Source organism: Pongo pygmaeus, chromosome 2, assembly GCF_028885625.2.
Source record: "Pongo pygmaeus isolate AG05252 chromosome 2, NHGRI_mPonPyg2-v2.0_pri, whole genome shotgun sequence".
NCBI classification, from domain to species: Eukaryota; Metazoa; Chordata; class Mammalia; order Primates; family Hominidae; genus Pongo; species Pongo pygmaeus.
The window spans coordinates 107,231,282-107,292,229 of record NC_085930.1 but is presented as its reverse complement, the minus strand read 5'-3'; the positions used below and the strand labels follow the sequence as shown (position 1 = coordinate 107,292,229).

General features: G+C 44.6%; 3 protein-coding genes and 2 long non-coding RNA genes across 6 annotated transcripts in view; 3 read left to right on the top strand and 2 right to left on the bottom strand.

Annotated features, from left to right (window-relative positions):
* Nucleotides 1-211: 211 nt before the first annotated feature.
* On the top strand, nucleotides 212-6,105 carry CCR2 (C-C motif chemokine receptor 2). Its single transcript, XM_054483341.1, has 3 exons — nucleotides 212-324; nucleotides 3,632-4,623; nucleotides 5,835-6,105. The coding sequence occupies exons 2-3, from the start codon at nucleotides 3,683-3,685 to the stop codon at nucleotides 6,016-6,018; spliced, it is 1,125 nt and encodes a 374-aa protein (XP_054339316.1). The 5' UTR covers nucleotides 212-324; nucleotides 3,632-3,682; the 3' UTR covers nucleotides 6,019-6,105.
* A 4,022-nt stretch (nucleotides 6,106-10,127) lies between these two features.
* LOC134739177 (uncharacterized) lies at nucleotides 10,128-47,329 on the bottom strand. Its single transcript, XR_010125729.1, has 3 exons — nucleotides 47,160-47,329; nucleotides 17,401-17,574; nucleotides 10,128-11,211 (listed from the first exon to the last, which is right to left on the bottom strand). It is a non-coding gene; the product is annotated as an uncharacterized LOC134739177 (long non-coding RNA).
* Nucleotides 16,857-22,321, top strand: CCR5 (C-C motif chemokine receptor 5). The gene is made up of 2 exons (XM_054483136.1): nucleotides 16,857-17,145; nucleotides 19,043-22,321. Exon 2 carries the CDS (start codon nucleotides 19,054-19,056, stop codon nucleotides 20,110-20,112), a length of 1,059 nt encoding a protein of 352 aa, XP_054339111.1. The 5' UTR covers nucleotides 16,857-17,145; nucleotides 19,043-19,053; the 3' UTR covers nucleotides 20,113-22,321.
* A 357-nt stretch (nucleotides 47,330-47,686) lies between the features above and the next one.
* CCRL2 (C-C motif chemokine receptor like 2) lies at nucleotides 47,687-49,789 on the top strand. 2 transcript variants are annotated; one of them, XM_054481578.1, is made up of 2 exons: nucleotides 47,687-47,764; nucleotides 48,331-49,779. In XM_054481578.1, exon 2 carries the CDS (start codon nucleotides 48,343-48,345, stop codon nucleotides 49,378-49,380), a length of 1,038 nt encoding a protein of 345 aa, XP_054337553.1. In that variant the 5' UTR covers nucleotides 47,687-47,764; nucleotides 48,331-48,342; the 3' UTR covers nucleotides 49,381-49,779. The 2 variants fall into 2 exon arrangements, with proteins under 2 accessions (XP_054337553.1, XP_054337552.1); XM_054481577.1 differs by lacking the exon at nucleotides 47,687-47,764 and adding an exon at nucleotides 47,831-47,957 and having other exon boundaries at nucleotides 48,331-49,789.
* Nucleotides 49,790-56,764: 6,975 nt separating this feature from the next.
* The window catches only part of LOC129032381 (uncharacterized), a 7,133-nt gene continuing 2,949 nt past the window's right edge, over nucleotides 56,765-60,948 (bottom strand). Inside the window, exons 4-5 of the long non-coding RNA XR_008501352.1 lie at nucleotides 59,755-59,901; nucleotides 56,765-59,284 (exon numbers count right to left, since the gene is read on the bottom strand). This is a non-coding gene — a long non-coding RNA (uncharacterized LOC129032381). The remainder of the gene's footprint in view (nucleotides 59,285-59,754; nucleotides 59,902-60,948) is intronic.

Genomic DNA, 60,948 nt, shown 5'->3' with positions numbered 1-60,948 from the left:
AAGCTCAGAGTCGTTAGAAACGGGAGCAGATGTACAGGGTTTGCCTGACTCACACTCAAGGTTGCATAAGCAAGATTTCAAAATTAATCCTATTCTGGAGACCTCAACCCAATGTACAATGTTCCTGACTGGAAAAGAAGAACTATATTTTTCTGATTTTTTTTTTCAAATCTTTACCATTAGTTGCCCTGTATCTCCGCCTTCTCTTTCTGCAGGAAACTTTATTTCCTACTTCTGCATTCCAAGTTTGTACCTCTAGATCTGTTTGGTTCAGTTGCTGAGAAGCCTGACATACCAGGACTGCCTGAGGCAAGCCACAAGCTGGTGAGTTGTGGGCATTTTTTCCATTACTTTTTGATTCATAGGCTCAACGCATCTCAAAGCTGGAAACGCTGGGTCTGGTACACCCTGGGGAACTGCAAAGCCTGTGCACTTGGGGGGAATGATCAAGATGAGAGGCAGGGGTGGGGGTGGTATGTGCACCAGGAGATGTTAGAGAAACCCTGAGGAAGAGCAGGGTGCAGCAGGTGATGGTGGAGAGTGGGCAGCAAGCAAGGCCAGGACAGCCACTCTGCTCAGTCACCTGTCCACACACCCAGGGGCTCACTCTGCCCCTCTGAGCACCCAAGGATGTTAAAGAGCTGGAACTGTTCATCTAAATATGGGACCATCCAAGCTCTGAACCAAAATGTGTCCCTTGCCTCAACTCAGGAGATCCACAGAGGCAGAAGTGAGGAATTTATTTTCTGAAAGATAGATTTCTATCAGTTCTGGGTGACATGTCCTGACACTTGAAATGACACCTAGGACAGCACATTTCAGGCATCTAACTCATTGTTCACTGTAGTAGAAGCTACATGCTAGCCAGTTGTAAAAATGAAATTAAGTAATGTGTGCACAGCATTTAACATAGCACCTGAGCTTCAGGAGCACTCAATTAATGACCACAGTTGTGATTCTTTAGGCAGATGCATTTTTTTCTGACTTTGATCAGAGGTCTTATTTAGTTTCTCCAGATTTCAAGAATCTGGCTCAGTGATATGAAATACAAGACTTGTGAAAAGTGTCAATTGCAAGAGAAATGGAAGGATAAGGTATACAGGTGGGTGGAAAAGAAATTCACAGTCACTGCCAGAAAAAAAAATTCTTGAGAATCAAATCTTGATGATGTTAGGGCTTATAGTTCTTATTATAAAGAGTTTTATGTACTCATTCAGTGAACATTTATTGGTGCCTCCTTTAGCCAGGTACTATCATAAGAGCTGGAAATAGAAGCATAATCCAGTCCTTGATCTTGAGGAACATGCTGTGTGTAGCAGATAACATAATAAGTGCTTATCTAGATGCATGCAGTGTTATGTGATAAGAGTAATATGACAGAGGATACAGATTAGGCTTCACAGAGAAGGGGGATTTGAGCAGGAGGTATTAAAGGGTGAATAGGGGCTCACCAACCATTTTGGGCAGAGGGGCAAGGACCTGCAAAACCACTGAAGCATGAAGGAAATGGTGAGTTTAGGGGAAATGAAGAGAAGATGGCTGTGGCTGAAGCACAGAATTTGGGATTGGAGAAGGGACTGGAGGTAAGGCTGAGAAGAGGCAAACTCAGAAAAGATGTTGTGCTGGGCAGTCTGGACATTATCTTTGAAGCCCACCACATATAAGTCATAGGGCTACTGGAGGTTTTAAGCTAAGAGTGTCTATTCAATTTCAACTTAAGAGAAGATAGGTTGAGAGGGAACATGGCTTGAGATGAGCCATGAGCAAAGGAAAGACTACAACAAAGCCAGGAGTGAGGAGTATAAGAAGCAAGAAAGTGGCAGTTGAAAGCAGTGCAGAGGGGATGAATCTGAGAGGCATCTATGAGGTGGAACTCAAATGACATGATAATAATACAGGGCATTTCTCTGTGTCAGATGCTGTCCTAGGTCCTTACTCCATTGATCTTCACAGCAACTCAGCATAGTTAATATTTTATACGTAAAGAAATTGGCACTTGAAGGAGTAATTGGCCCCAGATTACACTGCCTATAAGGATTCGAATCCAGGTTTGTTTGGCTCCAAAAGCTGGCTCCTAATTTTCAAAAGGAGAGGGGACCCAGGGCAATGCCCAATTTTACTTCTTAGGCAATGGAGGAATCTACAAGCGGGAGGAGTTTTCAGGGGTGCCCCATTTGGGATGGGTTGAATTTGAGGTCCCTGCATGATACCCACTTTGCTCACTTCAGTGCCTAAAACTGAGTATGGTTCGTAGTAGGTGTTCAATAAGTGTTGATGCAGTGAATACATGCATGGGGAGATATGCAGCAGGCAATGGGAAATTCAACTCTGAGGCTTAGGAGAAAGCTGGAGCTTGAAGACAGAGCTTTAGAAAACAGTAGCATAAAAGGGAGGAGGAACCATGAGGTTAGACAATATGATTCAGGAAGAACTTTGTAGCAAGGATAAAGAGGCAAAAAATTAAAGAGGTGAGAGCTAAGTGTGGTGCCTGGGGAATCTTAAGGTGTGGGCATGGGGAGGAGATGCCAGCGAAGAACATGAATAAAAAGTGGTCGCACAGCCCCTCCCATCTGGAAGGCAGAAAGAATTGTAAATGGAGGAAGTTAGCAGAAGGATCAAATGCTCGAAGAGGGTGGAATTGGAATAAAACCAGGGCATTTGAAAAATTGGGTTGTCACTGCAATCTTAACAAGAGAAGTTTTGGCAGGATGATGGAAGCAGAAAGTTGAGAGAATCATCAGTTAGAACGTTTTTGACTTCAGAGAACAGAAAATGCAGTTCATAATGGCTTTAAAACGGGCTTGTTTTTCTCCCAGCAATTTGAGAGGCCAAGGCAGGTGCATCAGGAGGTCAAGAGATCGAGACCATCCTGGCCAACATGGTGAAACCCCCATCTCTACTAAAAATACAAAAATTAGCAGGGCATGGTGGTGCGCGCCTATAGTCCCAGCTACTTAGGAGGCTGAGGCAGGAGAATCGCTTGAACCCGGGAGGTGGAGGTTGCAGTGAGCTGAGATCATGGCCACTGCACTACAGCCTGGAGACACATCGAGACTCCATCTCAAAAAAAAAAAAAAAGAAAAAGAAAAAGAAGGCAAAAGATGAGTAGTTCAAGGTGGGTTTAGGACTCAGTGATATTAGGATTCCGCCTGGCTTCTCATGGTTCTCTGGGTCTTCCATTCATGGCACCATGCCCTCACTAGGCATGCTGCCAGAGCAGGAGGGGCAGGTGGAGGGTTCTCTTGTGTCTGTCTTATCAGGGAAGAAGACCTTTCTCAGAAGACCCCAGCAGACTCCCTTTTCATATTATGGTCCAGAAATGAGTCACAGACCTATGCACCACCTGCAAAGGAGCCAGAGAAAACAAATGCCCAGCGCTTTTAGCCTGAAAATGAGAATTGGGCTTGCTGGGGAAGACAAAGGGTGTTGGGAAATGGCTGTTGGGTAAATCATTGATGTCTGCTACTAGGAATGAAAGGCAAATCAGGAACTGGCAGACATACTTTCAGGGAGATGGCTGCAAAGGAGAGGCCAAAGACTGGGAAGTTGCTTACGTGGTGCCAGACTATTTGGAAAATCATGGATTGTGGTGTTTGTGTTGTGTGGTCATCATTTTGTTCTTTGTTTACAGAACAGAGAAAGTGGATTGAACAAGGACACATTTCCCCAGTACATCCACAACATGCTGTCCACATCTCGTTCTCGGTTTATCAGAAATACCAACGAGAGCAGTGAAGAAGTCACCACCTTTTTTGATTATGATTACGGTGCTCCCTGTCATAAATTTGACGTGAAGCAAATCGGGGCCCAACTCCTGCCTCCGCTCTACTCGCTGGTGTTCATCTTTGGTTTTGTGGGCAACATGCTGGTCGTCCTCATCTTAATAAACTGCAAAAAGCTGAAGTGCTTGACTGACATTTACCTGCTCAACCTGGCCATCTCTGATCTGCTTTTTCTTATTACTCTCCCATTGTGGGCTCACTCTGCTGCAAATGAGTGGGTCTTTGGGAATGTAATGTGCAAATTATTCACAGGGCTGTATCACATCGGTTATTTTGGCGGAATCTTCTTCATCATCCTCCTGACAATTGATAGATACCTGGCTATTGTCCATGCTGTGTTTGCTTTAAAAGCCAGGACGGTCACCTTTGGGGTGGTGACAAGTGTGATCACCTGGTTGGTGGCTGTGTTTGCTTCTGTCCCAGGAATCATCTTTACTAAATGCCAGGAAGAAGATTCTGTTTATGTCTGTGGCCCTTATTTTCCACGAGGATGGAATAATTTCCACACAATAATGAGGAACATTTTGGGACTGGTCCTGCCGCTGCTCATCATGGTCATCTGCTACTCGGGAATCCTGAAAACCCTACTTCGGTGTCGAAATGAGAAGAAGAGGCACAGGGCAGTGAGGGTCATCTTCACCATCATGATTGTTTACTTTCTCTTCTGGACTCCCTATAACATTGTGATTCTCCTGAACACCTTCCAGGAATTCTTCGGCCTGAGTAACTGTGAAAGCACCAGTCAACTGGACCAAGCCACGCAGGTGACAGAGACTCTTGGGATGACACACTGCTGCATCAATCCCATCATCTATGCCTTCGTTGGGGAGAAGTTCAGAAGGTATCTCTCGGTGTTCTTCCGAAAGCACATCACCAAGCGCTTCTGCAAACAATGTCCAGTTTTCTACAGGGAGACAGTGGATGGAGTGACTTCAACAAACACGCCTTCCACTGGGGAGCAGGAAGTCTCGGCTGGTTTATAAAATGAGGAGCAGTTTGACTGTTGTTTATAAAGAGAGATAACAATCTGTATATAACAACAAACTTCAAGGGTTTGTTGAACAATAGAAACCTGTAAAGCAGGTGCCCAGGAACCTCAGGGCTGTGTGTAGTAATACAGACTGTGTCACTCAATGCATATCCAACATGTACTCAGGGAATAATCTAGAAAAACTGTGGGTAGAGACTTTGACTCTCCAGAAAGCTCATCGCAGCTCCTGGAAAATGCCTCATTACCTTGTGCTAATCCTCTTTTTCTAGTCTTCATAATTTCTTCACTCAATCTCTGATTCTGTCAATGTCTTGAAATCAAGGGCCAGCTGGAGGTGAAGAAGAGAATGTGACAGGCACAGATGAATGGGAGTGAGGGATAGTGGGGTCAGGGCTGAGAGGAGAAGGAGGGAGACATGAGCATGGCTGAGCCTGGACAAAGACAAAGGTGAGCAAAGGGCTCACGCATTCAGCCAGGAGATGATACTGGTCCTTAGCCCCATCTGCCACCTGTATTTAACGTTGAAGGCTTCACCAGGTCAGGGAGAGTTTGGGAACTGCAATAACCTGGGAGTTTTGGTGGAGTCCGATGATTCTCTTTTGCATAAGTGCATGACACATTTTTGCTTTATTACAGTTTGTCTATGGCCACCATGCACCCTACATTTGAAATCTATGAAATATCATGCTCCATTGTTCAGATGCTTCTTAGGCCACATCCCCCTGTCTAAAAATTCAGAAAATTTTTGTTTATAAAAGATGCATTATCTATGATATGCTAATATATGTATATGCCATATATATATATAGGCCCCTTCTTGATCTCTCCAGGAGGTAGTGATTAAGAGAAGGGGGTGGAGAATGATGAGTTCCTTCACCAGGAGCAAAGGACGGGGATCTTGTGGAACCACTGCAGAACTATTTCCAGAATCAACTAAGTGGAGAGCCAGGAAGGCTGCATCAGAACCCATTAAAGCTTCTTGTCTGGATCTGAGCTGGTTTGTTTTGTGGTTGCTTTTCCCTACCTTGCCACTCCCCTTGCTCTTCTCTGTTTCCCCACAGCCTTTTTCACATAGCCCTTGGCTGTAGGATTGCCCCACTCCAAAAACCAGTGTGTGGAGGTCCAGGAGTGAGACCAGGAAAGAATGTGAAAGAAACTACACAAGGACTCCTTGATGGTTGTGGAAAAGGAAAGTCAATTGGCAGAGCCCCTGATGCCAGTCTTCAGGGCAGAGAAGGAGCCTAGAGACAGAAATGACAGATCTCTGCTTTGGAAACCACACGTCTGGCCTCACAGATGTGTGATTCACAGTGTGAATCTTGGTGTCTACGTTACCAGGCAGGAAGGCTGAGAGGAGAGAGACTCCAGCTGGATTGGAAAACAGTATTTTCCAAACTACTTTCCAGTTCCTCATTTTTGGATACAGGCATAGAGTTCAGACTTTTTTTAAATAGTAACAATAAAATTAAAGCTGAAAACTGCAACTTGTAAATGTGGTAAAGTGTTAGTTTGAGTTACTATCATGTCAAGCGTGAAAATGCTGTATTAGTCACAGAGATAATTCTAGCTTTGAGCTTAAGAATTTGGAGCAGGTGGTATGTTTGGGAGACTGCTGAGTCAACCCAATAGTTGTTGATTGGCAAGAGTTGGAAGTGTGTGATCTGTGGGCGCATTAGCCTACGTGGATGCAGCATCTAAGTAATGATGTCATTCGAATCACAGTATATGCTCCATCGCTGTCATCCCAGCTGGATCTCCATTCTCTCAGACTTGCTGCCAAAAGCCTTTTGTGTTTTGTTTTGTATCATTATGAAGTCATGCGTTTAATCACATTTGAGTGTTTCAGTGCTTCGCAGATGTCCTTGTTGATGCTCATATTGTTCCCTATTTGGCCAGTGGGAACTCCTAAATCAAGTTGGCTTCTAATCAAAGCTTTTAAACCCTATTGGTAAAGAATGGAAGGTGGAGAAGCTCCCTGAAGTAAGCAAAGACTTTCCTCTTAGTCGAGCCAAGTTAAGAATGTTCTTATGTTGCCCAGTGTGTTTTTGATCTGATGCAAGCAAGAAACACTGGGCTTCTAGAACCAGGCAACTTGGGAACTAGACTCCCAAGCTGGACTATGGCTCTACTTTCAGGCCACATGGCTAAAGAAGGTTTCAGAAAGAAGTGGGGACAGAGCAGAACTTTCACCTTCATATATTTGTATTATCCTAATGAATGCACAAAATGTTAATTTGATGGTGATGAAATGTAAATACTGCTTTTAAAAACTATGATTTGGAAAATAAATCAATGCTATAACTATGTTGATAAAAGATTTAAAAACAACTGGCTGTTTTTTTACACTGTGGTGTGGAAGATTGTGTTTTGTTCACAACTTTTCACTTCTTCCCCTGTGTGATTACACACACCTGCCCTTGTGGTGTGACTTGCAGTGCACCCTACAGGCCACACACCCCATGCCCTCCACCACTGGCTCTGCTGCTGGAATGTGAGCAGAAGAGACATCTGCCTCATCCAAGCAGAGCCTCTTGCTCAGCCACAGGAAGGCCCATTCCAGATCACACCCCTCAGCCCGTGCACCCTGGCGAATGAGAAGACAGAGGGAGCTGCAGCCACATATAACATGAGCAAGAAGTCTGTGTTTGCTGTGATAAGCCACTGAGTTTTAGGGGTTGTTGTTAAGAAGCACAAAAACCGATTAAGACATGTGTTATATAGTGACTTCATATATAGAATCTGGAAAACTATCCATTTACTTTCCATCATGGAATTCAACATGACAAGCACCCCGGAGGGTATACCTATGCCAGACTGGGTTGGAAACAGAAAGACAGATGTTAATGCCAGTGTCCTTTAGACCTCCAAGTCCAGGGCCAACTGCGGAGTGGGAGGGGTAGAGAAGGTCCTGTGCACAGTCACAGTGCGCTGTGCAGAGCAGGAACAGAGGCATCTGTGAAAAGTGCTGAGAGCCTGGAGGACAGAGTGACTAATGCAATGACAGTCTTGCATCATAGGAATAACAGCCACAGCAGGATTTTATTGCTGCCAAAGAAACTGCCATTTAAAAATTGGCAGCCATCTGGGAGGCTGAGGCAGGAGAATGGCATGAACCCAGGAGGCGGAGCTTGCAGTGAGCCGAGATCGGGCCACTGCACTCCAGCCTGGGCAACAGAGCCAGACTCCATCTCAAAAAAAAAAAAAAAAAATTGCCAGCCATCTCTCTTTCTAAAGTGGAATCCTCAAGTCTCCTTTATTCTGGGGACATTTGAGTAGGCTGTTCGAGTTAAGCAGGTGGAAGGTGGAAGGTCATCATTCTGAGGGATGAGTGTCTGAAGACTTTTTGGTAAGGAAGAGTATTGACATAGCCCACCCCATGCCATCCCCCTTGATCTGTGATATCCCCAGCAGTTGGGGAGGTTGGAGCATTTTGCAAAGAGGCCCCAAAGCCTCCAGAAATAAACCTTCAAGAGCCCATCCTTCCTTCCTCTTTTGTTTTTGCTCATTATGAAAACTTCCCTGACAAATTGAAAAGGCCTCAGGTGAGATTAGCCCGCAGGAAAAACCACCAAGGGCCACCCAGAGGGGCCACACTGTGACAGAAGAGGAGTATGGGCTGGTGAGCTGACTTCTGGAAGACAGTGCATGAATTGAGGGGAAGAGATTGGTTCCAGGCATGGGAGAAATGAGGCTGGAAATTTTTTCAGACATTGCCACTTCGGCACTCTGTGTGTGTGTGTGTGTGTGTGTGTGTGTATGTGTGTGTGTGTGTGAACAGAGCCCTGTAATGCAAGATGTGGCCTTGGCAGCCCCAGCCTGGAGCCACAGTGAGACGTGAGCCAAGGGTTATACTGGGAAAAACCTCTCCCTCCCAGCACCTGAAAGGCTCTGCAGGCCCAGCAGCTCAGCAAGCAAGGGTAAGGGCACAGACTAACATCTTATTTCACACTATCCCTTATAACACATCCTAATGTAATCAGCTCACAATATGAAATTATTTCATTTCTCTCCAATCATTGTTTCAATGGGGCCTTAGGGTCAACTGGCTTCTGGAGGGCCCTGCCTAGAGGAAGGGGTGCATTCTGTCCCTATGTCCCCTCCTGCTCCATCCTCCACAGCATGTGCCTAGCGGTCTACCTTGTGGGGAACTCTTGTACCTCCCTCTTCTAGGCATGGACTAGCATTGAGAAGTGGGAGAAGAGTGTTAGGAAAAAGGGCAAATATAGACATACCTTGTCTTATTGTGCTTTACAGATATTGTTTTTTGTTGTTGTTGTTGTTGTTTACAAATTGAAGGTTTGTGGCAACCCTGCCTCAAACAAGTCTATTGGTGCTGTTTTTCCAACAGCATGTGCTTGTTTTGCATGTCTGTGTCACATTTTGGTAATTCTCCCAATATTTCAAACTTTGTCATTATTTCTATATCTGTTATGGTAATCTGTGATCAGTGATCTTTGATGTCACTATTGTAATTGTTCTGGGGCATCACGAAGTGCGCCCATGTAAGATGGCAAACAATCAATAAATGTTGTGTGTGTTCTGACTGCTCCACGGACTGCCTGTTCCTGAGACACAATAATATATATATAACAATAATATATATATATATAGAGAGAGAGAGAGAGAGAGAGGCAGAGTCGCACTCCGATTGCCCAGGCTGGAGTGCAATGATGTGATTTCAGTTCACTGTAACCTCTGCCTCCCCAAGCTCAGGTGATTCTCCCACTTCAGCCTCCCAAGCTGGGACTACAGGTGTGCACCATCACACCCAGCTAATGTTTTTTTTTTTTTGTATTTTTAGGAGAGACCGGGTTTTGCCATGTTGCCTAGGCTGGCCTTGAACTCCTAGACTCAAACAATCCACCTGCCTCTGCCTCCCAAAGGGCTGGGATTACAGGCATGAGCCACTGTGCCCAGCCCAAGACACAATAAAATAGAAATTAAGCCAATTAATAACCCTACAATGGCCTCTAAGTGTTCAAGTGAAAGGAAAAGTCCCACGTCTCTCACTTTAAATCAAAATCTAGAAATGATTAAGCTTAGTAAGGAGGACATGTTGAAAGTCAAGGCCAAAAGCTCACCTCTTGCACCAGTTAGCCAAATTGCGACTTCACAAGAAAAGTTCTTGAAGGATATTTAAGCTCTACTCCAGGGAACACGCAAATGAAGAGAAAACAAAGCAGCCATATTGCTGATATGGAGAAAATTTGAGTAGTCTGGAGAAAAGATCCAACCAGCCACAACATTTCCTTAAGTCAGAGCCTAATCCAGAACAAGACTCTAACTCTCCTCAATGCTATGGAGGCTGAGAGAGGTGAGGAAGCTGCAGAAGAAAAGTTTGAAGCTAGCGGAGGTTGGTTTGTGAGGTTTAATGAAAGATAACATCTCCATAACGTAAAAATGCAAGATGAAGCAGCAAGTGCAAAGGGAGAAGCTGTGGCAAATTATTCAGAAAATCTAGATAAGATAATTGATGAAAGTGTCTACACTAAACAACAGATTTTCAATGTAGACAAAACAGTCTTATGTTGGAAGAAGATGCCATCCAGGACTTTCAGAGCTAGAGAGGAGATGTCAATGCAAGCTGCAAAGCTCCAAAGGACAGGCTGACTCTCTTTTTAGAGGTGAATGCAGCTGATGACTTTAAGTTGAAGTAAATGTTCATTTACTATTTTGAAAATCCTGGGATCATTAAGAATTATGCTAAATCTACTCTATCTGTGCTCCATAAATGGAACAATAAAGCCTGGATGACAACACATCTGTTTACAGCATGGTTTACTGAATATTTTAAGCCCACTATTGAGAACTATTGCTCAGAAAAAAAGATTCTTTTCAAAATATTACTGCTCTGCACCATGTCACTCAAGAGCTGTATTGGAGATGTACAAGAATATTCATGTTGTTTTCATCCCTGCTAACACAAACATCCATTCTGCAGTCCATGGACCAAGACTTTCAAGTCTTATTAAGAAATATATTTCATAAGGCTATTAAGAAATAGCTCTATATATATATATATATATATATATATATATATATAGCCTTATATAGTTTATATAGCTACCATTGATAGTGATTCCATTGATGGATCTGAGCAAAGCAAATTGAAAAGCTTCTGGAAAGTAGTCATTATTCCAGATGCCATTAGGAACATTTGTAATTCACGGGAGGAGGTCAAAATACCAACATTAACAGGAGTGTGAAAGACATTGATTCCAATCCCCATAGATGACTTTCAGCGGTTCACATCTTCAGTGGAGGAAGTCGCTGTAGATATGGTGGAAATAGCAAGAGAACTAGAACTAGAAGTGGAGCCTGAAGTTGTGACTGAATTGCCGCACTCTCATGATCAAACTTGAACGGATGAAGAGTTGCTTCTTACAGATGAGCAGTGAAAGTGGTCTCTTGAGATGGAATCTCCTCCTGGTGAAGATGCTGTGAACATGGTTAAAATGACAACAATCGATTTAGAATATTACATAAATTTAGTTAATAAAGCAGTGGCAGGGTTTGAGAGGATTGACTCCAATTTTTGAAAGAAGTGGGTAAAATGCTATCAAACAGCATCACATGGTATGGAGAAATCTTTTGTGAAGGGAAGAGTCGACCAAGGTGGCAAATTGCATTGTCATCTTATTTTAAGAAATTGCCACAGCCACCCCCAGCTTTAGCAACCACCATCCTGATCAGTAAGCAGCTATCAACATCAAAACAAGACCGCCATCCTCTTCAGCAAAAACACTATGACTTGCTGAAGGCTTAGATGATGGTTAGCATTTTTAGCAATAAAATATTTTTAATTAAGGTATGCACATTGGTTTTTTTGACATAATACTATTGCATACTTAATAGACTATAGTATAGGGTAAACATAACTTTTATATGCACTGGGAAACCAAAAAAGTTATTTTTGTGATATTTGCTTTATTGTGATGGTCTGAAACTGAACTCACAATCTCACCAAGGTGTGCCTGAACCTCTTTAGCTAACTGGCCACTGCCACAGTCCACTCCGTGTTGGTCAAGATGCCCCAGAGTGGCAGGCACACTGCGTGGTCACATCCAAGGGCCTAGAGATGGTGGGGGCTCCATATGGATCTAGACATATGAGATCTCTCTTTGATTTGACTTCTTCCAACCCACCATTTTCTGGGTGCTGGGCTCGTCTCACCCAGAAAGTAGGACCCAATGTGATAGTTCCTGCCCAGTTCCCTCCTGTGGTAGCCACTTGACCCAGGGGCACTCTTGATCCTTGCAGCCTCACTTACACACCCTATCTCTACCCCTATCACCTCTCTCCAATCCCCACTCCGCCTGCTCAGCTTGTCTGCTGCCCAGTGGGGGCCCCACCCATGCTGGCATCTCCTTTTGCAAGTCCCCATTCCTCATATGGTTTCTTCAGAGCCCCTTTCCTTGGCTTTGAGGAGAGATGCCCTCACTCGCTTCCCCACCAATCCTGCCCACTTCTACAGTACATTCGTTATCCTAATTGCCTCCATATACAGACTGGGGTGAGAGGAGTTGATGTGATGGGTGTGGATACAGCTGGTGCTGTCATCTTCTAGTAAGCCCTGGGAGAGGTGTCTGAGCCCAGGTGTCAGTGGTTTTCTTTGGAACTGTGAGTGCATAACACTTCTTTGCTTTCAGCCTTAGGCCATAGTTGCTAGTTCTGGGACAACCAGAAAAGTCCTACACAATCTCGTGTTATGGGCAGAGCTGAGTATAGAGCTCCAGGTATGATCTGACTCACTTAAGATCACAGTGAGCCTATTGTATTGTTGAACTGTTAGCTTAGACATCTGTACCTACATGGCACTAGCCTCACGCCTAGATACTGATCTGAAAGAAATCCCCTAAGTGCATAGAGAAGACTTCTCAGCCAAGCTAAGGGGCTCCCACCAGGTTTGAGCCTATCTAATGAATCCATGAGGTAGACAGCCTGCACGTGTCCACTTGGTTTGATGAATTGCACAAATCCCCATGGGGAATGTGGTCCATGGGCTGGGAAGTGGGTTACCCTGGGAAAGGTCTACAGGACAGAGGCAGGGATGGAGACAACAGCATGGTGAGTTCCCAACCCATCCACGATGATAGGTGTCTGAGGCAGAAGGTAAAGAGGCTGTCTCCTGGTGGGTGTCATAAGACTCAAGTGTCATTGCTGAGGCACGTGGTTAACAAAGCATGGCACTGGATGGGGGTGGATTCCTCCTATTTCTGTAAGGATCATGGGGACTCCCTGGCTCTCCTGGTAAAGGTGGCTCTGGGGACAGGAAGAGCGTCCTTCTTGACAGAGATGTCAGAGCACTGATGGTGACAATCAGTGTGACACTGCTCACATGACTGAACAATGGGAAGAGCCGGACTGTCTACTGAACAACGGGAAGAGCCCAACTGTCTAATGACGGAGCTCTGTTAAATATAGTTAAGGGTATTTTGTTGAATGAATGAAGCCAGACAGGAAAGAGGACAGTATCTGTAATCCATTTATAGAAGTTAAAGACAGGCTTATTTAATCTCTGTGAAGACAGAGTGGTCTACCTCTGGGTGGAGCAAAAGGCACCTTCTGAAGTGATAGGGATGTTCCTTATCATCTTGATCGGGAGTGATAGTTACATGCATTTATGCATATCAAAACTCAACAAGCTGTACCACTAAGTGTGTTCTCCCTCAATAAAAATAATAAAGAACTACACTTATAAAGAATTTTTTAATAATATAGGAAAATGTCTACACTATAATCTTTAGCTTAAAAAAAAAAAAAAAAAGAAGCCGCCTACAGAATGGTATATGCATGAGAACAATTAATCAAAAAGTGCATGGGAAAAGTCGGGATTGAAACATCATGTTTTAAAAGACATTGTTTTGATACTGTGAGAATGTACCTAAGTTTTTCCTTTTTTCTGTTTTTCCCAATTTTATACAATGAGCATGTGTCGGTTTTATAATTAGACATTTTGTTTGTTTGGTTTGGTTTTGAGACACAGCTTGCTGTCACCCAGGTTGGAGTGCAATGGCCCAATCTTGGTTCACTGCAACCTCCATCTCCTGGGTTCAAGAGATTCTCCCACTTCAGCCTCCTGAGTAGCTGGGACTATAAGGGCGCACCACCACACCCAGCTAATTTTGTGTATTTTTAGTAGAGATGGGGTTTCACCATGCTGGCCAGGTTGGTCTCAAACTCCTGACCTCAAGTTATCCACCCGCCTTGGCTTCCCAAAGTGCTGGGATTACAGGCATGAGCCACTGCACCTGGCCTAGACATTTGTTTTTAAAAATAAAAGATTCATTTGCTCTTTTTACAGCCCATCTCACTGTTGACTGATATTGACCAGGAGTCAACTCAGGCCCCAGGGATTTTCACAACAGCTGCTGTATGGCAGGGTTCCTGCTCACTGTGCTCATGTAGTTGGCCCTTGCACCCAAAGTGATTAATTAACATTCTCCCCATCCTGTTGATGATGCTCTGAAAATATGGTCCAGAAATGGTATGAGCAAGGAGACAGCAAAGCAATGCTTGGAACATAGGTGCAGTGACTAGACATGGAGCAGCTGTTTAAAGACAAAAAGGCCCCAAAAGGAGGGATGGCACAAAACACCCTCCAATATGGGCATGGAGTCTAGAGTGACAAAGTGATCAAAAGTTCATTTCCTATGGGGTGTCCTAATGTAATTAATAATAAAAAGAGAACAAGAGCCAAGCAAACTGAGAGGGACAAAGTAGAAAGAGTAGCAGACACCAAGCAACTAAGTCACAGCATGAATAAGCTGCTAGCTTGTTGTCATTATTGTATCCAGAACAACATTTCATTTAAATGCTGAAGAATTTCCCATGGGTCCCCACTTTTCTTGTGAACCTTTGGGCTGAACCCCCCTGTCCTGAGTGGTTACTAGAACACACCTCTGGACTAGAAACACAAAAGTGGAGTAACACACACTGCAAAGCTGTGCTTCCTTGTTTCAGCCTGTGAATCCTCACCTTGTTTCCCATCTAGCCTATACTTTTCAAACCAGCTTGGCCATAGAATCATGTAGTATTTAGGGTGGAAGCTGCCCCAGGTCTAGCACGTCATTTAACAGAGGAGGAAATGGAAGCTTGGGCAGTGGAAGTATCTTGCCAAGGTCACACAGCAAGTCAGCAGCACAGTGTGTATGACTCTGAGCCTGCTCCACTAGCCCACATTGCCCTCTGGGGGTGAGTATGTCTTCACATCCTTCAATACCCTAATGACAGACACACAGAACATGGCAAAGCCTCAGCTCTGCATGGTGAAAGTAAGAACCAGCAATTGCCACAAACAGAAATACAGTGTTGGTCTGGCAGCCTCCAGGAGTTCTGCACAAGTGGATTACCAGTGAATACAAGGCTATCTTTCTAAAAACCAAAGTTGTATTTATGTTATCTATTTTCTATAAAATTTTATATTAATTTATTTGTTACCTATTTTTGAACTCTTTCAAAAGTACACTTTATATTTCCCTGCTTAAACAGTCCCCCAAGGGTGGGTGCCAGAAAGGCTCTACACTTGTTATCATTCCATCTCCACTACAGGCGTATTGAGTAAGTTTGTATTTGGGTTTTTTTAAAACCTCCACTCTACAGTTAAGAAAACTAAGGCAGAGAGCTTCAATAATTTGGTCAGATCCAAGTAGTAGTAATGAAGCTGGAGGTTAAACCCAGCAGCATGACTGCAGTTCTTAATCAATGCCTTTTGAATTGCACATATGGGATGAACTAGAACATTTTCTCAATGATTCACTGTCCTTGTTATGATATCAGTTACTGAGCTCTGTTGTAACACAGACATATGTCCCTATATGGGGCAGGGGTGTGGGTGTCTTGATTGCTGGGCTGTTTCTGTACTGTTCTGGCTTTTCCCAAGCAGTCATTTCTTTCTATTCTCCAAACACCAGCAATTAGCTTTACCTTTTCAGCTTCTAGTTTGCTGAAACTAATCTGCTATAGACAGAGACTTCAGTGAACCAATTTTATTGGGATTTAATCAAATAAACTCTCTCTGACAAAGAATTGCTGAAAGAGTAACTAAGAGTTTGATGTTTACTGAGTGCATAGTATGTGCTAGATGCTGGCCATGCATGCCTCATAGAATCCTCCCAACAACTCTTGAAATGACTGCTGTCATTCAGCCCAATACCCAGACGAGAAAGCTGAGGGTAAGACAGGTTTCAAGCTTGGCAGTCTGACTACAGAGGCCACTGGCTTAGCCCCTGGGTTAGGCTGCCTCTGTAGGATTGGGGGCACGTAATTTTGCTGTTTGGGTTCTCCTTTGCCTTCTTAGAGATCACAAGCCAAAGCTTTTTATTCTAGAGCCAAGGTCACGGAAGCCCAGGGGGCATCTTGTGGCTCAGGAGTAGCTCTCTGCTGTCTTCTCAGCTCTGCTGACAATACTTGAGATTTTCAGATGTCACCAACCACCAAGAGAGCTTGATATGACTGTATATAGTATAGTCATAAAGAACCTGAACTTGACCATATACTTCTGTCATGTGGAAAATTTCTCATAGCTCCAGATAGATTATATCTGGAGTGAAGAATCCTGCCACCTATGTATCTGGCATAGTGTGAGTCCTCATAAATGCTTACCGGTTTGAAGGGCAACAAAATAGTGAACAGAGTGAAAATCCCCACTAAGATCCTGGGTCCAGAAAAAGATGGGAAACCTGTTTAGCTCGCCCGTGAGCCCATAGTTAAAACTCTTTAGACAACAGGTTGTTTCCGTTTACAGAGAACAATAATATTGGGTGGTGAGCACTTGTGTGTGGGTTGGGGTGGGATAGGGGATACGGGGAGAGTGGAGAAAAAGGGGGCACAGGGTTAATGTGAAGTCCAGGATCCCCCTCTACACTTAAAGTTGGTTTAAGTTGGCTTTAATTAATAGCAACTCTTAAGATAATCAGAATTTTCTTAGCCTTTTAGCCTTACTGTTGAAAAGCCCTGTGATCTTGTACAAATCATTTGCTTCTTGGATAGTAATTTATTTTACTAAAATGTGGGCTTTTGACTAGATGAATGTAAATGTTCTTCTAGCTCTGATATCCTTTATTCTTTATATTTTCTAACAGATTCTGTGTAGTGGGATGAGCAGAGAACAAAAACCAAATAATCCAGTGAGGAAAGCCCGTAAACAAACTTTCAGACCAGAGATCTATTCTCTAGCTTATTTTAAGCTCAACTTAAAAAGAAGAACTGTTCTCTGATTCTTTTTGCCTTCAATACACTTAATTATTTAACTCCACCCTCCTTCAAAAGAAACAGCGTTTCCTATTTTTATACTGTCTATATGATTGATTTGCACAGCTCATCTGGCCAGAAGAGCTGAGACATCCGTTCCCCTACAAGAAACTCTCCCTGGTAAGTAACCTCTCAACCGCTTGGCCTATTAGTTAGCTTCTGAGATGAGTAAAAGACTTTACAGGAAACCCATAGAAGACATTTGGCAAACACCAAGCTCTCATACAATTATCTTAAAATATAATCTTTAAGATAAGGAAGGGGTCAGAGTTTAGAATGAGTTTCAGATGGTTATAACATCAAAGATACAAAACATGATTGTGAGTGAAAGACTTTAAATGGAGCAATAGTATTTTAATAACTAACAATCCTTACCTCTCAAAAGAAAGATTTGCAGAGAGGTGAGTCTTAGCTGGAATCTTGAAATCTTATCTTCTGCTAAGGAGAACTAAACCCTCTCCAGTGAGATGCCTTCTGAATATGTGCCCACAAGAAGTTCTGTCTAAGTCTGGTTCTCTTTTTTCTTTTTCCTCCAGACAACAGGGAAGCCTAAAAATGGTTGAAATTAATATCAAATTACAAAAGTCAAATAAAATTTTCCTCTAATATATCAGTTTCATGGCACAGTTAGTATATAATTCTTTATGGTTCAAAATTAAAAATGAGCTTTTCTAGGGGCTTTTCTCAGCTGCCTAGTCTAAGGTGCAGGGAGTTTGAGACTCACAGGGTTTAATAAGAGAAAATTCTCAGCTAGAGCAGCTGAACTTAAATAGACTAGGCAAGACAGCTGGTTATAAGACTCAACTACCCAGAATGCATGACATTCATCTGTGGTGGCAGACGAAACATTTTTTATTTTATTATTTCTTGGGTATGACAACTCTTAATTGTGTCAACTCAGAAACTACAAACACAAACTTCACAGAAAATGTGAGGATTTTACAATTGGCTGTTGGCATCTATGACCTTCTCGGGGGACTTGGGCATCCGGCCATTTCACTCTGACTACATCATGGCACCAAACATCTGATGGTCTTGCCTTTTAATTCTCTTTTCGAGGAGTGAGAGGGAGGGTAGCATGGTAGTTAAGAGTGCAGGCTTCCCGCATTCAAAATTGGTTGCTTACTAGCTGTGTGGCTTTGAGCAAGTTACTCACCCTCTCTGTGCTTCAAGGTCCTTGTCTGCAAAATGTGAAAAATATTTCCTGCCTCATAAGGTTGCCCTGAGGATTAAATGAATGAATGGGTATGACGCTTAGAACAGTTATTGGCATCCAGTATGTGCCCTCGAGGCCTCTTAATTATTACTGGCTTGCTCACAGTGCATGTTCTTTGTGGGCTAACTCCAGCATCAATAAAAATGTTAAGACTGAGTTGCAGCTGGGCATGGTGGCTCATGCCTGTAATCCCAGCATTCTAGGACGCTGAGGCAGGAAGATTGCTTGAGCCCAGGAGTTCAAGACCAGCCTGGGCAACACAGTGTGAACTTGTCTCTATAAAAATAAACAAAATTAGCTGGGCATGGTAGCGCCTGTAGTCCCCAGCCACTTGGAGGGGTGAGGTGAGAGGATTGCTTGAGCCCAGGATGGTCCAGGCTGCAGTGAGCCATGATCGTGCCACTGCACTCCAGCCTGGGAGACAGAGTGAGACCCTGTCTCACAACAACAACAGCAACAAAAAGGCTGAGCTGCACCATGCTTGACCTAGTTTCTTAAAATTGTTATCAAAGCTTCATTCACTGCATGGTGCTATAGAGCACAAGATTTTATTTGGTGAGATGGTGCTTTCATGAATTCCCCCAACAGAGCCAACCTCTCCATCTAGTGGGCAGGGAAGCTAGCAGCAAACCTTCGCTTCACTACAAAACTTCATTGTTTGGCCAAAAAGGGAGTTCATTCAATGTAGACATCTATGTATGCAATTAAAAACCTATTGATGTATAAAACAGTTTGCATTCATGGAGGGCCACTAAATACATTCTAGGACTTTATAAAAGATCACTTTTTATTTATTCACAGGGTGGAACAAGATGGATTATCAAGTGTCAAGTCCAACCTATGACATCGATTATTATACATCGGAGCCCTGCCAAAAAATCAATGTGAAGCAAATCGCAGCCCGCCTCCTGCCTCCGCTCTACTCACTGGTGTTCATCTTTGGTTTTGTGGGCAACATGCTGGTCATCCTCATCTTGATAAACTGCAAAAGGCTGAAGAGCATGACTGACATCTACCTGCTCAACCTGGCCATCTCTGACCTGTTTTTCCTTCTTACTGTCCCCTTCTGGGCTCACTATGCTGCTGCCCAGTGGGACTTTGGAAATACAATGTGTCAACTCTTGACAGGGCTCTATTTTATAGGCTTCTTCTCTGGCATCTTCTTCATCATCCTCCTGACAATCGATAGGTACCTGGCTATCGTCCATGCTGTATTTGCTTTAAAAGCCAGGACGGTCACCTTTGGGGTGGTGACAAGTGTGATCACTTGGGTGGTGGCTGTGTTTGCATCTCTTCCAGGAATCATCTTTACCAGATCTCAAAAAGAAGGTCTTCATTACACCTGCAGCTCTCATTTTCCATACAGTCAGTATCAATTCTGGAAGAATTTCCAGACATTAAAGATAGTCATCTTGGGACTGGTCCTGCCATTGCTTGTCATGGTCATCTGCTACTCAGGAATCCTAAAAACTCTGCTTCGGTGTCGAAACGAGAAGAAGAGGCACAGGGCTGTGAGGCTTATCTTCACCATCATGATTGTTTATTTTCTCTTCTGGGCTCCCTACAACATTGTCCTTCTCCTGAACACCTTCCAGGAATTCTTTGGCCTGAATAATTGCAGTAGCTCTAACAGGTTGGACCAAGCCATGCAGGTGACAGAGACTCTTGGGATGACGCACTGCTGCATCAACCCCATCATCTATGCCTTTGTCGGGGAGAAGTTCAGAAACTACCTCTTAGTCTTCTTCCAAAAGCACATTGCCAAACGCTTCTGCAAATGCTGTTCTATTTTCCAGCAAGAGGCTCCCGAGCGAGCAAGCTCAGTTTACACCCGATCCACTGGGGAGCAGGAAATATCTGTGGGCTTGTGACCCGGACTCAAGTGGGCTAGTGACCCAGTCAGGGTTGTGCACATGGCTTGGTTTTCATACACAGCCTGGACTGGGGGTGGAGTGGGAGAGGTCCTTTTTAAAAGGAAGTTACTGTTATAGAGGGTCTAAGATTCATCCATTTATTTGGCATCTGTTTAAAGTAGATTAGATCTTTTAAGCCCATCAGTTATAGAAAGCCAAATCAAAATATGTTGATGAAAAATAGCAATCTTTTTATCTCCCCTTCACATGCATCGTTATTGACAAACTCTCCCTTCACTCCGAAAGTTCCTTATATATATTAAAAAGAAAGCCTCAGAGAATTGCTGATTCTTGAGTTTAGTGATCTGAACAGAAATACCAAAATTATTTCAGAAATGTACAACTTTTTACCTTGTACAATGCAACATATAGGTTGTAAATGTGTTTAAAACAGGTCTTTGTCTTGCTATGGGGAGAAAAGACATGAATATGATTAGTTAAGAAATGACATCTTTCATGTGTGATTTCCCCTCCAAGGTATGGTTAATAAGTTTCACTGACTTTTAAAACCAGGAGAGAGCCTTGTGGCCTGGGAGAGCTGGGGAAGCTTCTTAAATGAGAAGGAATTTGAGTTGGATCATCCATTGCTGGCAGAGACAGAAGCCTCACTGCAAGCACTGCATGGGCAAGCTTGGCTGTAGAAGGAAACAGAGCTGGTTGGGAAGACCTGGGGAGGAAGGACAAGGCTAGGTCATGAAGAACCTTGACGGCATTGCTCCCTCTAAGTCATGAGCTGAGCAGGGAGGTCCTGGTTGGTGTTGCAGAAGGTTTACTCTGTGGCCAAAGGAGGGTCAGGAAGGATGAGCATTTAAGGCAAGGAGACCACCAACAGCCCTCAGGTCAGGGTGAGGATGGCCTCTGCTAAGCTCAAGGCGTGAGGATGGGAAGGAGGGAGGTATTCATGAGGATGGGAAGGAGGGAAGTATTCGTGCAGCATATGAGGATGCAGAGTCAGCAGAACTGGGGTGGATTTGGGTTGGAGGTGAGGGGCAGACAGGAGTCAGAGAGAATCCCTAGCCTTCAAGCAGATTGGAGAAACCCTTGAAAAGACATCAAGCACAGAAGGAGGAGGAGGAGGTTTAGGTCAAGAAGAAGAGGGATTGGTGTAAAAGGATGGGTCTGGTTTGCAGAGCTTGAACATAGTCTCACACAGACTCCAGGCTGTCTTTCACTGAATGCTTCTGACTTCAGAGAGTTCCTTCCCATCCCAGCTCAAATACTGAGGGGTCTCCAGGAAGAGACTAGATTTATGAATCTAGTCTAGGAACATACTTCAGCTCACACATGAGATCTAGGTGAGGATTGATTACCTAGTAGTCATTTCATGGGTTGTTGGGAGGATTCTATGAGGCAACCACAGGCAGCATTTAGCACACACTACACATTCAATAAGCATCAAACTCTTAGTTACTCATTCAGGGATAGCATTGAGCAAAGCATTGAGCAAAGAGGTTCCACAGAGGTGAGGGAAGCCTGAAAAATTAAGATGCTGCCTGCCCAGTGCACACCAGTGTAGGTATCATTTTCTGCATTTAACCATCAATAGGCAAAGTGGAGAGGGGACATATTCATTTGGAAACAAGCTGCCTTGAGCCAACCCACAAAGGTACAATTTACCAGCCTCCGTATTTCAGGCTGAATGGGGGTGGGGGGGCGCCTTAGGTACTTATTCCAGATGCCTTCTCCAGACAAACCTCTCTCTCTCCCTTTGAAATGAATATACCCCTTAGTGTTTGAGTATATTCATTTCAAAGGAAGAGAGAGAGGTTTTTTTCTGTTGCTTCTCATATGATTGTGCACATACTTGAGATTGTTTTGAATTTGGGGGATGGCTAAAACCATCATCGTACAGGTAAGGTGAGGGAATAGAAAGTGGTGAGAACTACTCAGGGAATGAAGGTGTCAGAATAATAAGAGGTGCTACTGACTTTCTCAGCCTCTGAATATGAACGGTGAGCATTGTGGCTGTCAGCAGGAAGCAATGAAGGGAAATGTCTTTCCTTTTGTTCTTAAGTTGTGAAGAGTGCAAGAGTAGCATAGGACCCTACCCTCTGGGCCAAGTCAAAGACATTCTGGCATCTTAGTATTTGCATATTCTTATGTATATGAAAGTTACAAATTGCTTGAAAGAAAATATGCATCTAATAAAAAACACCTTCTAAAATAATTCATTATATTCTTGTTCTTTCAGTCAAGTGTACATTTAGAGAATAGCACATAAAACTGCCACAGCATTTTATAAGCAGCTGTTTTCTTCCTTAGTGTGTGTGCATGTGTGTGTGGTGTATACAAAGAGAGAGATAATTATATTTTTGTATTTTCTTTTAAATAATTTTTAAAATTGACCCTTTTCCTGAGACAAATTGCCAGAATAGTTTGTGTTTACAGATGGTACCTCTAAGAGTAAGGTTGCTGAGCAATTGACTTGAAAACTTTTAAAATTCAAATTTTAATTCCACTACTCAAAAGAATTGCCATGTTTTAAAAAAGAGAATCGGTGCCATAAGTTAGTTGTCTATGTTTGAAAATGAAGAAGACATGCAACGTCATGGCCTGGTCACTTACCTGCAGCCCTGAGTTGTAGGCACATCATATGTGAGAATGAGGATGCTTTTCTTTCATTTAAAATCCCTCCCCAAAACTTGGCTCTAACTACAGTGATGACAATCATGTACATTTGGATTTATGTGCACGAGTCTCTTACCCTGAGAGAGGACAGGTGCTGCAGGTGGAGGGGACCCGTCTGGGTCACGTTCACATTTTGAACATGCTGGTTTTCAGTCACTGCACACTCATCTCCCAGCGCAGGTCATGGGCAGCAGATGCAAAAGCTGCCCGTGGTCTTATTTGGAGGTGCGTGAAATGAGCAGAAGACAGAACAGCTGGATCTGACTAGAAGGGCAGCTTCTCCCTACCAAGACTTGAAGGATTGCCTTTCATCTCTTAGGCTAAAAGGTAGAATGAACCAAGGAAGGGCAGGAGGGGGCTGGGGTTAGAGTAGAAGGAAGAGGCCATGGAGAAGGGAGATCCATCCCATAGGGGGAAGGCAGTGCGGCAGGGAGGTTTGAAGGTATCAGTTTTATGGATGACATAAATGCAGCCATGTCAATTGCTCCTTTTTCCTTTTCCAACTTATTAAATGTCTTCCAATGTTAGCACAAAGAAAAGCTATTTGCAGTGTTGCCAGCCTTTCCAGAGCCGTCCCCATTCTCTCCCCAGGCCCATGCCTTTACTCCTTGGAGTTTCAACTCACGACCTTCAGGATCTGACTTTATTCACCATCTCTGGGGTGAACGTACCTTCTGTCTCCACCCAGAGGTCTCTATCAAAGAGGAGATTGCATGCCATGGATAAAGTCAAAGTAGAGGTGACTGTCCTTAGGAAGAGTAATGTGCAAATTCATAAACTGGGATTCTGTTTACATTTTGTACTCCAGGGGTTCTTAGTTTAAATCGCTCTGAATAAATTAAGATGCATTGGCATTTCCACTGTTATGATTAAATTTACAAATCATTTATTTTCTATCACGGGGAGAGATAGAGCTCCAAACACAAACATAACTGCTCAAGTGTTAACACTTATAATGAAAACATAAGAATTACCACCAACTACCCTGGGGGCTAGAAGCAGAAATTTGAACCGGAAAACAAATCATGAACTTTCCTTTTTTTTTTTTTGAGATGGAGTCTTGCTCTGTTGCCCAGGCTCGAGTGCAATGGTGCGATCTCGGCTCACTGCAACCACTGCCTCCCGGGTTCAAGCAATTCTCCTGCCTCAGCCTCCTGAGTAGCTGGGACTACAGGCGTGCACCACCACACCTGGGTAATTTTTTGTATTTTTAGTAGAGACAGGGTTTCACCGTATCAGCCAGGATGCTCTCGATCTCCTGACCTCGTGATCTGCCCGCCTCAGCCTCCCACCGAAGTGCTGGGATTACAGGCATGAGCCACCATGCCCGGCCAACAAATCATGAACTTTCTAACTGCCGTTCCTTGTAGCTTGTTAACACACCCACTTACTTATTGTCAGAGTACGTGGAGATTTTCCACAACCCTTGAGGATAAGGCTGAACACAAGAGGCAAAAACGTGAAAACATTTCGATAGCTCCTTTACTTTGAAATAAAATTCACTGTAAAAGTTGCTTGTATTTTTCCAAAACAGACTCAACTTTTAATATTTAAGATTCTATATACAAATACATATTTTATATAATTAATATATATTGTCATATGACATATACTATATCTATTTATATGCATGCATATAATATATATTTCCTTCCTAATTTTCTATAAGCAATTTTACAAGACTGACTTCTATATGCCTCCCTATTGTTACTACGTGGTTTGATAATCCGTTTTGTGTCATTGTGATTCTGTCGTGTTTTGGGGACTTATTTTTGTTTGTCTGGGTGGTCACTAGTTTTTTTAAAGCATTCATGGAAGAGTGTGAATCTTTTTCAAGCTAGGAAGCCACAGCAAGCCTTGGGTCATACTGCCCCCGCGAGGCCACATTGGCAAACCAGCATGGAGAAGACACATGAGGAGGCTTTTCACATTCAGCTGTTTAATGTTTGTCTCTGCCGGCATCATCCCAGTTGTGAAAAAGAGGTATTTCCACAGCAGCTCAGGGTAGGTAGTGCACAGCTCACATTCATCATTTCTGAAGACCGAGAGGAGTGTCTCCATCCAGGGTACAGGTTGATGCCTGTCGTGGAATGAAGGTTCCAACACCCAGACCAATCTCTGCAGTGTGCTGATCTCATGACCTTGCAACAAGATCAGAAAATGTTTTGTGACTAAGCATTTTTCATAATGCATAAAATGCTTCAAGCTCCTCCTTGTTTCTCTCTATAATCCTGTATATCTGATTATTGTGGGTACCAAGTGTTTGAAATAATCAAATGTGATTTGATGTTGGTAAATTTCTTTATCATTCACACTCTCCTTTCTCTATTATTGTTATTGTAACCGAACCGCAGATTAGTCACTCATTGCTTGCAGAATCCAATTAACAAGAGCGAGGTCAGGTATAAAGAAAATGATTTATTCCAAACCTCCTTCAGGGAAGAGGTGCAGGCTCCTGCCTCTAAATGCACTGCTTTGCCAGGCGTGGTGGCTCACGCCTGTAATCCCAGCACTTTGGGAGTCTGAGGAGGGTGGATCACTTGAGGTCAGGAGCTCAAGACCAGCCTGGCCAATATAGTGAAACCCCCGTCTCTACTAAAAATACAAAAAATTAGCCAGACGTGGTGGCAGGTGCCTGTAATCCCAGCTACTCGGGAGGCTGAGGCGGAAGAATCGCTTGAACTTGGGAAGTGGAAGTTGCAGTGAGCCGACATCTCGCCACTGCACTCCAGCCTGGGTGACAGAGTGAGACTCTATCTCAAAATAAATAAACAAACAAACAAACAAACAAATAGTAAATGCACTGCTTTGCTTTTGGAGCAGAAAGCAGGCACTTTGAAAAGGCAGGGGAGGAAGTGAGCAAGGGCAGGGAGGTCTGCACACTGGCATGGTGCCTGATCTATCAGGCAGTTGAATTGGCACTTTCATAGGCAGAAATAAGTTGAAAAAGTGGCCTAAAACTCTCTAGGTGGGAGTGGATAGTGGGCATGCCTTCAACCTGCCTTTCTGGAGGGTGAGTTCCATGGCAACCCCCTGGAGGGTGAGACTTCCATGGAGGTCATGTTTTGGTCTGTAAATCAGCTGTTAACTCTCTAGAAAGTTCTGTCTTGGAGCATATAGTTAGATGAACTTGCCCTGTAAAGAATGTCTGGTGAAGGGGAAGTAAAAGGTGAGATTTGCATTTCTAAAGGGCTAAGTAGAAAGTGGGGTACAAGAGGAAAGGAGAAAAGAGAAAATAATTTTAAAAATAATTGTAACTTATTCCCTTTTACTTAGAAAAAAAAGGAGTACTCAGTTACATTATCACCTCGTTGACATCAAACCCTCTTATGGAATCCTATGGTTTGAAAACAAAAAGGTTGTTGAGGACCAGTCAGCCCAACCCCTTTGCTTTATAAATGAAGAGCATTGCCTGCCCCAAGTCCCGGAGACTCTCATGTCATGGGTCTGGAGTGGGCTCCAACAGTGGCATGTTTTGATGGTGCTTCCCAGTGGCACACCAGCGATGAGCCTTTGAGTAGGGAAAGTAGGAGCACTTCTGACTCCCTTCACAATCAGCACCTGTGTGCTAATAAATTCACAAAAGCCAACATATTGGAGTCACTCGGGGAGTTTAACAAATAGTGACGTTAAATCCAACCTCAAATAGTTCTGATTCAATCTGTCTGCATTGCTGCCCTGTGGTTCCCCACTGTAGAAGCTCCCCAGGTGATTCTAAGTGTAGCCAAGTCTGAGAAGTACTGCCTAAACCCTGTTGGACTGACAGCAAGGGCTGCTGTCTGAGCAAGACTTTGCCTGGCCTGGGGTGGCATGTACACAAGGAACAGTCTCAACTTTCATAACAGAACATTCCCCAAGCTGGTTTTTTTTAAAGCATGTGAATCTAGACTTCATTGGCAATACCAAAGATCTGTATTTGAGGCTCCGAGTATTTCACTTTCATTTCTGGTTTTGGGTTATGTTTTCACCCTTCCTTTCCAAGTGAAAAGTAAACAGAAATGGGATGTCTGGCGCCCATGCTGAGCTTGGAGACTTCAAATTCAATAGAGAATAAGTCTCTTGTGTAGAAAAGGGCCTGTCTGAGATGTTTCTCAAATAAATATAGATTTTGCTTATGTGGCTAAAGGATTCTTCTCCACCCATTTCCTTATCCCTGCAGTGAGCCATCCTTCTTAACTCTTTCCATGAAAGCATTATTCCTGAAGAACTGGGAACTCATGCCAGCCCTGATCAGGCAATGATAATTCTGCAGAGAATTAAAATTTAGACTTAAAATGTCAACTCTTATAAATCCTGGCATATGGTTTAAACACATGTACACACACACGAACACCTCCTACTATTTACTGAAGAGCAGATATCTGATAACTTAATCTTTTTGGTTTTGAGTCAAGACAATTCCTCCTTTTGAGACTGCATACTGCTGAATATAATAAAATGTAATTAAGATTAAAAATAAAAAACTAATGGGAGAATGTCAATATTGTCTATGTTCACTTTAAAATTCCTCTACTTAGCTTTACTGCCATTACCAAAGACTATTCAAAAATCCTTTTTAGGAGAATCCTAATGGTTTCCTGACATATAATCAAATAAGGACTCTGTTGATTGGCTAACTCAATCTTCCTGTGCCAAAAAGCAGAGCCTGGCAGAGAAGAGGGAAGGGACTTGAAAGTCAGACTGACTCGAGTTCCAGCCTTGAGGCTATGGGAGCTTGGGCAAGTGACTTAATGTCTCTGGCTCTCAGGATCTAAAAGGATTTCCAGTAGTAATTTGGGTGTTACTGATACAGGAGCTAAAAATAAATTATTTAGGTGGTTAGTGAGGGTCAGAAAGTCCTCGGTAAGATTTGCCTTTTAACAAAAAGCGGCCCCAAAATCATTTTTTTGCTAACAAAGAAAAGCCTGTAAAATCGAGCTGCAGACATAGATAAGCAAGCTGGAAGCTTGCACGGGTGAATGCCGGCAGCTGTGCCAATAGGAAAAGGCTATCTGGGGGCCAGGCATGTTCAATATGGATTCTCCATCTTCCCTTTTCTTTGTCAACCACGTGTACAGTAAAGGAACAGGTAACATGGCACGGGCCAGGTAGAGAACCCTTCTGCATAATAAAAGATTAGGTTGAGATGGCCAGCTTCTTCCCGTGCTACGTAAATGGCATACCTGGTCCAACCAGCCTTTTGGACCCTGTGTAAATCAGACACCGCCTCCTCAAGTTAGTCTATAAAACCCCATGCATTTTACCATGGAACTGGGAACCCCCTCCTGCACGAGAGACCTTTTCTCTTTTGCCTATTACACTTCCGCTCTTAAACTCACTCCTCATGTGTTAGCATCCTTGATTTCTTTGGCATGAGGCAACGAACCTTGTGTATTACCCCACACAAATGATGCTGCTTCATTACTAATAGCAACCTGACAGGGTTGTGTTGGGGTATAAATTATCTAGACCAGGGAGATCCAATAGAATTTTTTTGTAATGACGGGAATGCTTTGTGTCTGCATCATCCAAAATGATAGCCACCAGGCCGGGGTGAACTGTGGCCAGTGTGACTGAGGAACTGAATGTTTTCCATGATTTAATTTAAACGTGGCCAATGGCTACTGTAGGAGACAGTGTGAGTCTGGCATATTATAAATATTCAATAAATATTAACATGATTTGAACTTTGGCATCAGTGCTTCCTAGATTTGAATTACTATGCAAGTTGCTTACTGTTTCCAAGCCTCAGCTTTCTGATCTGTAATTGGGGCTAATGATAACATCTGCCTTACAGGTTTGTTCAGAGGATAAATGAGAAATTGCATGTTGAGGGCTTAACACAGTGCCTGGCACATAAAAGCTCTGGTAACAGTTAGCTACTTTAATAATTTGCTAATAATGGCTATTTCTTCTTCAGATTAGGATGTGCTCCCCCAAACAGTGCTCTTAGACATAGCGGGCAATCCAGCTCACTCTCTGCAGTGAGAGAGAAGCACTGGCCCACCAGAGTCAGCCAGGGGCTCATGGGTATGAAATCAACAGCATGATTTTGTAAGTAATGGATGGAAAGGTCCTCACAACTTTATGGCACTGTGTTCAATTTGCTTGGTCTTCTGTAGCTCCTTTTGAAAGTTTTTTAGGGTGGATTAACCTGCTATCAATAATTCTGGTCAGATGTAGACTCCATAGCTCAAAGCAAACTGAGAGAGTGGGGGCAGCAGGCCAGTTCCCCACCCCTTCCTTCTGGACTCTGACAGAAGCTTACACTCAAGGAAGAGCAAGTAGGAATTAACATGTTAAGAGCTAGGTAAGCAAAACCCAATGAGAAGTTCTGGCAAAGCCCCATGGGCAGATGTGGCTTAGGCACAGGAAAGAAGTAGGATTTCATACCACGCGCCTCAGTCTACTTCTGGGGCCCTCATCCTCAGCTGTGCCTATGCAAAGGAGAGCAACCAATAAACCCTACCTCCACTCTCCTACTGTGGAGGCCAGGGATGGCCAGGGGTAAGAGAGGGATGGGTAGTGTTTCCTCCAGCCGTCCTCTGAGAAGGAGAGGAAACTGGGCAGAGCTTCTGTCCTCCTTCAAGCAGAAACAGAAACCTGGGGAGAGGGGAAGTAAGGGGGTTCTTACTTCCCCTCTAGTTCAGTTGTGCACTAACCATCTGCAGCTAAACATTCAGCATTCATTCATTGATTCAGCAAACATTGAAGGAGGGCCAGCTATGTGCCAGATGCCAACTCATGCCGTGAAAGAGACTCCCTGTCCTTATGAAATTCACTATTTAGAGAGAAAAGCAAGCAAAAAGGCAAAGTTTGAAAAGTACTGTTGAAGCGGCATCATTGTCTGGGGTGAATACCTGAGGTTTGTGGTCTCACGCCAAGGGAATCAAGGATGTAGACACACAAGAAGTGAGTTTAAGAGCAGAGGTTTAATAGGCAAAAGAAAGAGAAAAAAGAATAGCTCTCTTGCCTGCACAGAGAGAGGGGCACCTGAGTGGATCTTCCTGTTTTGTGGTGAAATGCAAGGCATTTTATAGATGAGCTTGAGGAAGTGGTGTCTGATTTACTTAGGACCCGAGAGATTGGTGAGACCAGGTGTGATGTTTACATAGCACTCAAAGAAGCTGGCCATCCCCTCCTAATCTTTTATTATGCAGATGGGGTCTATACCTGGCTGGTGCCATGTTGTCTGTTCCTTACTATACACGTGGTTGACAAAGAAAAGGGAAGACGAAGAATCCATGTTGAACATGCGTGGCCCCCAGATAGTCTTTTCCTATTGGCACAGCTGCAGGCATTCACCCATGCAAGCTTCCAGATTGCTTATCTATGTCTGCAGCCCGATTTTACAGGTTGCTCTTTGCTAGAAAAGAAATGATTTGGGGGCTGCTTTTCATTAAAAGGAAAACCTTACCTAGTTTAAAAAGAAAATAATTTCTTTTTAATGCCTATGTTACTGTGAACAGTGTCGGGATAAGGCTCTGAGAGCCAGATGAGGATGAGTTATCCAATCCAAGGATGGGGGTCTGGAGGAAAAAATCCTAGAGAGCATTGCTGCAGTTGAATAAGGATTAGTTAGAAGCTAATGAGTGGAACATAGGAGTAGGAACTCTTATGCAAATGTACAGAGGTGAAATAAAGCAAGGTATAGTCCAAGTGCCTAAAGCACAGCCGACTTGAGATAGATGATAGATAGGTAGATAGATGGATAGGGTAGATAGATAGATAGACAGACAGACAGACACTGGTGTGAGTGTGGGTGTGTGTGTCTGGCTGTGTGCATGCATTCCTCCTGCGGGAGATCAGGAGCAGTGGGCAGTATGGAGTGACAAGAAGATTGGGAGGTACTCCTTCTAGCCCTCCCCTCTGCTCTGCCCTCCACTGGAGCAGAAGCAAAGCATATGGTGAAAGGGAACAAGGAGTCTCCCCAGCACAGTACCTGAGTGCATTAGCTATTTATCACTCCACAGTCCCCATTCACGTGTTAATTCGGCATTTATTGAATGCTTACTGTTTGCAATGTCTATGTCAAGCTGTCAAGCGTAGTTTTTCTTCTACAGGCCACAGGCACCCCCTAACAGTGTTAAACAAGATAGTAGCATTGAGACACGAATAATAAGGATGGTCACAGGAGAACGGAAGATTCCAGGCAGCAGTTTGACTAGTAAAAAAGGAAACTGTTGAAATAGCTGCATAATCTAGGGGTCAATAAGAACCTGAGAACCAGGGTGTGAGCCAAGGCTGGTTAAAAGTGACTGGATCCAATAAGGTGCTGGGTTTGTCCTAGGTTTTGCCTAGAACCTCATTATATGCTCAATAACATACCAAATCACACACCCACCAGGGCCATTCCATTTCCGGGAACACTCATGTTTGGTGTAAAAATGGGTGGCACCACAGCTCTGAGAAATCTTTACCTTTTTCAGGAAACTTCACGAATATTCTACCCCTTGGTTAAAGAAACCCATAATGTAGAAGCTCCAAACCCTACTGGGTGCAACTCTCTCTCTCGAGTATGCCTGCACTTCCCTTTATTATTTACTTTTTTTTTTTTTTTAATTTTTTTTTTTTTAGATGGAGTCTGGCTCTGTCACCCAGGCTGGAGTGCAGTCACACGATCTCGTCTCACTGCAAGCTCTGCCTCCAGGGTTCAGGCCATTCTCCTGCCTCAGCCTCCCAAGCAGCAGGGACTACAGGCGCCCATCACCACACCTGGCTAATTTTTTATATTTTCAGTAGAGACAAGGTTTCACCGTATTTTATTTTATTTTTGAGACAGGGTCTCACTTTGTTGGCTCGCTGCAACCTCCGCCTCCCAGGCTCAAGCAATCTTCCAACCTCAGCCCCCCAAGTAGCTGGGAGGACAGGCGTGCACCACCACACCTGGCTAATATTTTGTATTTTTTTTGTAGAGATGGGGTCTTGCCATGTTCCCCAGGCTGGTCTTGAACTCCTGGACTCAGGTGATCAGCCTGCCTCCACCTTCCAAAGTGCTGGGATTACAGGAATGAGCCACCCCACCCAACCACACTCCTATTTCTTGAGTGTGTGCATTTTGCTCTGCAATAAATCTCTCTACTTTCACTTTTCTCTGACTCGTCCTTGAATTCCTTCTGGTGACAATGTCAACAGCCTGGACACCAGCTGGAGTCAAGGTCTCACCAGTGTTTAGGGACCTCCCCTAATCCAATGGTATCACCATGATCAGATTTGCTTTTTCAGAAAAAGCCTTCTGTCCATAGGACAAAGGGAAGTGACTCAGAGAAGGGGCAGGAGGAGTCACAAGCTCCCTGCCTGACCAGGCCTGGACTATGGCAGAGACAGTGAGATGGTGAGAAAGCAAGAATAGACAGCCAGCCAAATCCAGAATATAGAAAGTTCTACAGGAAAAGGTGGGGCCAAGGTGGGACAGGGGGAAAGGAATTGTTGCACATGAACAGTGCAATGCAGTGCACTGGCCTTGTTTATGTCCAGGTTAGAACAAAGCAATGAGAAAGCACATCTATGAGACAACTGGAGAAATTTGAACACTGACTAGATATAATATTATGTTAATTATGCTTTAATTTGGGGTACAAAAATGCTTTTGTAGCTATTTCTAAAGAGTTCTTATCTCTTAAGGGTACACTCTAAAATACTAGTGGATTAAGTTATATGATGTTTAGATTCTTTTTAAATTAATCCAGTGGGGTGAGAGGGAGGGGGAAGGGAGAGGAGCATAGATGAAACAGTGTTGGCCATATGTTTGTAATTGTTAAAACTGAGTGATGGGAATATGGAGATTTAACATATTAATACTATTTTCTGCCCATGTAATATTTGAATATTTTCATAATAAAATTGAGAGAGAGATAAAGAAAGAAAAGAGAAAAGAAGAGAAGAGAGAAAAGATAAGGGAAGTGGAGGAAAAAGAGCTTTCTGTCAAGGACCATTGTGGTGGACACAAATGAAAGAGACCCCCTTCCTACTATGAATTCTAGGTGTGTACTACCCAAGATGAGTCAATCGGATTCTAGCTTCCAGAAATGGTGAGCATGATGCAGCCCCACAGAGGCAGTGCCCTGGGGAGGAGACCCATGACCGTCCAAGGAAGATGTCCCATCACAGAACTGCCCTGGGTCATGTGTTTTCCAAGTCCACATGTCCAGCAGTTCCTTCTTTCCTGTGACCAATGCCACCAATCTTCCAGCACTGTCCTTTATTTCTAGGCAAACCTGAGCCATCCTCTGCTTCTTGCAACTTGTGCCTGAAGTAACATGGACACAAAGTCCCCACTTTTCCCACATTCTCAGAATGAAGTAGTTCTCCCTCCACACTTTAGGTGCTGGAGGCAAGTGGATTGCTTGAGCTCAAGAGTTCAAGACCAGCCTGAGCAACATGGCAAAACCCCATCTCTACAAAAAATACAAAAATTAACCGGGGGTGGTGGTGTGCACCTGTAGTCCCAGCTACTCAGGAGGCAGAGAAGGAGGATTTCTTGAGCCCTAAAGGTGGTTGTGTTACGTGCATTCATGTGAAGAGACCACCAAACAGGCTTTGTGTGAGCAATAAAGCTTTTTAATCATGTGGGTGCAGGCAGAATGAGTCTGAAAAAGGAGTCAGCAATGGGAGATAGGGCTGGGGTGGTTTTATAGGATTTGGGTAGGTAATGAAAATTACAGTTAAAGGGGGTTGTCCTCTTGTGGGCAAGGGCGGGGGTCACAAGGTGCTCGGTGGGGAGTTCCTGAGACTCATTGTCCAGGAGAAGGAATGTCACAAGGTCAATTGATCAGTTAGGGTGGGGCAGGAACAAATTACAATGGTGGAATGTCATCAGTTAAGGCAGGAACTGGCTATTTTCACTTCTTTTGTGGTTCTTCAGTTGCTTCAGGCCATCTGGATGTATATGTGCAGGTCACAGAGGATATGATGGCTTAGCTTGGGCTCAGAGGCCTGACAGGTTGCTGCAGTGAGCCAAGATCACACTACTGCACTCCTGCCTGGGCAACAGAGACACACAAAAAAAAAAAAAAAAAAAAAAAAAGAAAAGAAAAAATTTTTTTTCCACCAAGAAGTTAGTAAAAAATTATAGGGAAAAGTGTCACTAATTCAAGGGAATTGCATTGAAAATTATTCATTCATTCAACAGATATTTATTGAGAAGCAAGTATGCTGGTGCTAGGGTTACAACAGTGCACAAATTCCTGTATTCAAGGAATGAGGTAAGAGTATGCAGATAGGAGCCAGAGAGGTCAACAGGCAATTGCAACATAGAGTGACACATGCTCCAGAACACATAGGAGGGCTTCCAGGCCCCATGCTGGGCTGTCAGAGCTGGCTTCCTGGAAGTGGTGTGGCTCAGATAAAACCTGAGAACCAAGAATCAGCCTTCTGATATCTCACGGTTAAATCGGCACAAATGAAACCATTTTATAACCAAACAACCTTTTCCCTCCTGAACTGCATTTGTTCTAGAATCCATTTAATCCTTCCTAACATGTTCAATCCAGCCCCGTGATTTTTCAGTCAAATGCAGGATGCATAGGATTCCTTTTCTGTTCAGTGCTCCCCAGCCAATCTTTTTCCCTTCCCCCACCCCACAGTTACCAATTCCAGTGTTTCAGTTTTCAGCAGAGGATGACAGTTCCGCCAGGAGACATCCAGTGTTATCTGGAGACATTTTAGTTGTCCCAGCTGAGGGCACAGTGCTGCTGGCATCTAGTGGGTGAAGGTCAGGAATGCACCTCAACATCCTGGAACACTCAGGACAACCCCCTGCAACAGAAACCTATCCATCCAGAACATCAACAGGGCTGTGGCTGAGGATCCCTGCTTTAGTGCTTCCTCCTTGCTGTATCCTTATCAAGGAGGGCTCTGGGGCATGTCAGGGGCTGCTACAGGCTCCTGGCAGATTTTGGCTACTTACTCCAGACTCGTGGAACATTCAGGATTCTTAGCATGGCCACAGGAGAGTCAGGCTGTCCACAAGCACTCTTTCTTCACCCACTCATTCCCGTCGCTCTACCATTTCCACTGCCTTCCCAAATGCCCATCGTGAGTCCCACCAGGGGCCAGAACACCACCCTCTCAAGCCTCCACAGTGGCGCGTGCACACCTGGAGAACATGTCTCACATCTCCCAGCCAGCAAGACGTCCTGAGATTCCAGCACTTCTCAGTGTCTTTCCCAGCTTGTTTGTATCTGGAATGGGGTGGGGTCTCTCACACAGAAGAAATTACAAGGAAAAGTGTACGTGACAGGAATGGAGGAATTTCTGTGGAAACAGTGTGTGAGAAAACGTGGGAAGAAAGAAACTTCAGAAAATGGTAAGTGGCATCTTGAGAGCAGAAAGTGAGAAGGGAGCAGAAAGAAATGGGGCTGGAACCTGGGAAGGAGAGGACAGGTGGGGATGGTCTTGCACACCGTGGGCACTGAGGAGTGTTGGCCCGTGGCATGGGTGGAGAGGAGTTTCAAGCCAGGGAGTAGATTCCTATTTTGAACTTCGTATTGGCCCTGGCAATGTGGAGACTGTATTGGAAGAAGGCAAGAATGGAGGAGAGCCCCTAGGTGGAGGTTTGGCAATGCTCTCTCCAGAATATAGCAGAGGCCTCTTCCAAGGTAGGAGAGCCCTGAGTGGAGAGAAGTTAATGGATCTGAGGGCTGCAAGGGAGGACTTCGATCATCGGGACTTTTAGGGAGGCATATGATCAAGGCTTGGGTCTTGGCCCATTGAAATGGGGAGCACTGGTTTTAGGATGTGGGTCAATTAGTTTGGTTTTTAGAACTGGCTGAGTTGGATATCCTGGGGGACCTCCAAGTGGCAGTGTCAGGGGAAGCTGGACGTGCTGACACTGAACTCAGCAGAGTGACTGAGTAGAGATCTACATCTGGGGTCACAGGCAGTGGATGCCGTAGGGGTGGACTCAATAGCTCAAGCAGAACCCGGAGGAATGCAGGCAGCAAGGGGAGCCCTAAAGAACAATGAGGAGATGTGCCAAGAAAGAGCCAAATCCGGGGCTTTGTAGCAGCCCAGGGGAGAGGGCTCGCGGAGTAAGAGGAAGTGTCAGCAATGTCAAATGTTGCGGAGACATAGAGTAAGATAAGAGCGGAAAAAACATCCGCGGAACCCTGTGATGCAATCAGAATGCAGAGACTTTGTAACTCCTGCCTGGTCTCCTCCTCTGCCCACTCATGGCAAAGGAATACAAAGTAATGTTCCCTCCTTCCGCCTAGAAAAGCACAACTTCTGCCCCCAAGCTCTGGGCTCTCCCGAGAGGACAGGACCAGCCTATGAAGTTGAAGGTCCTGGTTTACCAGGTAGGGAAGGGGCCCTTTCCAAGACCTTTTCCACAAGGTGTGGCTGAGATGGGAACTGTGGACTTTGTGCAGATGTAGGAGCTGGCTCCAGTCAAGTGCTAGGAGGTTGTGGGTCCTGGGAAGGAAGAGGCTCTGGAGCCTCTGTGGAGACTCTGGGACTGTCCTTGGGGGAGACATGAGCAGGAAGAAGCAGGGCCTTCACAGTCCCCAGCTTAGGGGCCTCACCACCCAGACTGAAGACCAGGCCCAAACCCTTTCCTTCACAGTTACAATGTGTCATTTAATTTTACTAAAGGAATATTTTTAAAATGAGGATGCTACTTTGTGTATTAATTTTTACCTCTATTCATAAAAGAAACCTTTCTTATCTATTTAAGATGATTCATGTCAGACCAGTGTCTGCCCAACTTGACTGACCCTGTGAAAACTGGGCACTTCACACTCCAATGATGATGGATGAGTCCCTAGCAGCATAGTTTAGGGGAGCGAGTGGGCAGTGTGGCCTCCTGTGCACATGACTTCCTCCTTCGGTGTGCCCACATGTGGGTTCTGTGGTCTTGTGACACTGTGGCTTTAGAAATTTCTGTTTCCATTTTCTATCATTCAGAGTAAATGAAATTTGCAGGAAATTCAGAACCTTCCGCCTGTACAGTGGATGCTGTGGGACTCTGCCCAGATGCCATCTTCAAGCCAATGCATCTCTCCATGCCCCCAACCCCGTAGATGGGAACAGAGGTGCTGGAACTCACAGCTACTCCTCTTCCTGGGAACTGGAGCTGCCTGCCCAGGCAATGCCCCCTTCCCAGGGATGGCTGAGCCAATGACGGGCTAATGTTGGATTGCAGAGGCCTAGCGCCCTCCCCTCAATTCCTAATTCCTTGTAGGAATAACTGAGGCCTCCTCTGTGACCACATGGGCAGCTTCTCCCTCTGCCTGGTCCTGTCTTGTTCTCTCCTTTCCAGTTGTGTCTCCTGGAAGCCCTCCCCACAAGTCTGCTGCATACAACTCTCCTTCTCAGAGAGCCTGAGCCCTGGATTCCCAAGAATCCAACCTAAAACAGTCTGGCACTTGGTTTCAATTTTCTCTTTCACTAAGACTCAGTTACAGGTGCTAATAAATAATAAAATGTCACCATCTTGAATTCTATCACTGTCTCTTTTCTTGCCCCATCTCTGAGAGACAACTCCCTCAAGAACCTGAAAAGCAGACATTAGGAGGAAAGGAGGAGGGGGACAAGAGGCCCACTCCTCACCTGGCCAGCTCCCATCCATGTGGCCTTGACTGAGGTGACACCTACCCTGGGAAACCTTCCCCTGCCCCTCATGAGCCAGGCCGGGTGCACCTGGGACAGCTCCCATTGCTCCTGTGTGCTCCCCCAGCCTGGCACATGACTCCCTGAATTATAGTCAGTTCCATACCTGAATCTCCCTCTAGAATGTCAGTGCCATGAGGACAGAGGATGGTTCCACTTTGTTCACTATTTTCTCCCCAGGGTCTGGCAAAGTTCCTGGGACTTGGGAGAGGTGTCTTTCAGGAGCTTGGCAGAAGCCAAACGGCACACCTAAGTAGGGCAACTGAGGCGAGTTTAATGAAGGATTCCATACAAAGATTTGGACGGGGTATAGGGAGGCCACGATACACAGTGCGGTGCCTGGTGCCAGTGAGAGCAGGTCACCATTCCCACTGCAAGGCCAGACAGGGCAAGGGGAGGGAGCTGTCTGACAAGAGCTGCCCTTACGTCCAGGGACACATCAGCCCACTAGACCCCATCAAGAGGGAGCCAGGGCCTGACTCCCCTGACCTTGCTCTCCAATCTTCTGCCTAAAATTCCCCATCAGCCAAACACAATTGAAAATTGAAAGACAGGGGAGCCTGCTGTTAATAAGGTGAGCTTCCCCCGGAATAAATCTGGGTAGAGAGTGGAGAATGGATATGGAAGGGCAAAAGGAAGATTTATAAGACAGTGGGCACTAAATACCTATGAGATGAATAAAGGAACCACATTTTACAACAAATGTTCATTGAAACGCTACTCAATGGAAAGAGACCATTTTGGTCACTGTCTGATGCAGACAAATCAAAGGCCACATGCATCAAAAAGGCCATGTCAGTGTAACTCCCTCATGGGGCAGACAGCAAGGCTGAAGGCTATGGGATATGTGGAGCCGGAACTGAGAGATCCTGATGTAAATCTAGCACTTGGGAAAAGGGAGACTAGAAGAAATTCACCCACAGGCAGAGGAAAACACAAACACTTATCTATTTTTGCCTAGGCTTTAAGTGGTATGGGAAAAATCTCTGAGAATACAAAACCTGTGCTTCATGCACAGGTTTATAATACCCTCAAAATGGAAGACCCCAAAACCAGGTGGGGAAAATTCATATCAGGCCATTGATGCCCTCAATGTTCCTGGCTGAAACAAACTCAAAACTCCTCTGGAAAGGAGTGCTCCCACTTCAAGCCACGAAAAGCTACTGCAGAGAAAATAATCCCCAGTCAAGACACACTCATGTTGAAACTGCAAGGCACACAAGGAAATGGATCACCCTGAGTGATAGCTGGCAGAGCTAATAAACCTCTGTATACCTCTAACAAAGCTCTACGCACTAGTAGAACCCTTAAAGATTTGATGAAATCATTACTTTATTAAAATTGTTTTTATAAAAAATCAAAATCCAAAAAAAGCAACACATTTTATACCAGAGCCAATTCGGTATATACAAGAGTGTATCTCACTCTTGTGGAATTTGTCTTATTGTCCTAACTCAGCACATTGTCCTGGTCTATGAAAAGTCCTAGAAACCCTTCTACCGTCTGGAATGTAGGAGCTTTAACTCAATAGGGTTTTTTTTAATTCTTTTTTCTTGTCTTTTTTTTTTTAATTTTTTCCATTTTTTCAAGTCAAACTGAAGAAATATTTTCTTTTCTTTCTAGGAATGCATATTCACCCCCCAAGGCCACTTGTCTCGTAATTGGAGAGTATTAGACAATTCTCAGGATTTCTTTATTTTCCTTCTTTATTCCATAGGATTGGGAAACCCAGTAGGATTGGGTTTAGGCATATCTCTAAAGCACCATGTTTCAACGTTTTGATGTAAGATCGTGCCCTATTTCTTGTTCAGTTGCTGCCGGCAGATGTTATAGTTTTAAAACTAGTTTTTGGTCATTGAGATATTAGAGGAGGGAAGAGTCTGCTATCCTGCTTTACTCATCTTCATCTACACTACACTGTCATCTTCACTGCAAAGTCCTGTGTTAATGTTTTTAGATTCTATAGCATTTTAACAGGTGTCAAAAAATCCTAAGCACCACTTCAGCTTGGGAATCTCTAAATATAATGGTGTTTGTGGGCTGGACTGATGTCTGCGTCTTATTGTTGTTGTTATTGTCTGTAGTAATGCAGAGCCGGGAGATCCTGGACACTTCCCGTTCATGGGCACATGATGCATTAGCTGCCCCGGCAGCTGATTACATTTAACCACAGGGATGTGTGGGTGAACCCAGGGAGACCAATCTCAGTGGAATGGTGGGGGCAGAAGCCAGGCTGCAGGGTGTAGAGTGGGGAATGAGCAGTGATGAAGTAGAAACAGAGTTTGGACAACTAATGAAGCTGCCTGGAAGAGGGGGAGAAGAGACAGTAAATGGTCAGACCAATGTTTGAGGTCAAGGTGGGTTTGTAATCTTTATTTAAGGGAGCTATCTGAGCATTTAAAAATTCTGAATAATCTAATAGAGAGGAGAAAGTTGGGACTCAAAGAAAATGTGGGAAAAAATGATGAAGGTTAAACGGAATGAGATCCAGAGTGCAGGGGGAGAGATTAGCCTTTGGTGTAAGAGGAGCAACTCTGTCCATGGAGAGAGGAAAAATGTAGACATACCACAGTTGCATTTGAAGTTGGGGCCTGAGGAGTTGAGGAGTTCTGAGAAAAGCAGAAGATGAGATCATTTCCTGAGAGTAAATGGGAGTCATTAGAATGGGGGTGAAGAGACTGGAAGCTTTAGGTAGCTTGAAATAGTTGATGGAAAAATGGGATAAAGTGACAATTTGTCACACTCAGAAGAGTTATCAGGGAATCTAGAAGAATCTCTGGAAGCTAGTTGAAGATCTTAAATTACCAATGTATCTTGTCCACGTAGCTAAGTGGTTTTACTTATTTTTATTTTTTTGAAACAGGGTCTCACTCTGTCACGCAGGCTGGAGTGTAGTAGCAGTAGCACAATCACAGCTCAGTGCAATCTCTGCCTCCCGGGCTCAAGCAATCCTCCCACCCCAGCCTCCCGGGCCTGGGACTACAGACACACACTACCACTCCCAGCTATGTTTTGTATATTTTGTAGGGACAGTGTCTCGCCATGTTGCCCAAGCTGGTCTTGAACTCCTGGGCTCAAGCAAGCTGCCCACCTCAGCCTCCCAAAGTGCTGGGATTACAAGCTTGAGCCCAGCTGCTAAGTGGTTTTAAACAGCTGTTCTCAGAAACACACACTCAAAGAAAAAATGTAGAGGATAATTTATCTAAGGCTGGGGCTTCAAGAGAGGTCAGGGTGTTGACAAGAGAAAGACTAAGTGACAGACTACTGGATCTCAGCTAGACAAAGAGGGATGTGACCGTGGGAGGGGCTGATAGTCAGAGGCTGGAAGGCTTGATGAACAACACATATTACACAAAGAATAAATGGAGTGAGAGAAACCAAAGGAAGGCTTGATGAACAACACATATTACACAAAGAATAAATGGAGTGAGAGAAACCAAAGGAGTAAAAGTTGTCATCAGAAAAGTGAGAAATTTTATTGTGAGAGTTCAGTGGTAAATCAATGTTAACAAACCTCAGCTGGGCACTAGCGGAGTGAAACCAAAGGCCAGGGAGTTGAGTTAATGAGCTGAGACTTGGGCACCAGATGGGGGTCCACATGGACAACTAAGCCACCAGGATGATGTAGGAAACTGGGGTGAATAGAAGCCCCTTATCCATGTGCACAAGTCTTGAATAAAATAGGGGCAACCAGGCAGTCAGTGGATGATAGCAGTGAGGTGGAGCAGAGAGCAATGTAGTCGGAGAACTGCAGCCCACAGCAGTCTCCTTTATATCTAGAAGGGAATTAATAGCCAAAAAGTGGCACCGAGGCCAAGGATGTCACCTTCTGACTCCCAAATCTGAGACAGATGTGAGAAGGAAGGAGTATCCTCAAGGGACAGGAGATGGTGTGAATGTTTTTGGCATAAATCAAAGATGTCAGGGAAATTGTCAGAATTCAGGTTCCAGAGACACAGAGGAAAAGCATGGGAGAAAGTGAAATATTGGGAGGTGAGGTTAGGGCAGAGGAAGCACAAAGCAAAGAATGAGGAATAGAAAAAGTCATATGAGCTGAGAAGTTGGCCAAACATGACAGAATGGGAATATGATGGAATTAAGTGGCTTTATGTGTTCCAAAAGGACTGGTCCATGCAGGCCACAGGTAAATGGGAGGTAAGAAGAAAGGGATCTAAATGCTGCAAACTGTATTACTTCATGGTAAGCGAAGGACCCAAGACTCTAGAAAATGATGCCCTTCCTTCCAAGACTATGTTAGTCCAAATCTTTCCAGATACAGAACCCAAAGTGGGGTCTGGCATATAAGAAGTGTAATAGAGGAAATGTCTGTGACATTTGCAGGACTGCAAAGGGAGCCAGGAGAAGCTGGGAAAGCCATCAGATCACAAGAAGGTCTGACTCCAAGTGAAGGAGATGGGGAAGGAAGCAAGGTTTGGCTGAAGCATGTGCCAAAGGCACCCATCAGAGGAGTCCCTCTCCAAGGGATGGGCCTGTCATAGTGTCCTTAATAGGGTCATGGAGTGGGAGCAGCTCATGGAGGACAGAGCCTTGGCATGAATGCAGACATGGGTCTCAGAGTGCAACAGCTGGGCCCCTCAGTCAATTACACTCCCTCAGAGCTGGGGCAGGAGGTGCACTAGACCACACAGTAATATTTATTTATTATTTATTAAATTAATAATATTAATTAATTCAAATTAATAAATAATATATTTATTTATTATTACTAGACAACACAGTAATATTTGTGTGTCTAAGGAAGCATTTCTCAGAATATACTCACTGAACTTTTAGCTTATAAGTACCTGTATGAAAATTTTAAAAGGGGCTTCATGATCAAAACATTTTGGGAAACACTCCATACCCTTTCTTCCTCATGAAGGATTATCATGCCTGTTAGTATATGAAGGGCTCTGAGAAGTCCTGTAGTAAAGAAACTTGCTTTAGTTTTTTAGTCCAGCTATTTTTCAAACTTAAATGAGCAATAGCCTCCCGTCCTTTTTTTTACACTTTTTAGCATACTGCGGAATAAACTGAACATGCATTGAGAAAGACTGCTTTAGGGAATAGTTAACACTATTTCACTTCTAGTAAGTACATATAAAATCTGTATTTCCAGGGTGGATTATCAACACAGTTGTATTTTAGAAATATTATCTGCTTTCCCAGGTATCACAGCTACTAAATGTTGGGTACTGAGGTGGAATTTTAGGGATCAGCCAACTATGGGAAAGAAAATCTGGGGGCAGGATAAGGTGGTCTCAGAAGCTTTAAAATTATGTGCCGTTATTTGCCTCTTCGATCTACTACTCAATATCAAACAACTAATTCAGAAGAAAATTGATTGTTTTCTAAAAGTAGTTTTTCTACATTTCCCATTAAGAAGCAGTGGTATTTAAAACTTATAATGGCTATTATGTGAGATTATCACTATCATAGTTTTTCTCCATACAAATTTTCTGTAACGTTTTATTTGCTAATAAAAATTAGATAGATGGATTGATTAATTGATAATCTAAGAAAGATTATATTTGAAGAAGCCATAGTAAGGGACAGATTAAATTATCATCAGTCTAAACGTTCTAATACCTATTTCTCTTTTTTTGAAACTTTCCAAATTTGTTATTATGCATTTAAACAATAATTTTTTAAACTTTTATTTTAGGTTCTGGGGTACATGTGAAAGTTTGTTACATAGGTAAACTTTTGTCATGAGGGTTTGTTGTACAAATTATTTCATCACTCAGGTATTAAGCCCAGTACTCAATAGGTATTTTTTCTGCTCCTCTCCCTCCTCCCACCCTCCAATCTCAAGTAGACCCCAGTGTCTGTTGTTCCCTTCTTTGAGTTCATGTGTTCTCATCATTTAGCTCCCACTTATAAGTGAGAATATGAGGTATTTGGTTTTCTGTTCCTGTGTTAGTTTGCTAAGAGTAATAGCCTCCAGCTCCATTCATGTTTCCACAAAAAAACATGATCTTGTTGTTTTCACGGCTGCACAGTATTCCATGGTGTATATGTACCACATTCTCTTTATCTAATCTGTCATTGATGGGCATTTAGGTTTATTCCATGTCTTTGCTACTGAGAATAGTGCTGCAATGAACATTCACATGCATGTGTCTTTATGGTAGAATGATTTATATTCCTCTGGGTATATACCCAGTAATGGGATTGCTGGGTCAAATGGTAATTCTGTTTTTAGCTCTTTGATCTAATACCTATTTCTCAAGATCAAGTTAGATCTCTAAAAAAGGCATCATCCTAGCATTCCCCCATCCCTTCCCTGAACTAAATTTAATGTTGTGTGTATCAATCAGCATACAGTCAAGACAGAAACCACACCAGTAGTGTGAACAATGAACATTAAATATAATGAGTTATTAACTTATAAAAGGATATGAACTACTAAAGGGGGTAAGGAGAACGCTAAAGAATGCAGGAATGGCAGATGTAGAGAGCAGCCATAACCTCTAAGCTAAGGCACAGCAGCCAAGGAAGGGGCGAACTCAAAAAACACCCTCCCTCCCCAGCTGATCCATCTTGTTGGAGGGGGTGTGGCTGCAACCCAATGGATGCCCAAGAAGTTTGCTGAGTTGTGGCAGGTTGGGGCTGCTGAGCAAGAAACTGCCCGAAGGGGTACCAGTGAGATTCCCAAGAGTGTGGGCATGCCTCTGGCGAGGAAGACGCTCTTGGGGGTGCCAGCAAAATTTAAGAAGAAGCTACCCAGTAGAGTGCCAGCAAAAGTCAGCAGGAAGCCACCGTAGTGGTGTCGGCAAAATTCACTGGGGAGTGGGCACTGCAGGGTCTCCACCCAGCACTGGTAAATCAGCCAAAAGAACAAAAACAAAATAAAAACAAATCCCAGAACCAGAAAGAAAAAACTCTGCCTCTTACTGTGACCCTCTTATGAGAAATATTTATGGGGTCCAGCTCTAGACTCACAAGGCAGAACACAGAAGAGTGGATGAAGAGCTGAAAGGCGATAAATCAGTAACTGGAGCCTCACATCCTTTGCCTTTTTTATTGAGGGTCAATATATTAAGAAGAATATGTCTGCGTCTTCGGTAAAATTATTGCTAAGGTTACCACCCAGTGTGTGTTTTCAACCTCCCTGATATAAGAACTTAGTGACAAGAAAGAATGAGACAATGATCATGAACTATTGGACCTAACCATTTGTGGCTTTAGTGCCCATCTTCTCAGCAAGGCTTTCTCTCTCTCTCTCTTTTTTTTTTAAAGATGGAGTCTCACTCTGTCACCCAGGCTGGAGTGCAGTGGCACAATCTTGGCTCACTGCAACCTCCGCCTCCTGGGTTCGAGTGATTCTCCTGCCTCAGCCTCCCAAGTAGCTGGGATTACAGGCACCCACCGCCACCCCTCCTGGCTAATTTTTGTATTTTAGTAGAGATGAAGTTTTGCCATGTCGGCCAGGCTGGTCTTAAACTCCTGACCTCAAGTGATCCACCCACCTCAGCCTCCCAAAGTGCTGGGATTACAGGCATGAGCCACCACAGCCAGCTCTCAGCAAGGCTTTCTCTGACTACACTATTTAAAATGTGATCCCTGAGCCACCTTGGCCTCTCTTGCTGTCCTTCCCTGCTTCGCCTTCTCCATAGCACTTCTCTCCTACTAATTTACAATTTACTTGAGCTCTGTGAAGGTCAGGATTTTTGCCTATTTTGTCCGTTGGTGCATCCCCAGCACCTGGAACAGAGCTGGGCACAGGCTAGGCACTCTAGAAATACTTGCTGAATAATTGAATTAAGTAAATGAGTGATCTACACGTAGTGGGGAATGAGAGTATACAGTGATAGTTCCTTCGACTAAAACTGGGGTCAAATTATAGTGATAAAGAGGAACTCAGACCTTCAAAGGTAAGGTTTGTGGGCCACTTGCCAAGGCTGCAGAATGTGGTGTCGTTTCACAAACAAGGAGGCCCTATTATGGCTTCAGATATGAGAATGATAAAGAGAACTTTCCTTTCGCCTCAACTGCAGCCTTCTAAACTCTTCCTTCCTTCCTATATAGAAGTTTCAAGGACCTCACAGCCTGAGTGTGGATAGGCAGAATGCTGGGAATCAGGCAAAAATAAAATAATACTGAAAGTGAAGGCCATGCTAATATTAGGAAGTCAGGGTGATCCTGAATTTACAAAACATTTTTCTTTGGGAAATTTCACACCTCACATGATTCTGTGTTTTTCCTTGGGAAATTTCACATCTCACATGGCTCTGTGACATGTGGTACGTGAGGTCCCTGACTGCTGTTTTTGTCCTCCACTAATGAGGAAGAGTGTGTGTACTCCCAGGGTTTTGCAAGTTTCAAAGTCTGACTTGACTTTCCTTCCTTTTCCTGGAACTGATCCATGAGTATCAAGAGTAAAGCTGCCCGCACCTACTCATTCAAGATCCTGAGTGTCCTGCCCAGCTGCAGGAGGTGGAGAGAACCAGGAGGAGGGGCCACTGCTGATCCCAGGCTGTAGGGGGTGGGAAGAGTATCCCAGGGCATGATGACCCCCACTCACTCACTCATGGGAGACCCACATGAGAGAGGAGAGGGCACTTACAGCTTAGGTTCCCACCAGCACCAACCCCTCTGCCATCAAACATCACTGTGTTTCTCTTTCTGCCTTGGCTGTCGGCACACGTGGAGTTAAATTTAATGCTCAATCACATATTTGTCTGGGCTCTTTCTGTGTTTATTTTTCTCTTAATAGTTCTCTCTCCGCCCCTTCCTCTCCCCATCCCCTCCTCCTCCTCCTCTTTCTTCTTTTTTTTTTCCAGAGACAGTGTCTCGCTCTGCCACCCGGGCCAGAGCGCAGAGTGGCATGATCATGGCTCACTGTGGCCTCGAACTTCTGGGCTCAAGTGAATATCCCACCTCAGCCTCTCAAATGTCTGGGATTACAGGCACTTGCCACTGCATCTGGCTAATTTTTATATTGTTTATAGATACGAGTTCTTGCTACGTTGCCCAGGCTGGCCTCAAACTCCCAGGCTCAAGCGACCCTCCCACCTCATACTTCTGAGTAGCTGGGACTATAGGAACGTGCCACAGTGCCAGGCTAGTTTCTTAATTTTCTATTTCTATTTTGACAGGTACACATTTTGTATTCAATCCTACCTCAGACACATCTTTGGTGTGAAAAGGATATCTTTTAATCAATATATAAATTCTAAGCAAATAGGTCTGATCCCCAAATTAGGTTAGTCACAGCTGCTGAGTCGTTGACCCAAGAGAAGTTCATCCAGATTTTTTCAGTATTTTCAAGTTCCTCTTCTTGGTTCATCCTTCTTCCAGACCGTGCCCTCCCCCTTCCACCCTCTTCCCACAGCCTCCCCTCCCCACAGCCTCCTCCCACCATTCCAAATCTGGGCTCTTCTCTCAATTTCCTTCTCTCTGGCCTCAAACCTACCCTAGCCCCCAGCCTCAGTTTGGGGTTAAACTTTTCCCCCTCACGTTCTCTCCCACCCGACTTGATGTCACCTCTGTGTCATCACCACGGGATTTTCCTCCTCTGGGTTCTCCTTTTCCGAGCGGGGCCAGCTCCCCCATGAGTTGCAGCACCAATCACTTCTGGCTGCTTGCAAACCCCTTTGCTTTCCTCAGTGTTGACACCCAGGGCAGCCCTATGCTCACTGCTGCTGAGGCCCCACCTCTGCCCCTGGCCTTTTCCCAACTGACATCACCCTGTGGTTTCCATTTTCCTGAAATTCTGTTGAGGCCTCAGTCTTAACCAAAGCACACAGTGCCCCTCAAAAATGACAATAAAAACCCAAACACACCGTGACTCTTACGGCAGGTTCCTGGTCCCCGTATCGAATCAGCAGGTGGGTTTCTGTGAACACTGGTGAAAGGCCGCATTAGAGGATCAGGACCCTCAGGTCTGGACTCGTGGTCACCACATACATTCCTCTCTGCTGACGGTAGCTGGTACCTGTTACCTACTCAGAGTGTCACATGCCACAAGCCAGAGGGTCTTGGCAGTTCTCAGCACCTTGACATCACTTCCTTGCTATCACTCAGAGCAGCAGTGACACAGTTCCCTTATCTCAGGAGGCCAGAAGACGGCTGTCAAAGGTCACAGGGAAATCAAAGGCGGGGTACAGGGCCAGAGGGAGGAGGAAACAACTTCCCGGTTGCTTTCAGACACTTCAGAGATCCTCTGGAGGCCTGGGGGAGCTTTTGAGTCCTTTATTTCAGTTGGTCCCTGAGCTCGCTGAGCGGGGCGGGTAGAGCCACCAGGGGAATCAACGGTGGTTTCTCGTGCCCCTCAGGGTCAGGAGCAGTCTGATCAAAAGGAGGCCATCCACTGTCCGGGGCCATTCCCACAGCTCCCGGATGCTGGGTCTGGAGGCTGCGCCCTTCCCCCACAGGAGCTCGGCCAGTGGTAAGTCATCTGTGTGTCATCTATGTATTTAACCCCTTATGGCCATGTTGATGCTGAGCATGGTTTCACTTTTGCAAACATTTGTTTATACCCTTCGAGAGAAAAACATCTCAGCTGTCACAGGAAGCTGCTTCGGGGGGTGAGCAGACTTCTTAAACATGCAGAAATTATGATCTACACCCGTTTCTTAAAAGTAAGCCATGGTACTTGGTTCTCTTTAATTGTATATTTTCTTACGTATTGTGTTCATGTAGGCAAGTCCTGTTTCTGCTAAAAGAAGGTAAGTTCTACCAAGATGGTGTCATGCCAGCTTTATTTCCCGTGGCACCTGGCACACTGCTAAGCACTTACATGCTTAACAACTAGATTGGGAATGGTGCTGCTCTGGGGAAGTGGGCAAACATTAAAGAAATGTTTATTTCAGTCTTCTGAAATAGGGAATTACTCTGGCTAAAATGTAGATCCAGAAAGGGAAAGTAGGGCTGTATGAATCCAGGTCCAGTTTGTTGTTTCCTCCAGGATAAGACAGCTGTCGAAGGGGAAAATCATCTCCCATTTCTCCGCAGGGCAGTCTGAAGATGGCCAATTACACTCTGGCACCAGAGGATGAATATGATGTCCTCATACAAGGTGAACTGGAGAGCAATGAGGCAGAGCAATGTGACAAGTATGACGCCCAGGCACTCTCAGCCCAGCTGGTGCCGTCACTCTGCTCTGCTGTGTTCGTGATCGGTCTCCTGGACAATCTCCTGGTTGTGCTTATCCTGGTAAAATATAAAGGACTCAAACGCGTGGAAAATATCTATCTTCTAAACTTGGCAGTTTCTAACTTGTGTTTCTTGCTTACCCTGCCCTTCTGGGCTCAAGCTGGTGGCGATCCCATGTGTAAAATTCTCATTGGACTGTACTTCGCGGGCCTGTACAGTGAGACATTTTTCAATTGCCTTCTGACTGTGCAAAGGTACCTAGTGTTTTTGCACAAGGGAAACTTTTTCTCAGCCAGGAGGAGGGTGCCCTGTGGCATCATTACAAGTGTCCTGGCGTGGGTAACAGCCATTCTGGCCACTTTGCCTGAATTCGTGGTTTATAAACCTCAGATGGAAGACCAGAAATACAAGTGTGCATTTAGCAGAACTCCCTTCCTGCCAGCTGATGAGACATTCTGGAAGCATTTTCTGACTTTAAAAATGAACATTTCGGTTCTTGTCCTCCCCCTATTTATTTTTACATTTCTCTATGTGCAAATGAGAAAAACACTAAGGTTCAGGGAGCAGAGGTATAGCCTTTTCAAGCTTGTTTTTGCCATAATGGTAGTCTTCCTTCTGATGTGGGCGCCTTACAATATTGCATTTTTCCTGTCCACTTTCAAAGAACACTTCTCCCTGAGTGACTGCAAGAGCAGCTACAACCTGGACAAAAGTGTTCACATCACTAAACTCATCGCCACCACCCACTGCTGCGTCAACCCTCTCCTGTATGTGTTTCTTGATGGGACATTTAGGAAATACCTCTGCCGCTTTTTCCATCTGCATAGTAACAACACCCAACTTCAACCCAGGGGGCAGTCTGCACAAGGGACATCGAGGGAAGAACCTGACCATTCCACTGAAGTGTAAACTAGCATCCACCAAAGGCAAGATGAATAAACATGGATTTTCATCTTTTTGCATTATTTCATGTAAATTTTTTACACATTTGTATACAAAATCAGATACAGGAAGAAAAGGGAGCAGTGAGCTAACATTTGCTAAGCATTGAATTTGTCTCAGGCACTGTGCAAGGCTCTTTGCAAACGTGAGCTCCTTCGCCTCCTACCATTTGTCCATAGTGTGGATAGGACTAGTCTCATTTCTCTGAGAAGAAAACTATGGCGTGGAAATTTGTCTAAGATCACACAATTAGGAAGTGGCAGAACTGATTCTCCAACCCTGATAGCATTTGCTCAGAGCCTACGCTTGGTCCAGAACGTCAAACTCCAAACCCTGGGGACAAACGACATGAAATAAATGTATTTTAAAACATCTATTTAATGTATTTTAAAATAATTTGTAAGTTGCTTTTAAAACCAATTTAACTACATTCCAAATTATAAGCAGCCCATTTATATGGGAGTAATTTTTCAGGCGCATTGTCTCGCAGGTGATGAGAACTAGCTAGCTGGAAGCTGTGGGAAAAAGAGGTAAGGTAACTTGTTCTGTGGAAGTTCTCTAAATTCTCTTGGTTACTTGCCACACCCCTAGGCACCTAGCTTCCCCTAACCCAAGGTTTCTGGTATTTTCTCGTACTTTATCAAGACTATGGAATCTTAGGAGATTTAACAAAAGCAAATGAGAAATTATGTTTAGAAATGTCTAATAAAATGAATGCTTTGTCCTTTTAAGTATAACACATACCTCAGGCCTCACCAGCACATAACTACAAAAGGTTGTCCCACTTCCTTTCTATGGCTGAGTCAGTAGAACACAGGCTCCCACCTGCCACATCAGCAGGAGGTTATCTCAACATGTGAGCTACCTCTCCGGTGACCCCCCAGATCTGTAAGGATGACGCATCCTTGATCCTAAAAACATTTTCCTGTTCCTGGTGTTCAGAATTGGACTCCACACTCACTGGTCTCTTTATAATCTTGCTTCTGGCCCCTTTGAGGCCTCAAAGCTACCAGTGCCTTGCTGCCAGGGGACAATCACTGCTCCCAGCTGAGTCCTGCAGACACAGGGCCTGGGCTGGCTGCCTCCTCCTGCTGGCCCAGCATCTTGCTTGCACTAAAGAGAACTGGAGGCTTGGCACTGATAATTGCTAAAAACCTACCCAGGCCACCCACTGCTGCTGCACTGCAGGGCACCAGCCCACACTCCTCCCCTCCTGGTATCGGACACATGTTCACAGCACTAAACCTTACAGGAAAGCAGTGGAACCCTGTCTCTCCTTCACAGGAGGCACTTTCCTTCCTAGGCAAAAATGATGATACCTATGGGGACAGCATCTCACATAGCGACACACAGAGACGTCTGACTCATTAAAACCCAAGTCTCTGGCCAATTAAAAGGGGTCCTTAATGTCCTACTCAACAGTGGTGGAAGGAAATTTGCTCTATATTGATGAAATGAGGTGGAGAAAATCTGATTTTCCAAACATGAGAATTCTCCATGTGCCACCCCATAACTAAAGACCCCCTATTTGTGTTAGATGAAACATTCAAAAAGCCTATTAGGATAGGGGATGAGACCCACAAGAGACATGCTTATACAACAATAACTGGCTCCAAATCACACTCCATGGCAGTGGCTCTCAAACGCCAGCACACATCACAAGCCCCATGCTGAAACACAAAGTTCTGGGCCCCATCTCTGAGTTTGTGGTTAAGGAGGTCTGGAGTGTGACCTCAGAATACGCATTTCTAACAAATTCCCAGGGGATGCAGATACTGCTGACCCAAGGCCCTCCTTCTGAGAACCACCGTTCCAGGGAGAAGGAACTCAGCTAAGTAAGGGTTTGGTTTTGTGCTGAAGACAATGTGGAATTTAGAGTTGGGGTGAATTCTTCAGGAAAGTAGAGAGGTTTGGGGATGTGTTGGTGGGAAGCGAAGTGGAGGGAGGCAGAGAGGAAATATGAAGCAGCCATCAGTTGGAGAGAAATTAGGAAGAGGAATAAAATATATATGCCAGGGATTTCAGTTTTGCTGAGCCCATGATGACAACCTCTTCTCTGGCACCTTGTGTCACTCATTGAGACCTTGTAGTTGGGTCTGCTCTTTCAGAGTCATAATAGGGCTATGGGTCTGACCTCAAGGTGAGCTGGAGTGGGCACAGGTAATAGATAAAACTGCAAGAAGTAACTCAAGGGTCCTTCCTAGAACAAAGGATCCCTACATTCCAAAGGCGAATGCCGGTCACTATCATAAAAGAAAAGAAAGAAAGAAACTGATGGTGACATTTTAAATGGCAATTTTTCTAGCTTCTAAAAGGTTACGGAGCAACTGGAACTTTCATACCCTGCTGGTGGGAATGTAAAATGGTATAATCACTTTGGAAAAATTGGCAGTGTCACCAAAAGCAAAGCCTATACCTACTATCCATTTCACTCCTCAGTATTTACCCAAGAGAAATGAGCATGTATGTCCATACAAAGATTTGGACCCAAATGTTCATGACAGCCTTATTTATATAGCCTCAAACTAGAAAAAGTCTGTCTATCAACAGGTGAATGGATAAACAAATACTGGCCTGTGTATCTAATGGAATACTGCTCATCCACAAGAAGAAACAAGCTGTTGATACACACAGGAGCATGCACGAAATCTCAAAATGCTGAATGAAGGAGGCCAGATTTTAATTTTAATTTTTATTTTTTATTTATTTATTTAGTTTTGAGACAGAGTGTTGCTCTGTCACCCACCTGGAATGCAATGGAGGCTGACTGCAGCCTCTGCCTCCTGAGTTCAAGCAATTCTCATGCCTCAGCCTCCCAAGTAGCTGTGACTACAGTCATGCACAAGAGCAACTGGCTAATTTTTGTAATTTTAGTAGAGACGGGGTTTTGCCATGTTGGCCAGCTGCTCTCAAACTCCTGACCTCAGGTGATCCACCTGCCTCGGCCTCCTAAAGTGCTGGGATTACAGGCATGAGTCACCGTGCCCAGCCGGAAGCCAGATATTTTTTAAAAGTACTTATTTTATGATTCTATTTATATAAAATTCTAGAAAATGCAAACAAATCCATAGTGACAGCAAATCAGTGGTTGCTGGAGATGTTGGAGGGGAGAGGAGAGGAATAGATTGCAAAGGGGAACAAGGAAATTGGGGGGGGACAGTGGATATGTCTGCTATTTTGACTGCGGTGATGGTTTCATTGGTATATACATATGTCAAAAACGTAACAAGTTGTATATGTAATTTATTATGTGTTGACTATACCTCAAAAAGGCTATTTTTAAAAATCCCTCTCAGCCTCCAGGCACTCCGTTATGTTGGTGTGACTTGTCTTGGAAATACACTCTGAGCATTTGCCAGAGGAGATCCAGTGCCTGGGCCTCTGTTGCTTCTCCCAAGTAGAATTGGCAGCTAAAATACGGGATGCCCATGGGCACAACCTCTCACCCCCATCACCGACCAGGGAGCAGAAGGAGGCTGCTGGGGATGCCCCCACAGGGAGCACAGTCTCATCGGGAATGACCTTCCATGGCAAACAAAATCACCAGGGCAAGTCAAGGGAGAGACCAGGGAAGAGAGTGCTCCAGCCTATATTAAAAAAGGATGAGAAAGGTTGAAGAAAAAGAGAAAAAGGGACAGAAATTCTCTTCACACATTTGCAGAAGTAGGTCTGGACTCTTCATCCACTTCTCCTCCGATACGTAGGACAGGAATCTCAGAGGAAATGGCGTCACTTCCCATGTTTACAGACACAGCAGTGAACTCAAAGAACAATCTTATCAGGATTTTCCAAATGAAAACATGGAGCATATAGAGAATAAAGATCTGCAAACTCTTATGGTGGCTGAGACTGAAATGGTTAATGAAAAGCAAAAGTGTGTGCTGAATGACACCAGCCACAATGGCCTGAACACTTAAGTAGTGTAATATATTTGGAACATTGACAGCTAACAAGGCCCTCCTCCCATGTCAGACGAAGAACACAGTTTCCTAAAGATAAAAATAGCACATGCTTTTCCACTTTTCCATAAACGACTGCATTAGAAAACTAACAAACCATGAAAAGCAAAATATGGCTAGTCTATTCAAGAAAAACTGGTGTTTCTATTTTGCCTGTAAATTACTTTCTAATACAAAAAACAATTCCTGTTACATTGAGGTAATTCTAACTAGGGACATATGAGAGAGAGATTGAAATCTCATGAGCTGTCTCCTTTTCGTCTCAATTCTGTGTACTCGTGGGTACAAACGGAACTAGTTTTTGTTTGTTTGTTTTTTGAGATGGAGTCTTGCACTATCGCCCAGGCTGAAATGCAAAGGCACGGTCTCGGCTCACTGCAACCTCTGCCTCCTGGGTTCAAGCTATTCTCCTGCCTCAGCCTCCTGAGTAGCTGAGATTACAGGCGCCTGCCACCATGCCTAATTTTTTTTTTTTTTTTTTTTTGTATTTTTTAGTTGAGACGGGGTTTCACCATGCTGGTCAGGCTGGTCTCAAACTCCTGACCTCAGGTGATCTGCCCACCTCGGCCTCCCAAAGTGCTGGGATTACAGCATGAGCCACTGCACCTGGCCCAGAACTAGTTTTAAAACAGGAAACAGTTGATCTACTGAATGGAAAAGCAATACAATTTGAAGTTTAAAAAACAAAATAAGATGCCCAGTTAAATTTAAATTTCAGTTAAGCAGCTAATAGTTATTTAGTATAAGTACATCCCATATACGACAATTGCAGTATTTGTTATTTATCTGAAATTCAGACTTACCTGGGCATCCTAGTATCCTGTTTTTTGTTTAGTTTTGTTTTTCCTTTTGTTTTCTTTTTTTTTCCCTGAAATCTGACAACCTTAATTTTAAGGTATTTATTCATTTTTAAAAACTAAATATTTTTCAGCAGTCAGAACTAGAGCAAAGATAAATGACCCCAGGACTCTGTTTAGCAGGCAGTCAGGAAGTGTGACAGTGTGGTGGGTGGTAGCCCTGGCCAGGCCTTTCCTCTTCCCTAAACTGCCACAGCAGGACTGCCACACTCAGGAATCCCAGTTTCCATTTGAGCAGCCCCTCCAGAGTTTGGAAGGAGTCAGTTCTTTAGCCTGAGGAGCTGCGGATGGCTCTAACACTTCGCTTGTTGGTTGAATAAAAATCAACCCAAAGGTGGCCTACACTCACTGAAGTAGGAATGCCAGAACTTCCATGGTGTCACACAGAAGAAAATATCTAAGTGCTTAGGGAGATGGCAGTGCTAGTGGATCTACTGGATCATTAAGACTCACCCACCCACCCAGCACAGGTCTAGAGGACACACCCTTGCCACACTGGGAAGTGTAAATGAGCGCCAGCATCTTTATTTTTTTTATTTTTTATTTGTTTTATTATACTTTAAGTTTTAGGGTACATGTGCACAACATGCAGGTTTGTTACATATGTATACATGTGCCATGTTGGTGTGCTGCACCCATTAACTCGTCATTTAACATTAGGTGTATCTCCTAATGCTATCCCTCTCCCCCCGCCCCCGGTGTGTGATGGTCCCCTTCCTGTGTCCATGTGTTCTCATTGTTCAATTCCCACCTATGAGTGACAACATGCAGTGTTTGGTTTTTTGTCCTTGCGATAGTTTGCTGAGAACGATGGTTTCCAGCTTCATCCATGTCCCACATCTTTAAAAAAAAAAAAACTCTAAGTGGTGGCTCTTCTCTGTAGATCAGGAGCTATAGTGAGAAATGCTACAAAACTGGAGTTTCTAAATACAGGGGGGATGGTGGGATTCTGAGGAAGGAGGGGCCACGTGGTAACACTTACAAAAGACCAAGTGGGCGTGGTTGCCACTGTGGACGGTGGAGCCAAAGCAGTCCTCAGAATAGTCTGACCCCCCAGAGATCTTTGGCATTGGCTGGTTGATCACGGTGTCCCTGGAACTGAAATAGAAGGACGGTCTACTAAATTTTTACCTGATCTGTATAAGCAGAAGAGTTCTATCTCTAGTGAACAGAAGTCTAACTTTAGTCACCAGAACTGAGAGTCAATTCAATCAATTCCCAGATTTGACATAGTTTATGGACCTAAAACCCCTTGAATGAAAGGTAAGCTGGCTCCCCTTGAGAAAGGACCCTGTTACATTTCCGGCATTTTATTCTGATAATCTTTTTCCCAGCCTTCCCCAAAGCAACTTAGGGCCATTTACCAGGGAAAGCCATGGAGGAAAAAGAAATAATTAGGCTTTTTGGAGATTCCAGGACACTGGCTCTACGCTGACACCAGTTCTAACAGACCCAAAATATCTTTGTGGTCTACCAGCCAAAGTAGGGCTTCATAGAGGTCAGGGGATCACTAGAGTTTGAGCTCAGGTCTGTTTCACTGTGGGTCTAGAGGGTCCCTGAACTTATCCTATAGTTATTCCCCCAGTTCCAGAATGCAGAATTGAGCTGAGAGCAGTGGCTCATGCTTGTAGTCCCAACACTCTGGGAGGCCAAGGTGAGAGGATCACTTGAGCCAAGCAGTTTGAGACCAGCCTGGGAAATATAGTGAGACCCCATCTTTTAAAAAGACAAAGAAAAATAAAGAAAATTGACGTGGAAAAATAATATAAAATGTGAATAATCTCACATCTACTGAACAAATTCAATCTGTAATTAGAACTCCTCCCACAGAGAACTATAAGCCCAGTGCCCCCATCAATAGGAGAAACAGAAAGAAACAATCTTCTTAACAAAAAGCATAATTGGAATAGAGATACTCAGCATTGGGGAAGAATCCCCACATTGATTCTTTGATCCATAGAGTGAGGGCCAAGTGGAAGCCTTTGGAACTGCCTCTACCTGCCAAGATACTAAACAAAACAACACTGCATGTCTGGAGGAATTGCAGCAAGAACTTGAAAGATGAAGGATGATGATGTCCACCTCTCTCCATTCAGCTCACCTATCTGTTTTGTGCAGAAGACAAATAGGTGATGGAAAATGACAGTGGACCAGTGTGAACTTAATCAGGCGGGGCTCTAGCTGCAGTTGCAGGATCAGGTGTTGTTTCGTTTTTGCAGGTAATCAACCCTTATCCTGGCACCTGGTGTGCAGATGGCAGTTTTTCTTTTCTATTATCTGTTAGTAAAGACTATCAGAAGCTGTTTCTTTTCAGTTGGCAAGGTCAGCAATACACTCCAAGGGGAGAGCAGTCTGTCTCAGATCTCACCGATGCCTGGGGATAGGGAGGGAGTGGCCCCCTCACCGTCTCCAAGGCCTGGTCCTCTGCTCCTGTTACTGGCAGCAAATCCATGCAGGTCTGCAACAACCTCAATTCTTGCCTCCTCAGAAGAAAGAATTCAATTGAGGGACATAAGACAGAAGGAGAGACTGAGGCAAGTTTTAGCACAGGAGTAAAAGTTTATTTAAAAGCTTTAGAATAGGAACAAAAGGAAGGAAAGTACACTTGGAAGAGGGCCAAGTGGATGACTTAAAAGACAAGTACGTGGTTTGACCTTTTGACTTGGGGTTTTATACATCAGCATGCTTCCGGGCTCTTGCGTTATTTCTCCCCTGGTTCTTCCCTTGGGGTGGGCTGTCCCATGTGCATGCCTGAGCCCACTGGCTCAACTCCTGAGATCTTATAGGGAAACTGCTGCTCACCAGTTTCGAGTGTTTTCTATCTATTAGAAGCAGGCTTTTCCCTGTGGCCGGATGTGACCAATTATTACTTTAGAAAGACAGTCAACAACCGCCAGACCATCACCTGATGGTCACCTGACACTCCTGGTGTGTGTGGGGGATGGGGAGCCCTCTCCTGCCCTGCTCTTCCTGACTAGCTATCCACTATAACACTCCCAGAGGGACCTGCACATTTTGTGCTCTTTGCAAGACAGTGCCTGCCCAGCACCTGTAGGCATGCTCACCCCTTCAGGGTCATGATTTTTGCTTTTTACCACAGGTACCCATAAGCAAAACGTGGCGTTGTTCACCATGCTTTTACATTATTCACAAAATTTTAAGTTATTTACATAACAACGTAAAAGCATGGTGAACAATGTCACGTTTTGTTTATGGGTACCTGTGGTAAAAATCCTGCTACTAGCTCATTTTGCAGTGTCTATAATGACAGGTAATGCTCCATTCACTCCTTTATGATACTTGCAAAAACTGAGAACATAACACTTCCCAGTTAAGCAGGCATCTGGGCAATGTGAGGCGAACAGAAATAGACCACGCTGCATTCATCTCTCTTGATGACAGGCATTGAGATTTCCACTTTTTCTGGTTTCTTATTGTGTCTCTACTGGGCATTCTTACATACATCTTGCACACCATGGAAAGTTTCTCTAGGGCAGTGGTTCACAAACTTTTGGATACAGAATACTTTTACGTGCTTGAAAACTGAGGACCTCATACAGCTTTAGTTTATGTGGGTGTCAGGTTCTAGCCCAAACTGAAGTCCGAAGGGAGTTGGTGGGTGGGTGAGGGGTAGCTGAAAAAACACCCAAAGAATCATAGGCAGTTTGAACATGGCCTTATCCTCTCTCTGGGCATGAGCCATATGTCCAGCGTCAGCTTTTACAGACAATAGAGGCTCTGAAGCAATCACAAGCTCATGTGAGTGGTCACCTAATGCACCTCAAGTGGCATGGTTCATAATGTGCGGAGTCGTGTGCCTGCGCTCCAAACCCACTGAATCATGGTGCACCAAAAAGTGGCCTCAGCCTGCCCCTGACTAAAGCGCAGCCATCTTCCTTACACTCCACCCCTAGGCCAAGGGCATCTTCCGGGTAGGGACATGTGCCTGTAGGGTGGAGCCCTGAATCCATAGGCCACAGCAACAATATAGAGAGCAACAGCTCACTGCTGGGATCCCAGCTATGCTACTTATGACTATTAGGGCCCAGAGTAGGCCAGAGCCCAGGGATGCCTACCATCTCTGCAGGGTGTCATCAGTAAGGCTCTTGACTACCTTAATCTCCTGTGAGATCTGTTGCAGGGCTGCTGTTATGTTCTGCCAATTGTCAGGGATAAAGGCACAACATTGTGCTCCTAAAAGGGCACAGGTGCCTCCTTGGGCAGCAATTACTATGTCTAAGACCGTTCAGTTTTGCAACACCACCTTTCTGATCTGATCAACCTCATCCATTAATGGGAAGAGGGCCACTCAGGTGTAATTCAGAGCCTGAGCAGCATGCTCTGCAAGAGCAGTAACTTGTGTTTCTACAGTTATGACACACACTCCAGGGATAGTGACTGTCAAGGGGTAGAACCACCAGGGTGCTCATCACACTTGCAAAAACCGAGAGTGTAGCACCTCCCAGTTTTGCGGGCATCTGGGCAATGTGAGAACAGTGGCAGGTACATGAGGCCACCCTCAGGTATAACGTCCAGTCCAGTTTGCTTATAGGTAAGGCCACCCTGTGTCCCCACAGACCCATAAACTCCCAGGGGGGCACACAATCCATCGAGGCCCCTTGGTGGGGCCGCTTCTTCCACCATACCTTTGGTGTGGTGACATGTATTATGTTTACACAGGCTGTGACGGGTACCCATCCCACAGTGCTGTTGCCCCAGTGTTGCTCTATGCACCACGGTGCCTGGGCCGGGGGTACTGCACGTTACCCCACTAGCCAGCCCCACCCATCATAAACCCTATGGGCCAGCCAGGGAATGGCTGTGCTGTGGGTCTTGTGGCATCCTTTGTCCAAAGCTTGCTGCGTTGCATTCCAGGCATCAGCCATGGGACCTCAAGTCTCCAGCCATGTCCAGTTCTCTGCAGATGCTGAATGTATGTGCCAAGGCAAGCCATCTGCAGCTGCTAGAAGGGCGGCGCAGATCCAACAGTTGGAAACGTTGGTCACTTCAGCGTAGGTGTGGGCCCAGTCCACAATGCAATTGGAGCATGTTAACCTACAGTTGGAATGACAGAGTAGGCACAGGTACTAACAGAGGAAAATCACATCCCTCAGGCAAAATACAGGCTAACCTTTCATCCCTGGACAACAATGCAGCCCCCAAGGGCTTCTGCCCTGGGCAATAGTACCACACATTTTCAGCTCCCCATGGTTCCTTTGGGTCGTGTATTCATGCCAAAGTCACAGGGGAGCTTGTAATAGGCCACCCAGACAGTACATATGACCCCTGGAGGAAGGTTTCTCCCCTGGCCTTTTTCCTACAAACAGTTAACTTTGGGGGCCATGCATTGAACACCCAAAGAGTGACATACAAGTCATACTGTAGGCCCTCCCCACAGGGAGCTATGATGGCCGACCACCAGCAGCCGGGGGCTTGAAGGGGCTCTGGCCACTGCCAGGTTTTCTGTTCCCCTACCTTCAGGGGCGTTGGGGCAGGCAACAACAGGTTACCGTTTGTCCCCATACCTGGTCAGAGGAGGTTATCCTTGGTGTGTAACTGCAACTGAATAGGGGCGGCAGCCCATGTAACAAAGCCTCCACCTGGGCTGGGCTGCTTTTCCATGGCCATTCATTCAAGGTTTGGAGCATAAGGTCCAGCCTGGAACTCCAGCCCTGCAAAGACAGGGGCGTGACATGCAAGTATAACCCATTCTTCAAGAGCTCGTTATATCGCTCAATCATACCCACAGCTCGCAAGTTGTGTGGTACATGGAATCCCTACTTTATGTCCATTGTTGTGCCTGTTGTCCAGTAAAATGTGTCCCCCTATCACTCTCAATGACCAAAGGGCAACCAGGGCAACCATATAGAGCACATAAGTGTTGCAGGGCCTGGATGGTGTGCCGTTGGTTGGCCACCCTGCAAGGATAGGCAAACAACAGGCCTGTGGCTGTGTCCACAGTTGTTAGCGCATGCGTATACCCTTGTGGCTTCGGCAGCTGCCCAATGTAGCCTACTTGCCACCTGGTCAAGGGCACTTGCCCTGTTGTCACTTGTGTAGCACTGGGCAGCTGCCTCCATTTAGGGTATGTCTGAGCACATGCCGGGCATTTCTGACAAGCCTCCCAAATGTCTTGCATGGGCAGGGACAGACCCCAACATTTATTGACCTGTTGCATCAGTTTACCCCCTGCATGTCCCAGTTTCTGGTGTAGCTACAAGGCCACATCTCATGTAGATGCCGACTCTAACCATCGGACCTTGGCCAAGGCTTCTGCCTCATCATTGCTAGGGGTGGCCAGAGGCATATGGCCTGACAAATGATAAATAGTTACATCTTTGTGATGACCCATTTCCCAGAGGTCTTGCCACATGGCTTGGCCCCAAATGGGTTGGTGGCCAACTAGCCAATTCTGTATTTTCCAAGTACCACAAGGTTAGGCCTCCATAGACTGCCCAGCTATCGTTACAGATTACCATAGGTGTCTCTGCCTTGGTGATCACCATCCATACTGCTCTAAATTCAGCCCATTGACTACTTTGTCCACACCTGGTTTCAAACCATATGGTGTCGGTACTAAGTTGGACTGCAACGCTGGTCCAGGCAGGAGTAGCACCTCGACTAGACCCATCTGTGTGCCATGCCCCATCAGGAATAGAGGGATGCCCTTCCTTAAATGGCAGTGGCTTGGGGTCAAGGGGTGCCTCAGGCCCCATGGC

Bases quoted from the DNA above. Each gene is read 5' to 3' on its own strand.
- CCR2 (XM_054483341.1), top strand. From the start codon at position 3,683: ATGCTGTCCACATCTCGTTCTCGGTTTATCAGAAATACCAACGAGAGC. The intron at 4,624-5,834 runs GTATCTCTCGGT...GTTTCCCCACAG, and splicing joins GTTGGGGAGAAGTTCAGAAG to CCTTTTTCACATAGCCCTTG.
- CCR5 (XM_054483136.1), top strand. From the start codon at position 19,054: ATGGATTATCAAGTGTCAAGTCCAACCTATGACATCGATTATTATACA.
- CCRL2 (XM_054481577.1), top strand. From the start codon at position 47,934: ATGATCTACACCCGTTTCTTAAAA. The intron at 47,958-48,330 runs GTAAGCCATGGT...ATTTCTCCGCAG, and splicing joins TCTACACCCGTTTCTTAAAA to GGCAGTCTGAAGATGGCCAA.